Source organism: Pelophylax lessonae (assembly GCF_965119305.1).
Source record: "Pelophylax lessonae genome assembly, chromosome: 5".
In the NCBI taxonomy this organism is placed as follows: domain Eukaryota; kingdom Metazoa; phylum Chordata; class Amphibia; order Anura; family Ranidae; genus Pelophylax; species Pelophylax lessonae.
Window position 1 is genome coordinate 269,609,639 of NC_138772.1, and position 72,089 is coordinate 269,681,727.

General features: G+C 44.3%; 1 protein-coding gene across 1 annotated transcript; it reads left to right on the forward strand.

Annotated features, from left to right (window-relative positions):
- The first annotated feature begins 2,275 nt into the window (after positions 1-2,275).
- On the forward strand, positions 2,276-54,742 carry INO80C (INO80 complex subunit C). The gene is made up of 4 exons (XM_082259866.1): positions 2,276-2,383; positions 25,123-25,234; positions 39,283-39,350; positions 54,503-54,742. The coding sequence occupies exons 1-4, from the start codon at positions 2,291-2,293 to the stop codon at positions 54,632-54,634; spliced, it is 405 nt and encodes a 134-aa protein (XP_082115992.1). The 5' UTR covers positions 2,276-2,290; the 3' UTR covers positions 54,635-54,742.
- Positions 54,743-72,089: the final 17,347 nt, after the last annotated feature.

Consider the following 72,089-nt stretch of genomic DNA (forward strand, 5'->3'; position numbering starts at 1 on the left):
GCTGGAAACGGCTTAGATCGGTTCTCCGATGACGTAACCCGGAGGCAGCGTCCATGACGTCATTTCCGGGTTACTGTGCTGCAAAAGGCGGCAGATTTCAAAAACGGCTGTATGCAAAAAATGCCATTTTCAGCGTTTTGCATACATGGAAGTGTAGTGGAGGGGTCTAGGGTCTTTTAGACCCTCGATCCCTCCATAAAGTGTACCTGACAGGCTGTCACTACATATTGGTGTCACAACAAGGGATGTGTACATTGCTTGTGACAGCAATAAAAGTGATCAGATTTTTTTTTTAAAAAAAAAACCTGTAATAAAGTTAAAAAAAAAAAAATAGGAAAAAAAAAATGTTAGCGGTCCCCGTCACCGTTAGCTTGCGCACGAAAAAAAACGTATACGGAAGTCAAGCTGCGAATTAAATCGCTGTTCAAACCACACATGTGAGGTATGGCCGCGATCGCCAGAGCGTGAGCAATAATTACTCTAACTCTAAACTGGTAACTGTTAAAAAATTTAAAGCGTGGCCTATTGAGATCTCTATTGACCGTAGTTTGTCGCCATCCCACGGGTGTGCGCAATTTTAAACCGTAACATGTTGGGTATCTATTTACTCGGCGTGACATCATCTTTCACAATATATATAAAAAAATGGGCTAACTTTACTGTTTAGTATTTTTTAAATGCAGTGAAATGTGATTTTTCTAAATTTTCCCAAAAAAAAATGGCGTTTTAAAGACCAGTGCGCAAATACCGCAGAACAAAAAATATTGCAATGACCGACATTTTTTTCTCCAGAGTCTTTGCTAAAAAAATATATATAATGTTTGGGGGTTCTAAGTAGTTTTCTAGGAAAAAATACTGATTTTAACCACTTGCCGACCAGTCACATTGACTGTACTGTGGCAAAGTGGTTAGTTATCGTCCAGCGACGTAGACTTATGTCGCTGGACTCCTCCCCTTGTGGGCGGCGTGTCACAGCGGGAGTCAGGCTCACCGCCGCTCTTCCCCGATCGTTGGGGAATCGAGTGTGGAGATCCGCCCGCTTATGTAAACAAAGCGGGCGGATCTCCTAAGTGACAGGCAGGGTAAGATTGCAGGGTTCAGCATAGCTGAACCTGCGATCTATCCCTGTGTCACTCAGTCACCTCCCCCCCACACACGTCAGTAAGCACCAGGCATACATTAACCCCTTGATCACCAATAAAAATGAACCCCTTCCCTGCCAGTGTCATTTTTACAGTAACAGTGCATATATATAGCACTGATTACTGCAGTAATGTCACTGGTACCCCCAAAAGTGTCAAAAATGTCAGTCAAGGGTCCGATCTGTCTGCCGCAATGTCGCAGTCCTGCAAAAAAAAAATCGCAGATCACCGCCATTACTTGTTAAAAAAAAAAACACCAAGAATGACAAAAATCTTTCCCTTAGTTAGTAAACGCAATAACTTTTGCGCAAACCAATCAAAATACGCTTATTGTGATTTTTTTTACCAAACATAGGTAGCAGAAAACAAATTGGCCAAAAATGTAAAAAAATTTTGATTTTTACATTTTTTTGGGGGGAATTTCATATAAAAAATGTGAAAAATATTATTTTTTTCAAAATTTACGCTCTTTTTTTGTTTATAGCGCAAAAAGTAAAAATCGCACAGGTGATCAAATACCTCCAAAAGAAAGCTCTGTTTGTGGGAAAATAAAAGGACGTAAATTTCCTTTGGGTACGGCGTTGCATGACTGCGCAATTGTCAGTTAAAGTCGCACAGTGCCGAATCGCAAAAAGTGGCCCAGACGTAAAACAGCAAAATCCTCCGGTGGTAAAGTGGTTAACTTGTAAACAAAAAGTGGGGGAAAATCTTCCGATCCAGAAGTGTTTACCATGAAAGAGACACAAAAAGAGCCAGAAGAAGACAAAGGGTTACATAATGGCAATTCTGGTAACATTAGCAGATTGGTTGGAAAAATAAATTGTTGTTTTATCAGTGTTTTATTATCCTGCAAAGGTGGGAAAGTTTTCTGAGGGGGAAAAAAACAAAGAGAGACTTTGCCAAGCTCTAGACTAGCTCTTGTTCCCAGGCACGCTCACTCAAACTATACACGTTCCTCGTTCAGCCAATGCCTGCTGATTCCTAACCATGCACACAGCCGCAATAAGCCAATCGCCGATGACTTCTGTAACACGCAAGGGAGCTGCGCTGAGAGGTGAGCTGTGATTGGCGGATGTGGGGAGGCAGGGTCCTTGGCGTCCAGGAAGAGAGTTGCTTGTGTTGTTGAGTGGCCGGTGGATGCTATTATAATGGGGGACAGTAAAGCGGTAGTAGCTGAAGGAACGGCGCCACAAACGGAGACAACTAGCAATCCTTTACCGTTTAAACAAGCGAATTTCCTTGTAAGTGTGATTGGATGTGAGTTGGTTGGTTTGTGGTGTTCAGTGCGCGCTTTCTGCACACTACTTCGTATAGAAGTGAGGCTGTGTGACATTCCATTGTTCTGGATTATTTATTGAGGGCGAGGATATTATAGGAACACTCCATTCTATTACAGAACTTTGACAAATATACTGTGGGGGAGACATTTGGGTGACACACCAGAAGTGGGCTTGTTTGTAAAGTGACAGTTGGAAGCAGGGGTCTCTAAAGAAAGGGCACCTGTACTGTCCTTCAGACTTTAGTGGGGCCAGACAGTGCCCAGTGGGAGTAAACAGTGCCTGATCTTTGGTATTGGGGGGGGGGGGGGGATAGTTGGTGTCAGTGGCATGAATTATGCCCCATTGTTGGTGTCAGTGGCATGAATTATGCCCCATTGTTGGTGTCAGTGGCATGAATTATGCCCCATTGTTGGTATCAGTGGCAGGAATTATGCCCCATTGTTAGTGTCAATGGCAGGAATTATGCCCCATTGTTAGTGTCAATGGCAGGAATTATGCCCCATTGTTAGTGTCAATGGCAGGAATTATGCCCCATTGTTAGTGTCAGTGGCAGGAATTATGCCCCATTGTTAGTGTCAATGGCAGGAATTATGCCCCATTGTTGGTGTCAATGGCAGGAATTGTGCCCCATTATTGGTGACAGTGGCAGGAGTTTTTCCCCATTGTTGGTGTCAGTGGCATGAATTATGCCCCATTGTTGGTGTCAGTGGCATGAATTATGCCCCATTGTTGGTGTCAGTGGCATGAAATATGCTACCATTGTTGGTGTTAGTGGCATGAATTATGCCACCATTGTTGGTGTCAGTGGTATGAATTATGCCACCATTGTTGGTGTCAGTGGCAGGTATTATTCCCATTGTTGATGTCAGTGGCAGATATTATGCCCCATTTTTGGTGTCATTGGCATGTATTATGCCCCATTGTTGCAGTGGCGTCTCCAGCTTTCATTTTTAGGGGGGGCACATGGGGGGGCAGGGACAAAAGTAGGGGGGCCAACTATAAAATGCAATTTGATAGATAGGTACTAGAATGCACTCCAGAGGTCTTGTTACAAATTCACCTTTGTTTTATTTGTGCAATATACAATACACTTGAGCGTCAACTTTCATTAAGATGCTAAAAAGTCCCTTAGGTGTACTTCCATGCCAGCACTATATGGTCAGGAATAGTGTCCCTTTTAACTATAACTTTCAAATATTACCAGATAAACAGACATTATAGTATAAAACTAAAAATAAATGTGGCACCCTCCTAGGTAGGTGCTAGTGAGAGAGTATAGTTTTTTGCTCTGTCTGCCTATCAGAGGAGCAGCAGGCAAATCTATATTGCTTTCTGCCTACCAGAAAGCAGGATCTGTGAGTTAGGGCTGCAGTGCTCAGTGTGCTCAGTATGCGATTCATTGGGTCTAGAGAGTGTTTCACACTGGTCCAATAGGGAGGCATGTTGGACAGTGCACAATGGGAGGAAACCTGACCAATGGGTACATAGGCTTTGATACAGTCCTGGTGATTGGCAGGGACTGGCAGTCTTGGTGCATTCTGGGATACGGTATGAAAGCCAGGAGCACATGTGCTGTGGGGTCTTTGGCTGGTGAGCAGAGTCTTGGAGGCAGGGTGGCGGCTGCCTTCTCATCTGTCGTAGTGGCATGTTGCATTAGGAGGTCGTCCTGAGGGCCAGAGAACAGAGCTGAACCCATAGGTTCAGGAAAGCGGACTGAGGTGGTGGAGACACTGGAGACCCTAGAAAAACAGTATCATGAGTACAGGGGATCGTGTCATTGGGGCCTGACCTGAGGAGGGCCACCCCAGAGTAGGATAGTCAGAGGATGGGTTTCAGTGGTTGAGAAAGTGGATGCTAGGAAAGTGTCCAGAAGATAATTTAGTTAATCAAGTCATCTGGATAGAGACTTAACCCCAAATTCACCAAAGTGGCAGGATGAATCAACTGCCTGGCTGTATGGAGAATTGAAAGTCCTTTATCTTGTGAATAGTTAATTTGGAGTATCCCACTATTTCCTTCTCCGATCCCTATTTAAAATAAAACGCCAAAAAAACCTACAAATCCCCTGCCTGGACTGATCACTGACTGAACCAAGAAGTAAAGTGTTAAATTGTGAATGCCAGTATGGCTAAGGGTAACCCAGGGGGGCCCGAGAGAGTAATATCACGCAAGTCCTCAAGGGGCAGTGCTACATAAATAAGGAAACCTGTACACAAAAATAAAGTGCAGTGTCACAACAAATATGCAGTGTTTTCCTTTTACAGTGAACCACACCAAAAAAAAAAAAAATTGAACTTAAATGTAGTCATTCACACTAAATTAGTGTTCAACATTAATTTTTATGGATTTCTGAAAACCTGCTAACCACAAGATCCATATCTATTTGGGATGCAAGTCTGGCCTCAATTGCCAACATGTAAAATCATATGAGATTGTCATTTGTAACCGAGCACTGCAGTGGACTCACTGCTCAACTCACCCACCGACGCCGTGACCTCTGCAATAGATGCCCCAGGCCTGCTGCTCCTCGTGTCCTCCTGTGCTTAGGCTCTGCCCACTGTCAAGAAACAATGGGCATCAAATGCATAATTCTGAAATATTCCTGACATAATTTTACAGTTGTACATATCAAACTTACATATTTGCCATGTTCAGCTGTAAAATCCTGTTAGAGTGTCCGTCCACATTGTCCTTTGCAGGGTGAGGATGGTATCACCCTCACCCTGCAAAGGACAATGTGGCCTGACACACACTCTGTCAGAATTTTACAGCTGAACATGGCAAACATAAAATACATGTCATTAAGTTTGATATGTCCAGCTGTAAAATCATATGAGATTTGTCATTTTTAAATGACCACTGCAGTGGACTCACTGCTCAACTCACCCGCAGGTGCCAATGCCCCTGTGACCTCTCCAGTATAATCTGTCTTTTGTTCCCCACTCTTATAAACAGCATTCTGCTCTCTCCTTGTACCCCGTTTTGGTATCACTGTACATTTAATTTAATTATCTGCCGGCACACACTCAGAAGAAGAAGAATGTCGGTCGGGTCTGGAGCTGCTGAACAGCAGGCGGTTGCTGTTGCTGAGCGAGCGCTGGTGACGGTCTGATACTGCGAGGGCAGGTCTGGCTCCAAACCGCCACCTACGCATGTGCCACCTGTGTTAATGGACAGGCACAGAGGCCAGCCCCCGCCATGTTCGCCCAATCACAGGGCGCTCCCCAGCCATTCTGAGCTTGAATATCATGGCAGCTGAAGCGCAGGGAGACATTAGGAAACAAAAAGGTCAGACGGACCCTCCAGCCTCCCCCACTCTCCGGGACAAGGTCCTATTTGCTAGGACTGTCCCGTCAAAAACAGGACAGTTGGCAGCTATGCGTGCGGTCACGGTGCCTCTGCTGGGCTGGTGCGGTGCACTGGGTCTGCACAGCCACAGACTGGACCGTGACCTGGCTAACCTCACTCTAAAATAGATGCCCCGGGCCTGCTCCTCGTGTCCTGACTCCTGTGTCTGGCTGTGGCTCAGTGGCTCCTCCTCTTCACCAGACTGGTGGTCTGTGAGTCTGACTGACCTGACCTGTCTGTGCCCTTTAAAATGGATGGCGGCCTGCTCCTCGTGTGGTGTCCTGCCTGAGGTGCTCTGCTTTCTCTGTGGCTGGCCTGGCTCCTCCTCTTCACTTTCCGCCCGTGGCTCTGAGCCTCAGTCAGACAGACTGCTGTTAGGCTGGCAGTGGCGGCTGGTGCTCCATGGGCCAGGGGGGGGTGGCGGATTGACCGCACCATACACCCCGGACCACCCCCAGACCCCCCAAGGACCAGGACAGGACCCCCCAAGGACCAGGACAGGACCCCCCAAGGACCAGAACAGGACCCCCCAGGGACAGGACCCCCCAGGGACAGGACCCCCCAGGGACAGGACAGGACCCCCAGGGACCAAAAGGCTGGGCACTCACTGACCTAAATGGATGGATTCAGATGATGCCGGTCCCGGCCTGCTCCATACTCAACTCGTGTGTGTCCTGTGACTGTCCTCCTCTCCTCTGCTGGCGCTGGCTGCCGCTTCTCCTCTTTCACACAGCGCAGGTGCCCGCTCTCCCTTTCAACGTCACCCGCGCACCACGCTGTCTGCCGCTAGCCTGGGCGGGCCTGGCACGCCCCCATGGGGAATGCCCTCCTGCTGTGTTGCCTGGCAGTCCTTCCTCCTTTGTTCCTTCAGCGCCGGCGCATGCGGGACTTTCTTAAGTTAAATTAATAGCCTCATTTTTTTGGGGGGCCACATGGGGTTGCACACTGTAATTTTAGGGGGCACAAAAATGCAATAAATTACCCAATATTTTGGTAAAATATAAGAGCCGATGTTGCACCAAGGAAATGGATACAAAACATGTCAAACCCTAAACCTGTCAATACCCTATATCAGCCCTCAAAATTTACACTCGCCTGCATTTACATAGTAGGTGAGGTTGAATAAAGACAATAGTTCATCCAGTTCAACCTTTTGTAGGTGTGTGTGGACGTATTCATCTCTCATACCCCTTAATGTTCTGATCCTTGAGATGTACGTCCAGGAGTATTTTAAAAGTAGCCATACTTCCTGCAGCTACTACCATTTGTGGCAGGGAATTCCACAGTCTTGTAGCCCTTACAGTAAAGAACCCCCTGCGTAGCCTGAGGTTAAATCTCTTCTCCTCTAAACGCATTGTATGACCTCTGTGTCCTCATGCATTCCTTGTGACTGAATAGTTTTTTTTTTTTCTATGCTCTGATCACCGTTGAGGTATTTGTAAATCGCTATCATGTCCCCTCTCACGCGTCTCTTCTCCAGGGAGAATAAATCAAGTGCTTCTAAACGCTCTTCGTAATTAAGGTCCTCTAATCCACTAATAAGTTTTGTTGCCCTTCTCTGTACACTCTCAAGCTCCAATACATCCCTTCTGAGGACTGGCGACCAGAACTGGACAGAATACTCCAGATGTGGTCGGACCAAAGTTTTATAAAGTTGTAGGGCTAAAGTTTTATCTCTGGAATACATCTCTTTCCTTATGCATGCCAAAATTCTGCCGGCTTTGGCAGCTGCAGCTTGACATTGCATGCTATTGGCAAATCTATCGTTCCCGAAGACCCCCAGATCTTTCTCCATTTTTGATACCCTCAGAGGTTCCCCCCCTCCATTTTTGATACCCTCAGAGGTTCCCCCCCTAGCTTGTATATTATTGGTCCCTAAGTGCAATACCTTGCACTTATCCACATTAAACCTCATTTGCCATGTAGTTGCCCACTCTGTTATTTTGTTTAGGTCATTCTGTAAGATTTCTGCCTCATGATGTGAAGTTATTGCTCTGCTCAATTTTGTGTCCTCTGCAAAAACTGAGATCGAGCTAGATCCCATCCTCAATTCTATTTATGAATAAATTGAACAAAATTGGTCCCAGAACTGAGCCTTGGGGGACCCCACTTACCACCCCAGACCAGCCCGAGTATGTGTTGTTTATTACCACCCTTTGGACACACCCCTTTAACCAGTTCCGTATCCAAGAGCAAACCTTGTGGTCGATTCCTGTCGCCCTAATTTATAAATCAAGCGTTTGTGGGGAACTGTATCAAACGCTTTAGCAAAATCCAGGTACACCATATACACAGGTCTACCACTGTCTAGCTCACAACTAACCTCCTCGTAGAATGTGTTGGTTTGACAAGAACGCCCCTTTGTAAACCCGTGCTGATTACTGCTGATGTTGTTTTCTTTAGCAAACTCTTGGATATAGTCCCTTATCATCTCCTCCGGAAATTTACATACGATTGACGTCAGGCTAACCGGCCTATAATTACCCGGGATATGCCTCTGCCCTTTTTTGAATATCGGTATCACGTTAGCTTTTCTCCAGTCACCTGGTACATTTCCTGTCATAATACTGTCAGCAAAGATCAGGAACAGTGGTCTAGATATTACCTTACTGAGTTCTTTAAGTACTCTCGGATGTAAGCCATCCGGGCCTGGTGATTTACTTGTGTTAAATTTATTTAGCCTTTCCCTTATTTCACCCTCTGTTAGCCATAGTGGCAAGTCTTGTGAAGTACTGCTAACCAAACCGTCATGGTCAGTGTACCCCTCCTTTTCTTGTGTAAAGCATTAAGCACAGTTGCTTTTTCAGTGTCCTCTGTAACCATCCTCCCATCATTGTTAATTATGTGTTCAACATGTTCTGACCTCCTTTTTTGCTGTTGATATATTTAAAGAATTTCTTAGGGTTCTTTTTACTATCCTCCGCTATTTGTGTCTCGAAGTTGATTTTAGCCATTTTAAATTCAGATTTACATTTCTTATTTCATTCCTTGTATAGTTGGAAAGCCAATAATGTCCCTTCCGATTTATATTTCTTGAAGGCCAATTTTTTTCACTAAATATTCACCCAGTCGGCTAAGACTTGGCCGCTAAGACCCGGCCACTAACACCCCAGTTGCTAACCCCAAGTCGCTAACACCCAGTCACTAGGCTACACTCCTTGTCACTAAATATTCCCCTCTGGCTCCCCCCTCCCCAAGTGGCTGACCAGCTGATCAGTCACTTACTTACTCACATCCCTGCTGCTGCTGTCCTTCTGATCGTCCTTCGCCGCCGCTCAGTCACCAGTCACTGGTCCCCGCACCCGGTTTCCTTGTGCGGCTTCCCCCGCACGTGTCCCCCGCAGCTCCTCTTCCTCCTCCTCCTCGCACACAGCACTCAGTTGCCTCTCTGCACACACACACAGCACACAGCTTCCGGCTTCTCTCAGCGCCGCCTCCTCTGTGAGATCTCCTCCTCAACACAGCGCGATCAAGTGTGAGGGCGAGTGGGGGGCTGCCTCGGGGGGGGGGGGGGGGGTTTGAGTGCCAGCAGGCGCGGCTAAATATGAACATGTGCACTAATCTTCATGCATATCAAAAACCTGTGTATAACAGCACTGCATATAACATTTAAAACAAATAACAAAGGTATGCATACAAATATAAATAAATGCCAATTAATAAAATCTAAAGGGCAAAATAAAAAACGTCCCAACTATACTCCAAATGTTTGCTGGATTATTGAAACAATCCAAAACCATGAGTATTGAGACTCAAATGGTGCTTAATTCATAGCCTTCAAAAGTGCTGCATGCATCACCACCGTGCTCTGATAATAGAATGGCTGCTTACCAGAACCAAACAGGTCAATATGTATGCTGCTTGCAGCTAAAGGATCAATATGTGTTACTGCCTATATGAAACACCAAACAAACTCAGGCTCCGGGATCACGGATGGATATTGGGATGAAAGGAGGACTAATAGTGCATTATCACTAAAACATTGTATTTGTTTTAAAAAGAGGTACACTTACAAACATTGTAGAAATAAAGGCACAGATAATTGTGGTGGCGCGGCTGCCTGCAGTGCGGTCCATGGGCACTGACATCACGGCTATTGCACGTCACTTCCAGGTCAACAGCTAGAAGGGGAGGTCCCTTCCTGTCCGCTCTCCTTCCTCTTCTTTACATGGTGGCACCTGCTTTGCTGGTCCTGGGCCTGCAGATGGATAAGCGGAGCCTGGGATACATTGTGGGGTGTGGGTGGCATGCGCGAGGTATGGGGAGAATTCGGACGGCACCCTAGGCGCCAGCACAAACCTCTGGTCACCATTGTAAACGCCTGGGGTTTATTGAGCCACAGCTAAAGTAGAACTATAGACAAAACTTTTTTTTTTTTTTTTTTTTTTTCATCTTGCATAGAGTAAGAGAGGGTTATAACCCCTGTGCCCTCCTCCCCCCCCCCCCCAAATCTGTGTACAATTGCAGAGAATTACCTTCACTTCCTGTCCCGTAAACAAAAGAGAAAGTGAGAAGAAATCCCTGAAATTAAGGTTACCAAATCTGTGTCTCCATTGGAATGTTTCCCGCGTATTATTTTTTAGGGGACAACCCAAAACTTGGGATTTGCTTTCACTTTTGAAAATAATGGTAAACGGGAGAAATAGAGAGGGTGAATCTCCCTAATGGGGACACACACAGCAGTCAAAACCTGTTCTAATCTCTCTCCGCTCTATCCAAAAAAAAAAAAAGGTTTTAGTTATACTTTAAGACAGAACTAAACCCTCCTAACCTTTTGGGCCTCATTCTTGCCAAGCGACACACATAGTTGCACAGCCTATTTATTTCTTTCCAATAACTTTATTAGATTTTTGTAATGAATTACAGAGAGATAAAGCAATATAGTCATATATAGAAGGGTACAACATTTCCAAAATGATCTTATTCATTCCGAATAATAAAAAAAAAAAAAAACTGTTTAACTCCATATGATATGACATTAAACTTGTTTCAGTATCACCCATCACTGGGCAGGCTGATTAAATGTAAATCCAATCATATAAAAAGAAAGAACCTAGTGAGTGTTACATATGGTGTCTTGACATCTGTTTTATCAGGTGAATTGATACAGCTCTTGCATCTCGTTGCGATATTGGTGTTGAAGTAACAAATTAGGCGACTATAATTAAGTCAAGGTCATCTATATGGACATATGTAACTCTACAGCTTTATGATGAGTGGATAGAAAGAGCCGAAGAGAAGGTATATGTGCGGGGAAACTGCATAGGGAGTGAGGAATGGATCCACTGTATGCGTGACCTAAAAAGTGTACAGAATATTGTATACACCAGAAAGTAGGCAAATGGCGGGACATGAGTTGTTAGGATATCAAACCACTTCTAACTATTTCGAGATAGTTTATCAAGGAGGACAGACGACGACCAGTTGGAGGTGTCACTGCATTCAATGTTTCTTGAAAGTGGAGCCAACATGCCCAAGTGTGGGTAAATTTAGAGGGGTTGTCTTGTGCAACACTGATCAGCTCCTCCATTTCAGCCATATAACTAATCTGACGATACCAATCTGCTAACGTCTGGGTGGTGGTGGTGCCCCATATTGCTGGGATGCATCATCTGGCAGCATTCACTAAGAGGAGAGCCAATGATTTGTGAAATGTGGATTTGGAAGAGAGGTTTGATGTAACAAGTATTGTGCTGGTTAGAGCTGCACGATTAATCGTAACAGAATCGAGATCGCGATTCACTCCCCCTGACAATCTTAACATGACACTTGCTCGATTCTTTACATAGCTGTGAGGGAGCAGCTGTCAAAAAAAAAAAGAGCCTCCCGCAAAAGCCTATCAGCATTAGTCTCCCACTGAACTGTAAACACAAATGATTACATTGTATCTTTTCTTTCCCTCTGCCGGAGGAAGGAAGTTTAACCTCTTAAAGACTAAACCTTTTTCCTACACTTGTTGCTTGCAAGTTAAATCAGTTTATTTTTCCTAGAAAAGTAGTTAGAACCCCCAAACATTTATATATATTGTTTTTTAGCAGAGACCCTGCAGAATAAAATGGTGATTGTTGTAAATTTTTATGTCACACTGTATTTGCGCAGCAGTCTTTCAAACGCAATTATTACACTTTAATGAATAAAAAAATAAAACAAAACCGTAAAGTTATCCCAATTTTTTTTATAATGTAAAAGATGTTCCACAGAGAATCGTGATCTTTATTCCAAGCAAAAAAATTGTGATTCTCATTTTGGCCAGAATTGTGCAGCTCTAGTGCTGGTGTAAAGTCAAGGGTGAAGGTGGTAATCTTAGTTTTGTCATCATGCACTGCTTTCCAAAATTCTTGTAATTTCGGACAGGACCACCAGATATGTAGTAAGGATCCAGGTGCAGATCCGCATCTCCAACACAGAGGGGATGTTAAAGGTGAAAATTTGTGGAGGATTACAGGGGTTCTGTACCAGCCTGAGAAAGCTTGTATGCTGAACAGAAACATTTACTGACCCTTTTGTGCGTGTGAGTGAGGATTCTATCCCAATCTTCGTCAGAAAGTTTGAGGTTAAGTTGTGCCTCCCATGTCTGACAGACTTTATTGGTACTCGGGGTGTATTTTGAAAACAGAAGGGAGTATAAAATAGATATCATGTGGCATTGTGTCAAATTTCTCGAGCAGATAGCTTCAAACGGAGTATGGGAGCGGGACCAATCTGGGGAGGTACTTGGGTATCTGAAAATATGCCATATCTGAACATAAGTCCAGAATGGGAAAGTGGAGTTTCCCAACTTCCCCTGTATTGCTTCATAGGATAGTAAAGGCCCCTCTGTGAAAAAAGTGGTTAGCACACACCTGTTCATAGGGCCATACAGCCATTGATTAGAGAGACCAGGAGAGAAGTCCAGATTGTGTCTAAGGGGGGTGAGAGCCCGGCTGCGACAAGAGAGCATAAGGTGCAGATGCTGTGCAGAAGCAGTGTAGAATACATTAATTTTTATTATGGCTGCCCGTCCGAACCATGGGGATAGCCCCTTATTCCAAGTCTGCAAGTCACTTTGGATTTCTCTCAGTAAAGACATGTAGTTCAGTGTGTAAAGGTCGAATAAGGACATAGGGAGTTGTATCCCGAGATAGGTTGATTGCTTCTGCCACACAAAAGGAAAGCTGGATTTGCATGTGTTCACCTTGTGTTTTGTTAGCGTCACATTAAAGAGCGAAGGATTTCGTGAAATTGATCTGCATGTTAGAGAGATTTTTGTAATGTGCAAAGTCTGTCATTAGTGCGGGAATAAACATCAGTGGTTCAGTTAGGAACAGTAAAATATCATCTGCAAAGCCGCAATTTTAAAAGTGCATCCTGGAACCTTGATTCCATTATTATTTGCTCTAAGGCAATGCAATAAAGGTTCCAGCGTTAGAACAAATAGAAGCGGCGAGAGAGGCCAACCCTGCCTGGTACCATTGGGGACAGAGAAGGCATTCGATGGTTGGCCATTTACACAGACTCTAGCTGTCGGAGAAGCATAAAGTGCAAATATGTAGTTAAGCATATTGTGGCTTATGCCAATGTGTTCCTAGACTGCAAACATGTAGTCCCAAGCATAACTGTGGAATGCCTTCTCTGCGTCCAAAGACAGGAAAAACCCTTTGTGCTTATTCTTGGTTAACCAGTAGTGCAAGTTCAGGGCTTTCAGGGTATTATCCCTGGCCTATCTGCCGGGTATAAAGCCAACTTGATCGTTGGTTACGAGCAATGGCAAAAAAAGCTGATAAGCTATTGGCCAATATTTTGGCAAAGATTTTTAGGTCCACATTTAATGATATGGGCCTATAATTGGTAACCTGGGTAGGGTCTTTTCCTTCTTTTGGAATTATGGTTATGTGTGCTTCCAATTTGCCAAAAAGGCCATTTGGGTTGGATGCTAGCGAGTTAAAACCAGGCAAAAAAGGTACAGTGAGAATGTCAGCAAAAGTTTTATACTAGGATGTTGAGAAGCTGTCTGGGCCCTGACTCTTCCCTACTTTGAGTTGTTTTAAAAAAAGAGCTAGTTCCTCCGCTGTGATAGGCTGGTTCATATTCTGTAAATCCTCTCTAGAGATAGGATTTGGTCTATATTCTATTAGGAAGGCTGAGCTGAGTTCCTTTCTAGAGATTTGGTCGATCCTAAAAAGGTGAGTTATATCGAATTGTATAAAGGTTTGAGTATTAACTGACAAATTAATCAGCAATGTCATCCGTTTAGGCTAGAAGATGACCCTCTGAAGATTTGTGATGGATTGTGGTGGCTGCTTTTCTAGATTGTAGGGCTTTTGCTAGCATCCTACCGCTCTTGTTTCCTTGCTCAGAGAACATTTTTTTGGATAGGATGTATTTACGTCTTATCGTCCGTCCTAATTCAGTGAGTAGTTCTTAAGCTGGTACAAAGTTGTGACACTTGTGTTTGGTCTGTGAGGAGAGATGCATCTAAATGCCACTGTTTGGAGCACTGAACAAGCTCTGAGAATCTTAAGGTCATTATGATTTTGTTGTGATCAGAAATGATCATTGGTTCGATGGTAGCCTTCAACAAAAAACAAAGATATGATTGGGAGAGAGAGAAGTAGTCTAGCCCGGAGTGGCGGTTGTGAGGTGAGGAGAAATACGTGTAGTCATGGATGTGAGGATTAAGGGTGTGTCATGTGTCATGGAAAAGAAGGTCTTGTAGGATGAGGTTGATCTTTCGTGTGCCTGTAGAGGTGTCAAGGATGGGCTGTAATAGGGTCTTAAAATCCCCTCTTAATATAAGGATTCCTGATTGAAAAGTGGTAAGGAAGGGAACTTGTTTCAGGTTAGGGCAACAAAGATTGTCCAACGTGATTGGTCTATTGTGAAGTGTACCTTTCACAAAGAGGAATCTGCACCCGGTATCAGTAAACATATCCATAATGGATATCGGGGAGTGTTTGGAGATAAGGATGGACACCCCTTTGGTTTTGGCATGATGAGCTGTCATGAAATGTTGGTTGGTTAATTTAGGAATTTGGATAGACGGAAAATGAGTTTCTTGTATAAATACAATGTCGGCCTTCATTTTCCTCATGAATAGTAACCGTTGAGAGTGCTTTTCTGGGATGTTTAATCCCTGCGCATTGATCAAGACCAGCTTCAGGTAGCTTATTGATTTCAGTGGGCTGCCCTACACATGACGAACATGGCAAAGCAGCTCACTGAACTTTTTGCCGTGTTGCAGTTTGTTCATTGTTTGTTGTGCACATTCCTGAATGAGCAGGAACACATGCATTTCTGCATGTGTTCCCAGAAGATGCAGATGTGAACAAAGCCTTAAAGCCAAACAAGCTGCCATCATAGCCTCTGTTTGATCTGCAGTTGCCATGGTGGCTAAAAATAGAGTTTTAGAAGAGTAATTTAACGTAGATTATAAATATCAACTGTTTTACAGCTCCCTGCAAATCTTCAAATGTGTATTTTTTGTACATTAATATGGTATTGGCCACATGTGTCAAACAGAAGGGCTGCCAGGCCATTTAATTTAGCCTGCATGCCCAGGGCTTTTTTTCAGCCGGATCGTGCCGCCACCTCTCACTCTTTTTCCTCGCTCCCTGCCTACCACTGTCACTTGTAAACACAGAAACCTTCTGTGTGTACAGGGAGAGCTGTCCTCTCAGCAGCTCTCACAGATTCTTGCCTAGACCGATCTCTCTCATCCAGTGATCTCCCTGCAGGTAAGAGAGAGAAGTGGACCTGCCTACACTGCTGGGAGGTACTAGAACCAGGCATGGTAGGTTAGATGCGAGGAAGATTTTTTTTTTTTTGGGGGGGGGGGGAGGAGAATAGGGCAATGGAGGGAGATGTGTGCAGAGGTGGGGCATGGGGAAGAATGGTGCAGAGGTCAGAGCAGAAGAGGGGTGGAAATGAGATGTGGAAAGCCTGGGAAAGGGAGCTGAATCCTGTGCATAATACACCCCTAAACTCTGCACTCTGTATGGTAGTACACTTCTCAACCCTGCTCAGTGGACCCCTAAACTCTGCACTCTGTTTGCCGCGCGCTCCCGAACTGTGCGCTCTGTTTGCCGCGCGCTCCCGAACACAGAGGCGTCATGGTGTGGCGGCCATTTTTAAACAAATGAATTGACTTGGTATATATGGCACATGGGTAACAAGTCACTTTTGCCTCTGAAGCAGCCGGCCTGTGTCTGGCGAAACCGGTCAGGCTTTCATCCACCACCTCTTATCCTTCGGTGATGAAACCATAATCTATGGACTCTTGGGATTCACACTTCTCCTTGTCTGAGCAACTGACTCTGGACATCCCTATGGACTCACTGGATAGATGAGTATATCTCACTTTTTGTTCCACTATCATCTCTAATAATCTCAGCTCCTCTCCCTGTCAATGGTTGTTCCTGTGAAAGAGATTTATTATGGATCAATACAACATATCTGTGATGTGTGAGGGAGGCTTTTAAATTTAAACACAGCTCTTTGATATTGTATTTAAGAGACTTAAGCCTTGCTGTTTGTGGAACATTTTGCCTTCTCTGGACCACATTACAGACATTTTCTCTTCCCAATCTCACGGATGTGACATTTTCATCAACTAGGATCCTATAGGGTTTACCATTGCCCTTTGGAGATAAGGAGCTCTTTAAACCATCCATGGACGAGTCCACCAGTGCTTGATCATTAATCCCGTTCCAGTCCTCTTTTCATTTTCCTCATATAGGAAATTCATCACCTACTCTTTGACCCTCCATTATCCCATTGCCATTTATATGCACATGCAATTTGCATTTTATGATACACATTTGGGTCATCTTGTTTAGTGGAGGGTGAGGGGTGGCTGTATGTATGTTTTAAGTGTGTGTGATATGTCTTTGGTACCATTTTATTTTGCTATCTAACTCTGCGCTCTGTTCGCCGCGCACCCCTAAACTCTGCGCTCTGTTCGTCGCGCGCCCCTGAACACTGTGCTCTGAACGCTGCGTGCCCCTGAACTCTGCGCTCTGAACTCTGCGGTCGCCGCCTGCTCTGAGACCCTGCACTGTACGCTTCATACCCCTGAACTCTGCTTTCTGTACGCTGCATTCTGTTTGCAAAATGTTATAACAAACTATGAAAAATTCGTTTTTTTTGTTTTTTTTTCCAAAATTTTCAGACCCAGTGGTGATTAAATACCACCAAAAGAAAGCCTTATATGTGTGAAAAAATCTATAAAAATGTCATATGGGTCATTTAAAGTGCGACAGCGCTGAAAACTGAACATTGGCCTGGGCAGGAAGGAGGTAAAAGTGCCCAATAGGAAAGTGGCTTAAGCGGTTGTAAAGGCTGAAGGTTATTTACCTTCATGCATTCTGTGAAGATCGCTGATCACTCAGTTCTTGGGTTTGAGCACAAAGCCCTGTCAGTCACCGCTCTGTGCTCAGCCCCTCCAGCGCTCACTGGAGCGCTGGGTTGTGAAGGGGATCAGGAGCAGACTGGGAGAAGCTGGCTCACACTTAGGATCCACCCAGATGCCTGGACCGGCAGCTGGCTCAGCCTCTCAGTGGGGCACTATCTCCTGTGATGTCAGCTGACAGCCAGCTTTAGCCCACTGTTGGCTGAATCTTGGCCACAGGATTACAGAACTAAATGCTCTCCTGTGACCCACAGGAGAACTTTGGCCAAAAGAGCTTTGGCCAAACATTTCTTTAAAAAGTCCAAGTAGTTTCTAACAACTTGTATCACCTGGTGTTTGTTGAAAGGTTTGCAGAATTCTAAATCCCACCTGCCAGAGGCAAGTCTGGAGTTGTATTAGAAGTCTTTTTAACCACTTAAGCCCCGGAAGATTTTACCCCCTTCCTGACCAGGGGGTATTTTGCGATTCGGCACTGCGTGACTTTAACAGACAATTGCGCGGTCGTGCGATGCTGTACCTAAATGAATTTGACATCCTTTTTTTCTCTTACGTCCTCCGACAGTCGCCGCCATCTTCATATTCGTCACAATGGGGTATTAGACTTTGCTCCGTAGGAGTAGCTAGGCAACAGAATATGTCAATATTAAAGCTTTTAACATATCCCCACCCCAGGGGGTGGTCCCCTCAGTCTATACCCTCCTGCTTCCTGTTTCCTGCTTCAGTTTCAATGTCTAGCTTGTCAGGAGTAGCTGGATCTCTCTATGCTGGGGCATTTTGTCTCAGCCTTTATCTTCTTTTTTGATTTTTGTTTGAGTTTTTTCTCTCTCTTTACTTAGCTGTTCTTTTTGTCAGCATTAGTTAGTTCTTCTGATGAAGAGGATTCGTGCGGGCTGGGTCTCGGGCTGATCCCCCTGGTCGCAGGTTGTGGGTCAGTGGCTTCCCAGCCTGCCATCGAGCGTTCAGCCAGGTAACGCTCCTGGCACAGTGAACGACCCATCCCTGTTTGGTGCAGGGATGATTGGTGAGGTGGCTACCTCACTGGACGCTGTGCGGTTTCTTAACCCCGATTTTTTGCGTCCTGGATGCGACTCTCCCTGCCACATGCGCAGCGGCTTGTTCGCCTGTGCGGGTTCCCCACGCCATTAGGAGGTAAGTGTATCTATGTGGGGACCTGTCTGTTGGGGGGGTGTCAGTCTGGGACTGTGTTACCCTGCCTGTGTTTCACACTATTGAAATCCCTGTCTCTCTGGCTGCATGCTGTAGGCTGCAAGGAGGGGGGGCTGTGCTGCACTGCCTGTGTCAGTTTGTGTATGTGTGAACGGCTGTGTGCTGTGGGGCATGATTATTATCATGTTTGGGGCACTTTCAGCGTCCGCTGCGGCGGTCCGCCATGTTTTTACATGCTATGCTATGTTTAGTCCACCTCGCTGAGGTGGAGGAGCGGCGGTTTCGGCGCCAAACGGTGCCATTTTGGCAGCGCTCACTCCGGGCGCATGGTATCACTGCGGGCGGCCATTTTCTTGTAGCCTTCCATAGGCTTTCATGGAGCGCCCTGTGTTGCATCGCTTCCTCTCCCTGGGTGCACCGATCGAGGCAGCAGCAGCGATGGTCTCTACAGGTTTTTACCTCCCTATCCCTTTTATCCTTGCCTGTGTTGAGCATTTTTCTCCCGGTGGGGGTAAAAATTGTGCCGGTGTGTGTGTGCGGTGGGCAGCGCTCGCCGCGCTTGTTTAAGGGGCAGTTAACCCTTTATTTTCCGGCTTATCATTGGGGCAATGGATTCTCAGGGAAACGGATTTCCTACCACTTGGTGGGTGACCAAGGGCTGTTTTCCTCCCCAAGGGGGGATTTGGCTGCGGTTGTGTCTAATCTTGCTGCTCAGGTGCTAATGCTTGTGGCTACTCAATCCACACAACGAACCAGAGTTTTCAATCTCCTCTGACCAGAGGGTGCTGGTGATGGGGCTGCTATAGCTGGGGTCTCCTTAGCGGGGTCCCATTCCTCCCTGGGTCTTGTGGGGTCCGGGGTGGAGTCTGAGGTAGAAGGGGTGGATAATTCTCCCCCTGGCTCGCCTGAAGAGCTTGCACTCATGGATGAATTGGTTGCTTCTATCAAGCAAACACTGCGTTTACGGGTTGAACCATGTCCTCCTGCTGCCCTGGCAGCTTATGGGACGCAGAAAGCCGCAAGACATCGCAGGTCTTTCCCTGCACTGATGATTTTCAGCGCGCTGTTAAGAAACAATTGTGCAATATACGTAAGCCTTTTGCTGTACCAAGTAGGTTCAAGCTGCGTTGTCCTGTCACGCCCGCTACTGATGAGCGGTGGTGTGTGCCACCTCAGGTGGATCACGCGGTGGCGGTTTTGAATAGGTCCACTGCGATTCCTGCAGAGGATACCCCGGTGTTCCGGGATGCTACGGGCAGGAGGCTGGAGTCTCTTGCCCGTCATTCTTACTCTATTACGGGTTCTATGCTAAAGGCTCTATTTGCTTCGCTTATGGCAGCCCAGGCTGTCGCGAATTGGACGCAGGTACTCAGGCGCGTCCTGGTGGCTGATTCAGCCTCACCGGCGACATTGGATTTGGTGGATCAAATCCATCAGGGTGTCATGTATTTGTGTGATGCGGACCTGGATATAGTACCGTTGGCTGCACGTGTACACAGTGTGGCGGTATTGTCTCGCCGCCTGGTTTGGTTGAAGTGTTGGTCTGGGGACCAATCTTCGCGCAAGACCTTAGCCAATCTGCCCTATGATGGATCTCGCCTTTTTGGCGAATCCTTGGATGCACTGATAAAGGGGGTCACGGGTGGTGAGGGCACGATCCTGCCCCAATCCCACCAGGCTAAGGCTGCTCATGGTAGGAAGCATGCTTTTTTTCGGCCCTCTCAGGGGTCCTTTCGTGCCTTTCGGTCGCCCTATAGGGGCAAACCATTCATAGGCCAAGGCTCCCCAAAGAAGCCGTGGTCAGGTAAGCATAAGTCCGGCCAGTCCGGATCCGCTGCCCATGACAATGCGGCCTGAAGGGGCGCCCTCACCCAGTTCTGGGGTGGGGGGGACGCTTGCTCGGTTTTTCTTCAACCCTGGTTGGCCCGTGTTCAGGACAGGTGGGTTCAGGAAATCGTTCGTTCTGGTTACAAGATCGAGTTTTCTCTCCCGGCCGGAGAGCAGATTTTTTCCCTCAGGTGGTTCCGATGCCTCATCGGGACAGATTTCGGGGGTTCTCTTCCAATCTGTTCACTGTGCCCAAGGAGGAGGGCAGGGTACATCCAATTCTGGACTTACAGGCTCTGAACCGCTTTGTGCGGGTTCGCAAGTTCCGCATGGAATCCCTGCGGTCGGTGGTGGCTGCCCTGGTTCCGGGGGAATTCATGGCTTCCATCGACTTGAAGGATGCGTGCCTTCACATCCCGTTTTTCGAGGGTCACCAGAGGTGACTTCGATTTGCCATTGCGGAGGATCATTACCAATTCGTGGCGTTACCTTTTGGTCTCGCTTCGGCTCCATGGGTTTTTTCGCCAAGGTGCTTGCACCGGTTTCTGGTTTTGTTGAGAGCCCAGGGCATCTCTGTCCTGGGGTGTCTGGAAGTTATTCTGGTTCGGTCTGCGACCAGCCAGGGTCTGGAGGAGGACCTGTCCTTCACGATGCTGACTCTCAGGAGTTTGATTGGGCGATTGATTTTCCATAGTCGACGCTGTGTCCGTCGATTTGTCTTCCCTACCTGGGAATGATTATGGACTCGATCCGGGCGAAGGTCTTCCTACCGGACGACAAACTCAGGATTCTTCAGGAGAAGTCAGGTCCCTCAGGGACGTTCCGTGCTCGTCACTCCGGACGCGCATGAGATGTCTGGGATTGATGGTCTCGGCTTTCGAGGCGATTCCCTTCGCCCAGTTTCACACGCGGGGTCTCCAAGCGGAGATCCTGTCCAGGTGGGACGGGCGACCGCAATCTCTGGATCCGGATTTCGTTGGGCCATCGCACCAGAAGGGATCTTCTGTGGTGGCTCCAGTCCCCGACGGTGTCAGGGGGCAAGTCTTTTCGTCCTCTCTCATGGACGGTGGTCACCACGGATGCCAGCCTGTCGGGCTGGGGTGGTGTTCTGGGCGTTCTGTCCGCCCAGGGAACTTGGTCGGAGGCGGATTCCTCCCTTCCGGTCAGCATTCTGGAATTGCGTGCGATGAATCTCTGCCTTCAACGTTGGCCGGACAGGCTGCAGGGCTGTCCGGTTCGGGTGCAGACGGACATTGCCACGGCGGTGGCTTACGTCATTCGCCAAGGGGGCACCAAGAGAGCCCGGGTGGCTCAGGAAGTGGCCGACATTCTGTCTTGGTCCGAGACGCATGTCCCGGGGATATCGGCGGTTCACATTCCGGGGGTGGAGAACTGGCGGGCGGATTATCTGATGCCGCCAGTCCCTGGACCAGGGGGAATGGCCCCTCCCTCCGGGTGTTCTCCAGATGTTGTGCGCGAAGTGGGGTCTTCCGGAGGTGGACCTGTTCGCGTCTCGTCTGAACAGCAAGGTGAACAGGTTCGTGGCAAGGCCATGCGGTCCTCGGGCAGACGCGTCAGACGCGTTGGTAGCTCCGTGGCATCAGTACCGACTGATGTATGCGTTTTCACCGTTTCAATTGCTGCCCAGGTTCCTTCGCAGGTTGGTCTCGGAACCAAAACACGGTGATTCTTGTGACACCGGACTGGCCTCGCCGGTCCTGGTATGCAGACCTCGTGCATTTGGCGGTCGACGCCCCGTGACGTCTGCCTCTTCGGGAAGATCTCCGGTCTCAAGGGCTGATATTTCATCCTGCCTTACAGTCGCTGGCTTTGCCGGCCTGGCTGTTGAAACCGAGGTCCGGAGGGATAGGGGTCTCTCCCCTGAGGTCATTCACACTTTGATCGACGCAAGGAATTTTTCCTCGGGGAAGGGCTTTTACCGTATTTCGGAGGCCTATTTTGCCTGGTGTGAGTTCAGGGGGTCTTCACCTCGCCCGTGGTCGGTGTCTGGGGTGTTGTCCTTCCTTCGAAAGGGTGTTGCCAGCGTTTGGCGCTGGCTACGATCAAGGGTCAGGTGTCTGCGATGGCCGTTCTTTTTTCAACGTCCTATGGCATCTATCTCCTTGATTGGCACTTTTGTTCAGGGGCATCTGGTCCCTCCTAGGAGGGTGCCTCTGCCTCCTTGGGACTGGAATCTTGTTCTGTCCGTGTTACAACATGGTCCTTTTTGAACGGATCGGGTAGATCTCGTTGTCTATGTTGTCCTAGAAGGTCATCTCTTTTGGTGGCGATCAATTCGGCTCGCAGAGTGTCGGAGCTGGCAGCTTGTCCTGCCATTGTCCGTATCTGGTCACTCACTTGGTTAAGGTGGTCTTGCGACCTAACCCTTCTTTTTTTCCGAAGTGGGTTTCGGAATTTCACCTCAATGAGGACATTGTCTTGCCTTCGCCTTGCGCGAAGTCTAAACATTCGGAGGAGGTGGTGTTGCACTCCTTGGATGCTGTTCATTGCGATTAGGGTTTACCTAAAATCGTCTGAATCTTTTCAAAAGTCGGATTCTTTGTTTGTCCTTCCGGGGGTCCTCGGAAGGGCGTAGCGGCGTTGGCTTCTGCCGTCGCCAATTGGTTCAGACAGGCCGTTGAACAGGCCTATGCTTTGCGGGGAAAAGTTTCCCCTATGCCTGTGAGGGCGCACTCTACCAGATCTCTGAGTACGTCTTGGGCCTGTCGTCATGGGGCTTCTGTGGCCCAGGTGTGTAGAGTGGCGACTTGGTCGACCGTGCACACCTTCACTCTGTTCCACAGAGTGGATGTTCAAGCATCGGCAGATGCTTCCTTTGGCCGCAAGGTTCTTAGTGCGGCGGTCCCTTAGGGTCCCTGGTTTTGGTCCTTTGGGCTGTTTGGGATTTCTTTGTATCCCTGGTTTATTTGTTTTTTTCCTGGGTTATTGCTCCCGTTGAGCAAATTTTTTCTCGTGTTGCCCAGCTGGTTTCCTTCCTTTGGTAAGGTCACTTTCTTTGATGTGGAGACTGCGTTGCCTTTAGGCGCGGCTGCGTTTCCCACCCCTCACGTTTGCACTGCTTTGGGACGTCCCCATTGTGACAAATATGAAGATGGCGGCGACTGTCGGAGGACTTAAGAGAAAACTGAATTTTTGTAAAATCTTACCTGTAAAATTCCTTTCTCTGAGTCCTCCGACAGTCGCCGCCCCTGCCCCTCTTTTGGGGTTTAGGTACTCTACTGCTATTCCACTGAAACTGAAGCAGGAAACAGGAAGCAGGAGGGTATAGACTGAGGGGACCACCCTCTGGGGTGGGGATATGTTAAAAGCTTTAATATTGACATATTCTGTTGCCTAGCTACTCCTACGGAGCAAAGTCTAATACCCCATTGTGACGAATATGAAGATGGCGGCGACTGTCGGAGGACTCAGAGAAAGGAATTTTACAGGTAAGATTTTACAAAAATTCAGTTTTTCCCACAAACAGAGCTTTCTTTTGGTGGTATTTGATCACATGTGCGATTTTTTTTTTTTTGATCATGCGCTATAAACAAAAAAAGAGCGTCAATTTTGCAAAAATAACAATATTTTTCACATTTTTTTTATATGAAATTCCCCCAAAAAATATAAACTAAATTTTTTAACATTTTAGACCAATTTATTTTATGCTACATATTTTTGGTAAAAAAAATCGCAAAAAGCGTATTTTGATTGGTTTGCGCAAAAGTTATTGCGTTTACTAACTAAGGGAAAGATTTTTGTCATTTTTGTTGTTGTTTTTTAACATGTAATGGCAGCGATCTGCAGTTTTTTTTTTTTTTTTTTTTGCAGGACTGCGACATTGTGGTGGACAGATCGGACCCTTGACTGACATTTTTGACACTTTTGGGGTTACCAGTGACATTACTACAGTAATCAGTGCTATACATATGCACTGTTACTGTAAAATGACACTGGTAGTGAAGGGGTTAACTTTATTTGAGAGGGAGGGGTGGTGTGTGTCCCTAGGGGCGTGATTCTTACTGTGATTGGCTGTGGCTTGAAGTGTAGGAACAGTGATCAACGGTCCTACATAGTAGAACCGTTTGATCACCATTCTTACACAGGGGAGAATGACAGGCGGCTTGTTTACATCAGCCGCCTGCCTTTCTCCCGCTGTCACGGACGATCGCGAGTTCCCGGCGGACATCGGGTCCGCCAGGCACACGCGCGGGGGGTCCGTGACCGTGCGGGAGCACGCCCCCGGCGGCGCGCGCTTGCTCCCCAGAGCCTCACAGGCTAGTGACGTACCCATAAGTCACTTTGCCTGTGAGGGGCTGACCGCCGCAGTATATGTACTTGTGGTGGTCGGCAAGTGGTTAAGGTCCAAGAACAGTTTTTTTTTTTTTAATTCCTTGGTAAGCAGAACAGGTTTTGTATATTTCTTCTTTAGGGCTAGCGGACACCATAATGCAGTGTGGGAAACCCACGTTCAAAATGCACTGCAATTGCGATCTGCAGCAGGTGTCAATAATACGTTCATGACACTCCAAACTCAGGTTACAAAGGCAGTTTGTTTGCCCGCTTATGATTTGATTTCAACCCATGAAATTAATGAATAGGCTCAAATCACACTGCGCAGAACTACATGTGATGTGTAAAGGAATGCACAGCGCATTCCTGTGCGATTCTCATTGTGAACCATCCCTAATTGTTATGCAGACCATTGTTGCTTTTTTTATGTCTCACGTTTGTCAGAAAACCGTTTTCTTTTAAAGGAGCATGCCATGTCTTCAAGTGAAATTGTACCAGGTAGAAGTCTAATGCATTAATTATTAGCTATGCTAATAATCTCTGAATCTCTGTTTTTTTATTTGTTTTTCCATTCTATGTATAACCTGGATTCTGATCTTTAATAATAATAACCCCTTTATGATGGTCCATAACATTAAGTCCAATTGATTTTTGTTTTTACTTTGTTTCTCTTTGGCAGCATTCAGGAATTGGAGGAGCGGCAGCTGGCAAGAAGAACAGGACCTGGAAAAACCTGAAACAGATTCTTGCTTTAGAAAGGGCATTGCCATGGCAACTAAATGATCCAAGCTGTAAGCTGCTTAGCTTGTATTTATAAATAATAAAATTCAACAAATAACTTTCACTGAAACCATGCCGGCTTACATCACTTTCCTCTGCTAGGCATTTGATTGTCTTTAGAGTATAAGCTACATCAGCTTAATATGGAGCAGAAAGGGCTATCTTGTATTTATTTATTTCATGCATTGATTCAGCTTGTAGTCTGCAGCTGAGACTCCAGACACACCAAAAATAAGTCATGGTGTAACAGATTCTTTTTGTAGTATTTTGAAAGATTAAAATAATGTGTGCAGGAATTGTGGTCTCAAGTTGCTACTCTGCAGTTTTTACACACAGTTTGACCACCAGGGAGGGAATTCATGACCGAGCTGCCTCATTACTTAGTGATGTAGCTATATTGACTTTGCAAGAAAGCACAAGTCATGCTATTTGGGTAATTATTAGCTGCATCAAAATGTAAATTATTTAGTATAATTAAAGTAATCATTTAGTATAAATAATAAATACAAAATCAGTGTTTTGTTTACTGTCTACAACCCTATTTCTGAAACACTGGCGACACCTAACATCTTTTTTGCTTTTGTTTATAGAGTATGTGCAAAAAACCTATTCAGCACATCTCCTCTTTACATTTGTCATATTTTATCCCTTAAAAAGTACTGCCAATACAGACAAAATTGTTTTCTCTTACGTCCTCCGACAGTCGCCGCCACTTCATATTCATCACTAATTGGGTAAGTGTATCTCTATGTGGGGACCTGTCTATTGGGTGTCAGTCTGGGACTGTGTGACCCTGCATGTCTGTGTGGCTGCTGAGCTCCCTGTCAGTTCCTGTGTGGAATTCCTGCCTGTGTGTGGGCTGCGAGGGGGGGGGGGGGCTCTCCTGCTCTGCTGAGTGCATACATGAAGCAGTCTGGGTTTGGACATGCTGTGCGGCGATCGCTGCGGCAATCCGCCATGGTGGTGGCCGGTCCTGTGTGGTAAGGCGCCAAACGCCGCCATTTTGGCGGCGATCGATCAGGCCACATGTCGGCGCCATTTTCTATTTGCCTATGAAGTCCTCAGCCGAGCGTTGCCTAGTGTTTTTATCCCTGTGGGGGTCGGTGTATTCAGTGGGTGCGGTGGGCTACGCTCGCCGCGATCTTAAAGGGGCAGTACTCCTTTTTTCCTAATACTACTGGGGCATGGATTCTCAGGATTGCAAGTTTCCTCCCGCCTTGGTGGGGGGCCAAGGGGCTGCTGCTTCCCCCGAGGGGGCTGATCTGGCTACTATTGTGGCAAATTTGGCTGCTCAGGTGCAGATGCTGGTGGCTGATCGATCCACAAAACGGCCCAGAGTGTCTATTTCCTCTGATTCAGAGGGCGATGGGGCTGCTATGGCTGGAGTGCCCTTCTCAGGGTCTCACTCATCTCTAGACCTTGTGGGGTCTGAGGGGGAGGCTGAGGTGGAAGGGGTTGATAATTCTCCCCCTGGCTCGTCTGAAGAGCTTGCACTCATGGATGAGTTGGTTGCTTCTATCAAGCAAACGCTGCATTTGCAGGATGAACCATGTCCTGTTTTGATGTCCTCTTATGGGACGCAAAGGAAACGCAAAACATCGCAGGTTTTTCCTTGCTCTATGGCATTTCAGCGCGCGGTTGATGAGCAATGGCGCAATTTAAAAAAGCCTTTTGCTGTGCCGAGTAGGTTCAAGCTGCGTTATCGATTTACACCCACCACTGATGAGCGCTGGTGTGTGCCGCCTCAGGTGGATCATGCAGTGGCGATTTTAAATAAATCCACTGCGATCCCGGCTGAGGATACCCCGGTGTTCCGGGACCCTACGGACAGGAGATTGGAGTCTCTGGCCCGTCATTCTTATACGGTTGCTGGCTCTATGCTGAAGCCGATTTTTGCTTCCATTATGGCAGCCCAGGCTATTGCGGATTGGACGCAGGTGCTCAGGCGCACCCTGGTGGCTGACTCTGCCCCGCCGACAACTTTGGCTATGGTGGATCAGATTCATCAGGGTGTCATGTATTTGTGTGATGCGGACTTAGATTTGGTCCCTTTGGCTGCGCGTCTTTCAAGTGTGGCGGTATTGAACCGTCGCCTGATATGGCTGAAATGTTGGTCGGTTGACCAATCATCTCGCAAGACTTTAGCTAATTTGCCCTACGCGGGATCTCGCCTTTTTGGCAAATCTTTGGATACTCTGATAAAGGGTATTTCTGGGGGTAAGAGCACTCTCTTGCCCCAGACTCACAAGAATAAGTTTGTTCGTGGTAAGAAGAATGCCTCGTTTAGACCCTCTCAGGGGTCCTTTCGTGCCTTTCGGTCGCACTATAAGGGCAAGCCCTTCAAGGGCCAAGGCTCCCAGAAGAAGCCGTGGACGGGTAAGCAGAAGTCCGGCCAGTCCGGGTCCGCTGCCCATAACAATACGGCCTGAAGGGACGCCCTCACCCAGTTCTGGGGTGGGGGGACGTTTGCTCGGTTTTCTTCAACCCTGGCTGGACCGCATTCGGGACAGGTGGGTTCAGGAAATCGTTCGATCTGGTTACAAGATCGAGTTTCTCTCTCGGCCGGCGGGCAGATTTTTCCCCTCAAACCTTCAGCTGACTCCGGAGCGCTTGCGGGATCTGCACCAGGCAGTGCGGGACCTGCGGGCCCAGGGAGTGGTTGTTCCGGTGCCTCATCTGGACAGATTTCGGGGGTTCTATTCCAATCTGTTCACTGTGCCAAGAAAGGAGGGCAAGGAACGTCCGATTCTGGACTTGAAAGCTCTGAACCACTTTGTGCGGGTTCGCAAGTTTCGTATGGAATCCCTGCGCTCGGTGGTGGCTGCCCTGGTTCCGGGGGAATTCATGGCCTCCATCGATTTGAAGGATGCGTATCTTCACATTCCAATTTTCGAGGGTCACCAGAGGTACCTTCGATTCGCCATTGCGGAGGATCACTACCAATTTGTGGCGTTTCCCTTCGGTCTCGCTTCGGCTCCGCGGGTTTTCACCAAGGTGCTTGCGCCGGTCCTGGCTTTACTGAGAGCCCAGGGCATCTGTCTTGGGGTATCTGGACGATATCTTGATTCGGTCTGCGACCAGTCAGAGCCTGGTGAACGACCTGTCCATCACGATGCAGACTCTGCAGGAGTTCGGTTGGACGATAAATTTCCCAAAGTCAACGTTGTGTCCGTCCGTTCGTCTTCCCTACCTGGGAATGATACTGGACTCTGTTCAAGCGAAGGTCTTCCTGCCGGAAGACAAGCTCCGGACACTTCAGGTCGAGGTCAGGTCCCTCAGGGACAATCAGTGCTCCTCCCTCCGAACGTGTATGAGGTGTCTGGGATTGATGGTCTCGGCTTTCGAGGCGATTCCCTTCGCCCAGTTTCACACACAGGATCTTCAGGCGGAGGTCCTGGCGAAGTGGGACGGGCGTCCGCAATCTCTGGATCTGCGGATTTTGTTGAGCCGCCCGAAGGGGCCTTTTGTGGTGGCTCCAGTCCCCGGCGGTGTCGGGGGGGCAAGTCCTTTCGTCCTTTATCGTGGACGGTGATCACCACGGATGCCAGCCTGTCGGGCTGGGGTGGTGTCCTGGGCGTTCTGTCCGCCCAGGGAACTTGGTCGGGGGAGGAATCCTCCCTTCCGATCAACATTCTGGAATTGCGAGCAATACATCTCTGCCTTCTGCGTTGGACGGACAGACTTCAAGGCTGTCCGGTTCGGGTGCAGACGGACAATGTCACAGCGGTGGCCTACATCAACCACCAAGGGGGCACCAGGAGTGCCCGTGCGGCTCGGGAAGTGGCCAACATTCTGTCTTGGGCCGAGACGCACGTCCCGGCGATAACGGCGGTTCACATTCCGGGAGTGGAGAACTGGCAGGCGGATTATCTGAGTCACCAGACCCTGGACCAGGGAGAATGGTCCCTTCACCCGGATGTCTTTCAGATGCTGTGCGGGAAGTGGGGGTCCCCAGATGTGGACCTGTTCGCGTCTCGTCTAAACAACAAGGTGGAAAGGTTCGTAGCAAGGACGCGCGATCCTCGGGCAGACGCCAGGGTCACACAGTCCCAGACTGACACCCAATAGACAGGTCCCCACATAGAGATACACTTACCCCATTAGTGATGAATATGAAGTGGCAGTGACTGTCGGAGGACTCAGAGAAAGGAATTTTACAGGTAAGATCTTACAAAAATTCCGTTTTTATTCCTTCCAGAAATCAGTTGTGTGCCCACGTTCTCTATACATTGGGGTTGATTTACTGAAGACAAATAGAGTGGTGGTTGCTCCAGAGCTTAGTAAGTGAGGTAAAGCTTCACTTTACAAAGGATACATGCAAGGAAAATTAAAAAACAGCATTTCTGTTTTCACATAACTGGATGATTGAAGTCAGCAATGTTTCCTCTCATGTACTAATCTCTAGAGCAACTGCATTTGCAAAATACAAAGTCTATTTGTCTTTAAAAAAATCAACCCCACTCTCCCTGCTGCACTAAAATCTCAGGCAGTGTTAGCTCTGCCCAATTCTTCTTTCCATTACTGAACACTGTCATCCATGTCAAGTTCTTTTCTGCTGTGCTATAGACCAGCAGAAGAGAATTTAGCATGGATTACAACAATACTTGGGATTTCAGTGTAGCAGAGCAGTGTGTTGTCAGCTCACTACAAGAAGGTATGAACACACTGAATTTCTGGCAGAGCAACAGGTATTTGTATGTTTTTGCAGGATTTTCAAACTGGCAAACCATGGGGAAGAGTGCATGTATTTTAATGTACTGCATATGTTTCCCCACTCATCTTCCAGGACAGTCCATTAGTGTGGCTCCAACCATTTAAAACCAGAAACCCAAGCTCACACACAGTAAATGAACAAGCTCAGACTAGCTGCCTCTGTTCTTTGTGTTTTCTTAGGCCTATCAGCAACAACTATTACCTGGAGGCTGCAGAGTTCCTCAACTGCAGAGATGTATTAGTTGCCAGCAACTAGGTTATACCTATATGTGATAATTTGCATTTGTTTAAATGGTGGCATAGGCATCATTTGCATACATATCTGTAGTTGTTGGGCCTTTCTTGGATAATTCCATCATAAACAATGAGCTCATGTTTCTGCAGTATAGTCTGTCTGTATAATTTGAAAACATAACATTGGCATCAGTTTACTTATGTATTTTTTATTTTGTCTGTATTTATGTTGTATTATTTGATCACAAACATGTACATGGAATAGGTGATTTATGTGCATGACCTCTAGCTGCTAGACTAGTCTATCTCTATGCTGATGATCAGGCCTCATATATGTGAAATTTCAAATTGTCTACTTAGTGGCAGATGCTTAATTGGCATGAATTGCTTCATGATGTGTTAGTCAGTGCTGACTTTATACATTCTGCAATATGTTTTGTCTCTATTTACATACATGTCATTGTGCACTTATACATGTATTATTTTGATTATATTCATATTGTATTGTTCCACCAGGAATGTGTACATAGAATAGTTAGCTCCAGGATAAAACCTCTGGCTGCCAAAGTTTGACTAAGCTATCTTTTATGTTGCGGCTCGAGCCTTAGGCTACGTTCACATCTTGGCGTTGCTATTTACAGGCGTTTTTTAGGTGTTTTTTTTTTAGACTTTTTTATGGGCGTTTTACAGGTGTTTTTGTGCAGGCGTTTTTAGGTTGACATGTGACCAATGAAAAAAATAAAAACGCCTGTAATCTGCCCAAAAAGAAGCTCATGTACTTTTTTGAGCGTTGGGCATTTTGCGTGCCGTCCATTGAGAACGCAGTGTTCATGCACCAACAACATCACTGGCACTGCCAAAGTAAATATTTCCTAAACGGTGCACGTTTGGGAGATATTTACTGTACATAAATGTATTTATGTATATAAATTTGATAGTTTTTGGTTACTATGCCATTGGAAGTTTCTCTTTTTGTTTTCTCATGACACTTGACCCACTACATTGTGCTGAGTGAGGACTCTGACATCTACCTTTGAGTTGATTAACTATAGCTGGTTTGCCGACCATGAGAATGGAAGGCATTTGTAGCTGGTGAGTTTTCATCCATGGAGAGAGGGATCACCTATTGCACATGAGGCAGTGTTTGGAAGGGCAAATTTTGAATATGGAGGACTTCACTTGCTTTATGATTTATAGAGCTTTGGCACAACATCAGCACGAAGAACAGCACTGGGTGTTTCACACTACATGGACTTTTTTTAACATCTAATATCATATATTTAATATCACAACAGTTCTAATGAATATAATTTTTGTTTTTATCACAGCGCTACCTGTTAAGAGTGATACACAGGCACTGTCATATGTTGTATTAAATTGAATGCATGTAAAAGTGCAATGCAGTATACACCATTGTGCAAATGTTTTGGACAGGTGTGAAAAAATGCTTTAAATTAGAATGCTTTCAGAAATAGAAGTGTTACGAAGTTATTTTTGATCAATTAACAAGATGGAAAGTAAATGAACAGAAGATAAATCTTTGGTGTGACCACCCTTTGGCTTCCAAACGGCATAATTTCTTCTAGATACACTTGCACACAATTTTTGAAAGAACTTGGCAAGTAGATTATTCCAAACAACTTGGAGAACTAACCACATATATTTTGTGTATGTAGCCTGCCAGGACATCTTGTTCTTCTTTACACTGGAGATATTTCTTATTGACATTGGCTGTATGTTTTAGGTCGTTGTCTTGCTGCAAAATAATTTTGGGGAAATCGTACATTCCTGACGAAATAGCATGATGGATAAGTATTTGTCTGTACTTCTCAGCATTGAGGGCACCATTGAGGCCACCAAATCTCTAACTCCATTTGCAGAAATGCAGCCCCAAACTTGCAAGGAACCTTTACCATGCTTTGCTGTTGCCTGCATGCACTCATTGTACCACTCTCCAGCCTTTTGGCAAACAAAATGCCTCCTGCTGCAGCCAAATATTTCAGATTTTGACTTATCATTCCAAAGCACCTGCTGCCGTTTTTCTGCACTCCCAGTTCCTATGTTTTCGTGCATAGGTAATTTGCTTAGCCTTGTTTCTACATTAGAAGGATGGCTTTCTGGCCACAATTCTTCAATGAAGACCACTTCTGACCAGACCTCGCTGTACAGTAGATGGTTGTACCTGGGTCCCACTAGTTTCTGCCCATTCTATGCTGATAGCACTGCTGGACATCTTCAGATGTTAAAGGGAAGGAAGCATTATGTATCTTTCATCTGCTGCATTGTTTCCTTGACTGACCATTGCCTCTGCTGTCCTCAACATTGTCAGTTTCTTTGTGCTTCTTCAAAGGAGCTTGAACAGCACTAATGCCCAGCTTAAAAATTTGCCTGGGAGAGACCTTGCTGATGCAGTATGGCTACCTTGTGTCTTGTTGCCGTGCTCAGTCTTGCAATGGGGCTTGATTTACTAAACCTGGAGAGTGCAAAACCTGGTTCAGCTGTGCATTGTAGCCAATGAGCTTCTATCTTCAGATTGTTCAATTAAGCTTTGAAAAAAAAAAAAACCTGGAAGTTGATTGGTTTCTATGCAGTGCTGTACCAAATGTTGCACGCTCCAGTTTTAGTAAATCAACCCCATGTTGTATGACCTGTGACATGAAACTGTCTTCCACAACCTCCCCTTTAATAGCAGAGTTTGGCTGTTCCTCTCTCCATTTTAAGCCTCCTACACACCCATTTCTGTTTCAGATAATGACTATTTAAACCTGTATAAGAAATTGATGATCATTAGTACCTATAATTGGTTAATCGTACATCTGAAATGAATTCCTAACTTTGGGCAAGTGTAAGAATTTATGCTGGATTGAAACCAAAGGGTAGTCCCACCAAATTATTGATTTGATTTAGATTTTTCTTCTGTTCGCTAAGAAGCGGAAGAAATGAGTAACATTTTGTTGAAAATAAAAGCAATAAGCATTTCTCAGAGAGGCTAGTAATTGCAATGGGTACATAGAGGGGTGAGCAGTAATGATGAGAAATTGAATGGAGGAGATACGAGGAAGATAACTAATGATTTGAACAGCAATTTTTAGGACAAACACTTTTCCTGACTATAAGAGATGATGTAGTCCAATGTAGGAGGATAAAATGTGCTAGGTTAGTAGAACAATTGAGGAACAAAATTGTGTTTTGTTTAACATTGATTACTGACAACCTATTAAATGGTATTTCCAATGATTTTTTTCCTTTTAGTTTTGGATAAAACAAAGAGAGGTTAGAATTCCTGCCAGTTTTTTTATTTTCTATGGATGCAAAATGATGAACCTAAGGAGGAGTAGTGTGTAAAGTAAAATTTAATTATGCTGCAAGAAAGGTGGCTAGACTGCCTCACAAAACATTTATACATAACTTATCTTTCTCCCTTTCCACTTTGCAGCAACTTTTTCAATATGACCACCTACCTGTGATGGAAATGGTAGATGACACTGTCTGGTCTTGTCTATGATTATCAGGTTTCTTTTCAGGCACTACCTCTTGCTTTGAAATCAAGCAAATGCACTTAGAATGACCTATACTGAACAAAATTCTAAACGCAACACTTTGTTTTTGCCCCCATATTTCATGAACTGAACTCAAAGATCTAAGAAAACTAGGATTCATCCGTGAAGAGAACACCTCTCCAAAGTGCCAGACGCCATTGAACGTGAGCTTTTGCTCACTCAAGTCGGTTATGATGATGAATTGCAGTCAGATCGAGACCCCGATGAGGACAACCAGCATGCAGATGAGCTTCCCTGAGACGGTTTCTGACAGTTTGTGCAGAAATTCTTTGGTTATGCAAACCGATTGTTGTAGCAGATGGGTGGCTGGTCTCAGACAACCTTGGAGGTGAAGATGCTGGATGTGGAAGTCCTGGGCTGGTGTGGTTACACGTGGTCTGTGGTTGTAAGGCCGGTAGGATGTACTGCCAAATTCTCCGAAACGCCTTTGGGGATGGTTTATGGTAGAGAACTGAACATTCAATTCACGGGCAACAGCTCTGGAGGACATTCCTGCAGTCAGCATGCCAACCGCATGCTCCCTCAAAACTGGTGGCATTGTGCTGTGTGATAAAACTGCACATTTTAGAGTGGCCTTTGATTGTGGCCAGCCTAAGGTACACCTGTGCAATCATCATGCTGTCTAATCAGCATCTTGATATTCCACCCCTGTGAGGTAGATGGATTATCTTGGCAAAGGAGAAGTGCTCACTAATACAGATTTAGACAGATTTGTGAACATCTTTTGAGAGAAATAGGCCTTTTGTGTACATAGAAAAAGTCTTTGAGTTCAGCTCATAAAAAAGGGGGTAAAAATAAAAGTGATGCGTTTTATAATTTTGTTTAGTATTGAAAACAATGACTTGTTCACCATTATTTTTGGAGAAGATCACCACACTAACTTTGTACATACTAGAAAGTGTAATCTAACCTTTCATAGTTGTACAGTACAGAACACAAGATTTTTATTCTTTAACTATTGGGTTATATGCAGCTACCTTCAGGTAATTGAACACAAACAGCTAGCCTCAGTTTTTTTTTTTTCCTTGCTAGTGTTTTTGGATGTGATGGATCTTTTCTCTTTACTTTAGTAAAAATTGCCTCTTTTATGTGACAGTTTTTGCTCTTAAAGATTGTTCTACCAAGATTCATGGCTGCGCTAATTCCTGTGACTTCTTTCTGCAGCTTCTGGATTTGTTGACTCCTCCGTTGACCCTTGGGGGACCATTCCCAGACCCTGCATAAGGAAGATGTGGAGCTGGCTTGTATTATTGTTTCAAGCACTGGATCCTGTGTGGGTTATCACCTTGGCACATGGCTCATTGCATTTAGATAGTTGTAAGGTGCTATACAGATCCAGGGCCATGGTCTTCTAGTAGCAGAGCTCTATCCCTGAAGACACCTTAATGCGTATGCCTGGCAAGGCCAGGAAATGGCTCCTTCAATCCTACCCAAAATGCAAGGCATCACCTGTGGTAAGTGTAGGGATTGTTCCCTTAATCCCTAAATCTGTCCCAGGTTGCTGGCGTTCTTATGCCCTTGGTTGCAGAGAGACGTAGGCTTCAACACTTTTCTGTTTTTCTGTGCAGTCTATTGCATCAGGTGTTACTGTGCAGTCTCATCTTTAGTGGCTTCACTGAACATATGCATGCCATTTTCTTTTTGCACTTCTCTTATTTGGCACGTAAAGCTTCCGGCTCCCTGGTACAGCATAGCAATCTTTGGACATCTGCCTGGGTTCACTAGCCTGGCAGAGAAGGCTTCATCCTTCCCTCTCTACAGCTGAGAAAGACATGACTGGAAGGATCCTCTCCCGAACCACCGGGATTTTCTCTAGAGGCAGAGAAAGTGTATTCTGAACGGTGTTGAATTGAGCCCCTAGATAGACCAGATGTTGAGAGGGCTCCAGATGACTTTTTTGAAGATTCAGCAACCATCCGAACTCCATGAGAGTTGTAGTGACCAGGTCCCTGTGGGACAAAAGTTGATCCCTATCTTGTGACAACAGTAGAAGATCGTCTAAGTAGTGATGTAGACGTACACCCTTTGTTCTAATTAGAGCTACCACTGCTAGAAGGACCTTGGAAAACACCCTTGGGGATGTGGACAGGCCAAAAGGAAGGCAGATGAACTGGAAGTGTTGATGTTCTACCGCGAAACGGAGGTACTTGTGGAAGTTTACTGCTATAGGCACATGGAAATACGCGTCTTTGAGATCTATTGACACTAGCCAGTCTCCTGGAAGTACTGCTTTCTGGATGGTAGATAAGGTCTCCATTTTGAACTTTTCGTTCTTGATGAACCTGTTGAGATAGGTGAGATCTATCACAGGGCGCCAAGATCCATTCTTCTTCTGTACTAGAAAGAGGGGCGAATATACGCCTTGGAATCTTTCCTGCACGGGCACCGGAACTATTGCGCCCTGAGCTACCAAAGTGCTTACATAGTCGAGCAAAACACTTCTTTTCTCGTCCTGAGAAGGCAAGCGAGTGGGAACAAATCTGGACACGGGATCTGTTGAGAAAGTCCATGTGTGTCCTGTGGACACTGTCCTGATGGTCCAGAAGTCTGAGATTGAGGCCGCCCAGACACGCCGAAAGCGGAGCAGGCGTGCCCCCACCTGGCATGTCTGAACGGGCCCAATATCAAAAGGACTTTGAGGTTTCTTGTCCGGAAGGTGCTGAACCTCTGACCGGCTTACGAGAGGATGCTTGGCTGCTTTTCCAATTTCTCCTGTAATCTCGCCCAGGCCTATATGAGCGGGCATCCTTTGATCGCTCTGCAAACTGCTTTCTTGGTTGCTGCTTCTTAGAGCCAAAGAGGCGCCTATCTTGGGGAAGGAGACCTGACTTTCCACCCGTCACTTTAGTAATTGCACTATCCAATTTGTTTCCAAATAAAGAGGAACCTTCAAAAGGGATTTTGCACCAAGCCTGTTTAGAGGCTGGGTCTGCCAGCCAGGGACGCAACCACAGGGCCCGTTTGGCTGTGACAGAAGCCAACATGGATCTGGATAAGAGACGTAACACATCAATGGAAGCTTCTCCAAGAAACACAGAAGCTAACTTCAGTTCCTGAACAGGAGAGTTCTCTACTGCATCTTCAGACACACTTCTTAATTTTAGTTCAACATCAGAAACCCAGGTTTCCATAGCCTTAGACATAGCTGCTAGTGCTAGCACAGGTTTACAAGCCGCACCGGCTGTGATATAAATTCTTTTTAAATCCAGGTCCATCTTCCTATCCAGAGGGTCTTTAAAGGACACCGCATTATCCAGCGGGAGTGTAACATGTTTTGCCAGTCTGGAAACTGCAGCATCAACCAGAGGAGCTGATTCCAGGTGACTGACTTCTTCTGATTTAAAAGGATACAACTTAGACAATTTGGAGGATAAGGAGGTCTTGCTATCCCCTTTACTCCACTCTTCTAGGATGACATCCTTCAATTCTGAAAGGAGCGGAAAGTTTAGCCGCTCTTTCCCCAAATGTTTGAAAAACCTTCTCTGTTTTACTTGTGGGGTACTGGGATCTTCCCATTTCAGACCCTTTTTGACTGCTCTTATGAGAGGTGCAACAAGGGCAAAATCAAAACCCCCAACTGCACCTTCCTCTTCTTCCGAATCGCTCTCTGAGGATTTCCCGGAAGTGAAGCTTGGCTGAGAGGGACCTTGCTCTTCAGGAGCATCAGCAGGAGAGCTGGGAGTAGCGGGCCCAGGTGTGGGACTAGCATTCCACTCTTTCATGGATTGCTGGACAATCCGTTTCACCAGGGATTCCAATCTCTGATCTTCAGACTCTTTCACCAGATGCACGAGCGAAACAGGGCTCGCAAAGGGACTTGTCCTCCGGGACATGCGCCCCACAACCCCAACAGGCTCTCTGGGCCGTATGGCTACTGTGGCGGTGTGTGCGGTGTCTGGAGGAGGAATGTGAGCGTCTCCTCTCATGCCTGCTCCCTGATGGAGACTCATGGCGTCTTGACCTTGAAGATGATTCTCTTTGTGGCCTGACAGGGTCTCTTTCTTGACCAGACCTGGAGGAGCTGGGAGAAAGAGAAATCCAGGGAAACACAGGATTTAGCCATGAATCATGAGCCAGCATCCCTCCCTTCATATCCCTCTAAAATGTACCAGCACTCACCAGTTGTGAGAGGGCTGGCCACAAGAGGGCGGTGAAGCAGGATCCATGTTTCAGGCAAAACCACAAACTCATTAGGAAGTAGAGCATACAGCGGATCACTACAAAGCAATAAGGAACATTCAGGTGTTGTCCTAATATGCATCCAACCGCTCTCTCCCCCCCCCCCCCCTGCACACCGCAAAAGGGTATGCAGCATCCGGTCCCCACATACCTGGTAATCAAATGGACAAGGTACCGGGAAGACGTCGCTATGCCCACAGTGCATTCCCAAATGCTCTGGAGCTGACAGGCGTTTAAATTTTCGCGCCAGGATGACGTCAGCGACGGCCGGCCGTGATCGCAAGTGCGCATGCGCGGACCGGGCCTCGCTTCCAATCTTGGCGAAGATCGCATGCGCAGGCAGCGAGCGGAGCTCCATTACCATACAGCGCATGCGTCCGCCGGACTGAGCGGAGGGGAAGCAGGAAGAAGATGGCTGGAAAGCATGGAGCGTTCCAGCCGCCATTGGGCCACCAGGGATAGCAAAGAAAGATAGTTTTGAGACAAACAAACATCACAAAAACACTGCCATGGAGGAGACAAATCTTCAGACCCTGTCAGGATATCCGTCGGCCATCCGAAGCACCGCACAGTTATAGCCAAAAAGGGGATTTTGAAATGTCACTCACCCGCCCATGGCTGGGCCCTGGACATAGACACCGACTTTTCATTCTGAGGTAAGCCGACCAAATTCCAACAGGAAATAATCCAAATAGTTGGTCCTTGGAGGAGGACAAAAAAGGAACACTGGCTGTGCCTGCAAGCTGAAATTTATAGAGGGGGTCCTATACCATTGGAGAGGAGGCGGGGTTAACCCACACGTAGGCTGCCATAGAGACCGCCAGGAAATTAGGATTTCTCTATCGTTCATTGACGGATGCAGTTCTCTCTGATTCATATCGGTAGGCAGAACATTTTTCTGCCTAGTGTCCTACTCCTGTAAGGGGCAGTATAACTCTACTGATATGAATCCGAGAACAGCATCTGTCAATGAACTTGAGAGAAAAGGATTTTACGGTAAGTCAAAAATCAATTTTTTTGACTGCAAGCAATATCCGTTTCTTGGAGTTCAATCTCTGCATATGATCCATGGTAAAGACTAAAGATCCTGTGTCCTGTATGGTGCTCCAAGAAACTAATTCTAGGGGTAAGTCAAAAATCCAATTTTTTTTTATCCTTTTGCAGGTATAATGTTATCTGAGGCAAGGTGCTGCTACAGGGGATGAAAGGAATGCAAAATTGTGGAGGACACATAAAAGATCACTTGTTGTGTGTGGTCCTATTCTACAGCATGACATTATAGAAATGCACACAAATGCTTTTAAATTATGATGATCTGCTAAATGTATGTTGTATGGTCATGTTAATGTATCTTTCCATTTTTTTAAAATCAGACTTCAATATTGATGCACCACCTTCATGCAAACCTGCAAAGAAGTATTCCGATATATCAGGACTTCCTGTGAGTATAAGTTCCTAGTCTTGAAAACCGAGACAGATTATGTTAGGATGGCACTTTTTATGTAATCAGGAAAGATTTTTTTTTTTTTTTAACTACTATCCACTATTAATGTTGATTTGATATTTTTTCCCTCTTCTTTTGGGGTTACTAGTTGCATATTGATCCTGCCAGTGCTGCTGTTTAGCATTTGGTTCTTACAGAGGGTCAACAGCACTGCTGAACTGCAGTAATATTGTCAACCCCTGATTCATATTTCCTAATCCTATAGAGCAGTGATGTCATTACACCAATGTGTGTGTAGCCTTTCCTTTTACTTTATATCTTTATTTGCTGGGCACAGTCTCCCATTTTTCATCTCTGGAAAGTAGACCATCTTTACTATTTTTCACATGTTTGTAATTTTTCATTTAAAGCTTGGAAGGTAAGTAGCATCCCCCCCCCCCCCCCAACCCAAACCATATATTTTCTGAAATCACAGGGCTTTGTTACTGATTTTCTTTTTTTTTTTTTTTTTTTTTATTCTGAAATGTTTTGCAATACAAATACGCAAAATTCATTATTGGCGCACACAAATACTACATAACTCTCAGAATTTTTACTAAGCTCCGGTTCACACTTGTGCGTGTGCGGGGTTCGCATGTAATGTCGGAGCGCACTGCTCCGACATTACATGCGATCGGCTGTGCGAGTTTAGCCATACAGTTTGTATGGCTAAATTCGCACCGCAGCCACACCAAACACGCACAGGGACCCTTTTTGGCAGCCGCATCAGGATCACACTTGTGCGATCCGATCCTGTGCGAACTGCACGATCGCACTGCGATATGCGATCTAACTGGGGGTGTCGTTAAGATTACATTGACACCCCCAGCGTATCGCATATGGCAGTGTGAACTGCCGGGGGTGCGTGTGCGATGCGGGAACAGGCTGCGGATTCGCAGCCTTCCCGCACTCGCATAAGTGTGAACCGGACCTAAATATAAAGAGTATAACTCTATAGATGTTAATAACAAATATTTGTAAACTTTTTCATTGTAAGGTTTTTGAGAAAAGGTGAACACCGAAGAAAATTAAAACGGTAAATAACTGAATGAAAGTGTATGTATAGCCAAAAAAGCATGGTGGTGGGCTCTGTGCCATATATGGATATGGCTGGCATCTATGTTTTGCTCAGTCATGCACCCCAGGCACTATGACGGAGCTGTCGTAGACCGCCCCTTGTCACTATTTATATTGGGAGCTAGTAAGATGGGCTCCCAATCATGTAACCACTGTAACAGCCAATCACAGTGGTCACATGATCTGAAAGACTAAGAAACCCTTAAAGGACCGGTGGTAAGGGGTTAAGCGAAAAATCTTAAGGCCAGTATCCTACCTTTGCTTTGTGGTACTTCACAATCTGCGGTACAGTGAGTTGTGGTGCCATTTGGTTTTGAATAGGACCTCCACAACACATTAAAGTTAAAAACGTGTTCAAGCACCACAAAGATGTAAATGGACCCTGTGAGTTTTTGCCTGTGTTAGGTTGTGTGGCAGCTGTGCTTGGTAGCCAAAGAGCTTCTAACTTCTGCTTGCTCAATCAAGCTTTGACAAAAAAAACCTGGAAGCTGATTAGTTTCTGTGCAGAGCTGCACCAGATTTTGCACTCTTGAGATTAGTATATCAACTCCAGTGCACCATTATATGAGTAGTAATGCACCAAAACAAAGCAAAAATTGTGTGTACAGGGAAAGGGCGGACTTCCTGTGTAACTTTTTTTTCTTTACATTCCTTTAAACACCTTTACCTTCAGTACTGTCACTCGGGGATAAGCCTTTCGTGACAGGTTTTGTCCTTTATAAGGCATCATGTGTCCGTGTCTCCCCTTTGTGCAAAGGTTTCCCCTTTGGCAATGTATGATGGCTGGAACTTGGATAATAGTCTTAAAACAAGAAGTTGGCAAACTAATGATAATGTAAGGCTCCTGTTTGACTGCAAAATAAGGGTTGCCCATTTGCTTTGTAGCTTGCTATAATTCGCTCCCCAAACCCTGCCCCCCCCCCCCCCCCAAGTTTTTTTCATATTGGTAATTACAAATACGGTTTAAGAAGCAACATACAGTGATTCCTATTCTGACTTGCTATGGGGTATTGTTTGGATTTTACCTATATTATATTGTTTATGAAATTCTAAAGCAAAAATTGGCCACTTTTGGACCTTCCATAAGGTTTATCGAACACTTAAATGGAAGACGGCTATCTACTTTTTATTTTTTCTTCCCAGACTAAGTAAAACATTATTTATGTTAACATTACAAGGTGGCTTTGAAAAGCTCTTGATTTTCCTGATATACAAGCAGAGATGGCAATCAAAACATAGTTTAGTTATGTGGCATAAATTTATTTGAAGGCCATGTATCCTGCTTGTACTGTTTAGACGTTTTAATGAGATGTAAATATAATTTAGCTGAAGCCATATATTTGCAAGTCATACCCTTTGGGAATGAGCCTGTCTGTTTATAGCACAGAGTATTTTATCACCTAGGTTTGCTGTTTCGTAATTATGTAAAACTGTAGTTAGTATTTTAAGTTTTAGTTTATATACACATCATATTTATCTGCTAAATGTTGTTTGTAACTTGTTCATCTTACAGGTGATTTGATAGGGAAATTAGTCATGTTAAGAGTCAGTCTGTCGATACTGTGAGTGTGTGTACATGCTTCGACATTTATTCACTTGTGGCATTCAACTTTTTATCTGCTAAACTGTATTGAGCTGGGAATTTGTAAGCTGATTCTTTTGCAGTTCTTTTTCTACTTTTTTTTTCTATCATTGTGGTTTCCCCTGGCTGCACGTATTAAAAAATAAATAAATACTAACATCTGCTAAAGAAAAATTATTGCTATTAATGAAACAGAATAAATGCAGTTGGTTCTCTGCGGCTTCATATCATTCAGTCTGGAATTCAATAAAGCAGTAACTTCACCTTTCTTGCAGTATGACCCTCTTTAAGATGACCTGCGCCTAATTCATGACAGCCTTGCACCTATTTCAGTAGAAGTACAGACAGATGTGCCAGAATCTGGTAGTTCTTACTACAGCACTTTTAGAGGCTGTTACTATGGCCTCAAAAGATTCTGAAACAATTAAAACTAGTGGTAATTACTTTGTGTGCTGACGGCGAAGGTGTTGTGCGTTAGTTATTTTATTAAAGAAGACTTCTAGGCATCGGCATACATAGTTACTTTGGTCCAGCTTGGACCAATGTAACTATGTATATAAGGAAAAACAGAATTGCTGGAAAGCCAAGCTAGTGTTCACAATAATATTGATTGATAATACCTGCTCACTCTTGTAAAATCTAAATTAAGTCAACAGAGTGATACTCATATGGCAAAGAAGCATATATAGAAAAAGAGAGGACATGCATATCTGGCTGATGCCCTTGGAAGCTTGAACTTACTGAAATAGACACCACTACTTCAGTGATCTCCACTTGCTTCCAGGTCCCATGCCGAGCAAATGCTCTCCTTCATTGTGAACATAGGAGGCTGGCTGTTTGGCACAGTTGCCATTAAGAGAATGCTTAGCAATGTTTGATTGATGCAAAGTGTTTTGTGATTAGATGAGATGGAGAAGCGGGCCAACAAAATCCTGCTCTCTACCTTTCCAATCAGAGAATGTATTCTCTGAATAACGCCTGTTATGAGCAACCAACCTCCTGTGTTCACAGTGCATCAGGCTGGCTGTTTTTTTACAAATTTTCTTTACACATGATTTGGATATTCTTTGCAAAGTGATATTTAACTACATTCACTGAGCTCCAGGGAAAATGTCTCTTGCAAAGAGAAACTTAAAAACAACCTACAGTATTTGTCTTTAGTAAATATATACACCAGTGTTCCAAATTCCTACTTCTTTAGGGTTAGTCCCAGTTTATAGTTCATGAGAAGGGCAGAGGCCATGGTCCTGACTGAGGCATCTGACCAGTGCTGATGACAGCAGCTGTTGTCAGTCATTCTCCGAAGGGTTGCACAGGAGGCATCACCTGTGATGTCACAGACTGACAATGGGCTTGTAGGCACACCATGCATGAGCATGGTATCCTTCAGTTCCCTTTAGAGATAAAAGCACGCAAGATGACAACGCTACCAGAGCTCTGTAGAGTAAGTGGGGATGGGTGGAAAACACTGGCAGGATCACAGTGTTTTCTGTCAGCATTGCCAACTTAAAAGAACTAAAGCCTTCAGTATTGCATTGTGAGGGACAAGTAAAAATCCTTTAGGGAATTTCTGTAATTGACTTCTATTTTAGCCACTTCTCCTCAACATATTTGTATATACGTCTATGGGCGTTGCAGTGATATCAAGATCATGGCTGCAACCATAATCGTGGTATCATTTTTTTAGATCAGATGATGGGCTTTCATGTAAAAGTGATCGGACCAGCTCTACCAGCTTTACAGGCATCAGAATATGGGACCCCCTCCCCCAGTCACCTTTTCTGGGCTCTCCCGTCCCACCAGGCAGCAGGAAACCAATGCAACCTGTCACGTAAGATGCACCAGGGAGAGTGGGAGAAACTTCCATCCATTATTTCCCCCTCTGTGGTGTTAGAAACGGGAAGCAGCAGGGATTTTGTCACTTCAGGTTTTAGTTGGTTTGTTTGTTTACAAGCTGTTACCAGCTTGTAAAGTAGTCAATAAAACAGATTGTGGCGACTTTGCAGGACAGAGAAAAGATCTGGGATCTATTAGACCTCAGACCTCTCCATAAAGAGAACCTGTCATGGCTCATGCTATCACAAGGGATGTTGAGCATTCCTTGTGAAAGCAATAGGGCACAATAAAAAAAAAAAAAAATGAACGCAGAACTTTATCCATAACAACAGTTTGATAACAATTACTGTGTGTTTAATAAAAACCTACTTTCCGCATTAATAATTATGCAACAAAGTTATTGTGTGCTCTAAATCAGTGGTCCTCAACCCTGGTCCTCAGGGCCCACTAACAGGCCAGGTTTGCAAGATAACTGAAATACATCCCAGGTGATATAATTTGCTGCTCAGTGATTGCAGTACTCTAGTCTGCATCTCCCCAAGGTAATACTTAAAATCTGGCCTGTTAGTGGGCCCTGAGGACCGGAGTTGAGGACCACTGCTCTAAATTGTCTCCAGCATTGCTACTGTACTACTACTCCAGCACTTGCTGGAGATTGCCATTTTGTTGAAACCCAGAGCAGTCATTTCCTTATTGGAAGCTCTCCCCTATCCTTGGTTTCAAGAACGTCACTTTTAACCACTTCCATACTGTGCCTATTTTGGCACTCCTACATGTAAAAATCCTCTTTTTTTTTTTTTTTTTTTGCTAAAAAATTACTCAGAACCCCAAACATTATATATGTTTTTCTTTTTAGCAGAGACCCTAGGGAATAAAATGGCGGTCATTGCAACTTTTTATGTTAAACGGTATTTGCGCAGTAATTTTTCAAACGCGTTATTTTTGCAAATAAAAAATTGGTTTCAAAAAGCGAAACACTAAAGTTAGCGCAATTTTTTTATTTTTTTTGTATAATGTGAAAGATGATGTTACGCCGAGTAAATAGATACCTAACATGTCACGCTTTAAAATTGGGCACACTTGTGGAATGGCGCCAAACTTCGATACTTAAAAATCTCCATAGGTGACGTAAAAAAAATGTTTTTTTACATTTTTAGGAATGTAAACAACCCTATAAGTCCCCACATCTCTCCTCTAGGCTGGAAAGACTGAGATAAAATAAAAATATCACGACAGTATTTCCAACTGGAAAAAAGTAAGAAACTGCTTAAAACAAAATATAACCATGGCGCTGCAACTTGATTGGGAGATAGACCAAAATAACAAACCATACTAGAATAAAGTTGTACTATACTAAAATTGAGGTGAACCAATAAAACCAGTGCAAATTAAATTAAAAAATAAAAAGTCCAACAAAAATCCTCCGCGTGATAATAAACCCTCCGTCACCAAAGGAGTGATGCACCTACACCAAATCAGGAACGCCTGCTTACCAGACAAATTGGACCTCTTAGGTGAGAGGTCAATAGCACTTTTGCTTACACCAGCCAGAGCCTCCTAGTCCTCCAAGAGGGATGTGCAATTTAGGATGTAGTTTCTTGTAAGAACCATGCAGTAATGGTCCTACTTCAAATCCTCTCGCAAAGTGACATTCGCCAAAAATAAAAGGGAAAACTCGCCAAAGTATAAAATCACTTACAACTTTATTTTCAAGTAAAAGATTGCACATACAATTTGTGCGGCATAGAACCACATGTAAAACAGCATAGCCGGCCAGCTGGATACACTCGCCCCTCCTTCCAGGATCACAATGCATGGTGACGTCATGCTGGGTTGAGTGGCGTGCTGACGTCACCATACATTGTCATCCTGAAAGGACGGGCGAGTGTATCCAGCCTGTTGGCTATGCTGTTTTACATGCGGTTTTATGCCGCACAAATTGTAAGTGCAATATTTTACCTAAAAATAAAGTTATAAGTGATTTATAGTGATTTTATACCATGGGGAGTTTTCTCTTACATTTTTGGGGAATGTCACTTTGCGAGATGATTTGAAGTTGGACCATCGCCACATGGCTCTTAAAGGAAACGACATCCTAAATCGCACGTTGCTTGTGCAGGACTAGGAGGTCCAATTTTTCTGGTAAGCAGGCATTTCTGATTTGCTGGAGGTGCATCACTACTTCAGTGGCAGAGAGTATTTACAACTGCCAGGCTGGACGTGACATCCCGCCATGGCCTCAGAGACTGCCGGGGACCATCTGTTCCTCGGTATTCTCTAAAGTGAACTTCCGCCGCCGGCGGATTCCTTCTCCTGCTCGCCCATGCAAGTAACGTCCTTGGGTGGGAAGTGGTTAAAATATGTACATTTCGAGCCTCGATTGTATGTCATGGCTCAGATAGAGAGGAAGGCTGACAGAAGTGTTACAGATAAGACACTATCCTTGTAAGCGTACCTTTTTTGTATCTCCCTGGCAGCAGGATTTGTCCTGTCACCTCTCCTGCTTTTTCTTTTCCTCCCTAATCTGTTTTCCCTCAGCACACTGTGTTATTCCTGTTGCTTTCCTTCCACTTCAGCAACAGTAAACCTTAAAGCTGTCAGCTGATCGGCCTTTAGTGACTCTGTTTTTAGGCACAGTGACAAGAATAGAGAGCAACTGAGCATGTGCAGAGCAGGGTGAGAGTGTGCATTACTGGATTTTAAACAGTATAGGCACTCATTTTTACATAGCTATATCTGCAAAGGGGGCCAGCCTGAACAAATTTATCCGTATTTCATTCTTAGACTAAAGTTCAACTTTAAAGAGATTAAATAGCCCCTGTCCCCCCCATGCATATGTAAACAGTGATTGCAGCACACATTTAAGGTATCACTTTTTCAAAAAAGTTCACCTTCACTGGGGTGTGGCTGAACCGCCCATGTGAGCAGACTTGCTTCACTTCGGCTCCAAGTATCCTGTTGAGAAGACCTTGCTGGGAGCCTTACTTTGCTGGGAATTTCCCTACCTAGTGTGCACCTGGTGTGGGCTTGACTTGTTAATTCTGCTGCTCTTAGCACTCCACCTGCAGCCAGCCAGCCATGATAACTAGAAGGAAGGCGGAGAGCCAGCCTGCTGAACGGTCTATCCTGCATGGGGGATCCGCACTGACCCAGAAAGCGGGGGAAGGAGCACATCTAGGTTGAGTAAGTTTAGGTCTGGCAGGATCGTGAGCAAATTTTTCCAATCAAGCTTTGTGGCATCCCCGATATCTGCAGCTGGGAAAAGCCCTCTTCATCTTTCCTCCTCTGATGGACTATTGGCAGAGCACATGGCCATAGACGCTGCAACACATGTGAGTACATCTATACTCTCTACTAATACAACAGGAAGCTCTGATATAGCTGATTCTGAACAACCTACATTGCAAGAGGTGCTTAATGCTATTCACACCTATGGGGCCTCTCTCAAAGACTTATCGGTGGAAGTGAGAAGTATGAAAGAAGGTATACAGCATATTAGACAAGATATGCAAAAAATGAGGGAGAGAGCCACAGCACTTGAAGGCAGAATAAGTACTATGGAAGTCGATTTAAAACATTTAATTCATGATGTTAATATGAACACTGCTAAATCCTCAGAAAATGCCAATAGGATAGAAGAGATGGAAAACAGACTGCAAAGGATTAATTTACGTATTGTGGGACTGCCTGAGAGATCTGAGGGTAAAAACCCTGTTGAATTTGCTGAGCAATGGTTACTGGATACTTTCGGTAAAGATAATCTTACTTTATTTTTTTCTGTTGAGAGAGCACATAGGGTGCCATTCAAAGCTCCTCCACCAGGTGGCAACAATAGATAATTTCTGCTAAAGCTGCTGCATTATAAAGACAGACATTATTTTAAAGCTTGCCAGACAACAACCCAATCTGGAATTTCAAGGGTCTAAAATTTCCATTTATGCAGACTTTTCATCAACTGTACCGAAACAGAGAGCAAAGTATAAGGAAATTAAAAAAACGTCTTCGGGATATTTCTTTGAATTACTCTGTTATATCCTGCAAAATTATGGGTAGTGGCGAATGGAACTGTGCATTTCTTTGATAATCCTACTGCAGTAACTAATTGGTTAGACCGTCAAGAGAGACATTTTAGGGCGGCAGCGAATTGAAGGGTTAATTCTTATAGGCCACAGTAGAAATATGCAAGTCGGGCGCAGCACTTATACATTTTCCCTTGCTCACTTTACCCTGTAGGAGTAAATATTTTGTGCATATGCTTTTTGTCCTTTTTTTTTTTACCTCTGTAAAATTAGGGTCATGTCTGCCAATGGACCGGTACAGGATCTATCTGAGATATTTGATTATCCAGAATTATATATATATATATGACTAAGTTTACAGAATCTATTCTCTCATGGAATGTGTGAGGTTTACATAATGTAAAGAAACAAACTGCTCTATTTACATTTCTTAAGTCTCAGAATCCCTCTATAGTATGTTTACAGGAAACACATGTTACTAAAGACACTGTTTGGTTTATTCCGGTCCTCCAGATATCAAATTCAATATCATTCTACCTATACCCAATATTCTAGGGGTGTGAGTATTATGATCTCTGGTAATGTTAAATTTGAGGTATTAGATAAATTATTAGATGAGCAAGGAAGATATGTCTTTTTATATGGCATGTGGAATTCCTGTAAATATATCATTGCTAATATATGTGTATATATATAATCTATCTATCTATATATATATATATATATATATATATATATATATATATATATATCCACCCTTTGCCATGGAAGTGCTGCAGTGCCTGTCAAGGTTTATCTCTAAATAACCTCAAACCTCAATAATGGCAATAGGTGACTTTAATAATGTGTTCGATCCGTTGCTGGACCTTTTTAAAAAATATTGTCTTCAAGGTCCTAGACGACCTACACCTTTTGCTAACTATTTAAGGGAAATAGGATTGGTGGATTTGTGGAGGTGTAAATATCCTTTGGAAGCTCCGTTCTCATGCCATTCCTTGACTCATTCTTCTCTCGCGCATTGATCTGGCATTGGGTTCTGAGTGGACTATGACCTTTACCCCGGATGTATCCTATTTGGCTAGATGTCTTTCGGATCATTCACCACTACTGGTGGTGATGCATTTTTCCTCCTACAGATTATCTTGATTGATAACAGGCACTCAGCTACTTCAGGTATTGTATGCGATACGTTAAAAGCATTTATTAGAAGCCTATGTATACGTGAAGTCTCTAATATTAAAACTAATTCTAGAAGAGGGGTAACTAATGCTGCTGAGGAAGTAGATAGAGCGGAGAGAGACTTTATACAGGCACCCTCTACAGATACAGAAAATAAATGGACAATGGCACAAAAGGTATATAGGGAGGTACAGCTTCAACAGGCATCTAATAAGAGATTCTTCTCGTCACAAGCATTTTTTGAGGAGGGGGAGCGGACAGGACATATGTTATCCATTATTTCTAAAGCACAGTGTCCATCTGCGGTAGTGCATAGGATACTGACAGGTATGGGGGAGGTGGTTAGTGACACCCCATCTATTATACAGGAGTTCAGGTCCTATTTCCAGGACTCCTCTAAGGTATCCTATACCCGCCCAGACCTAATACGGTTTCTAGACGGTATATCCCTACCAACAGTTGGGGAGGTGGACAGGCAGAATTTGAACACCCCCATTACATTGGAGGAACTGCGGAGTGCCTTGGCCACTTTCCCAAATTCTAAGGCCCCTGGTATTGATGGTTTACCAATGGAACTATATAAGAAATTTGAAGGCATATTATTGCCAGAACTTTTGGATACTTTCTTAGAAGCCCAAAAATGTGGCTCACTACCGAGCTCAATGTATGAGGCGGTGGTGGTGCTACTATTGAAACCTGGGAAGAACCCTGAATGTCCTGAATCATATAGGCCTATCTCCTTATTAACAACTGATTTAAAATTACTCACTAAGGTCTTTGCTATATGACTGTCAAAAATCGTATGCAAAATTAAACATCCAGATCAATTTGGATTTATTCCAAACCGTATTCCAAACCGTTCTACAGCTAATAATATTCGTAGACTCTATCTTAATTTACAAATACCTATCACTAATCAGGGACATAGAGCTGTTTTATCTTTAGACGCCGCTAAGGCATTTGATAGTGTGGAATGGCATTATTTATGGTCCGTATTGGAGAAATTTAAATTGGGGGATTCATTTTATATCATGGATTAAATTATTATATAGAGACCCTGAAGCTCGTATCAGGGTAAGTAATACACTTTCTTCCTCATTTACACTTTATCGGGGGACAAGACAGGGATGCCCTTTATCCCCATTACTATTTACCCTTGCGGTGGAACCACTAGCAGCAGCCATTAGGGCACATCCCCATATTACTGGTTTCCGTAGAGGGGACTTAGAAGAAAAAATAGCATTATATGCAGATGATGTTCTTATATTCTTGGGAGATACAGATAGGTCTTTGAAATCACTGATGACACTTATACAAACGTTTGGATCCTATTCTGGATTCAAAATTAATTGGGATAAATCTGTATTATTGCCCTTAGATCCCCTCACTGCTCCACTGCCGCAAATGGCATCTCAGATCCAAGTAGTGGAACAGTTTCGGTATTTGGGTATTGTTGTACATTCCAACCTTTATAAATTATGTCAAATTGTCATATTGAACCTCTATTGGCTAAATTCAAGGAGCAAACCACCAGTTGGCTTAAACTACTCTCTCGGTAGTGGGTCGTTGTAACCTGATTAAAATGATCTGGAATCCACAATTGTTGTATGCTCTACATAATTGCCCCTGTATGGATACCTATACATATTTTTAGGAGGTGCAATACCTTATTTCATACGTTGATTTGGAGGAAAAAAATTCCCTGTATTAAACTGGGAAAGCTACAGGAAGTTAATGAGGCTGGAGGTCTTGCAGTCCCTAATCCTTACTTTTACTATATGGCCGCTCAGCTTCAGTATTTAGCAGGTTGGGGAAATGTTGAGTGCCGGGAGCCAAACAGGGAGATTATATCCTCTTATTTTGTCTAATAAAGATGTAGTGGAGTGTCTGGAGGCAGGAGAAATGGGGAAATTGACAGCGTGTCCTACATTGCTCCTGCTAAATAGATTGTGGATCAAAACAAAGCAACAATTCAAATATGAGGGATATACAAGCTATTCTCGGCTTTTCCATAATTATAACTTTGTTGAATTATTTAAATTGAAAGGTTTTTTTTACATGGTCTGAATACGGATTGCGATATATAACACAATTATATGAGGGTACAAGATTGAAGGATTTTCAGTCACTTAGAATGGAGTTTGGACTTCCAAATGTTTTGTTTTTCCAATATTTACAGTTAAGACATGCCATATCTGCACAGGCAAAGATTTCTCTCTGGAGTCTGTCTAATCCGATGATACTGTATAGGCTTCTGGGAAAGTATATTAAAAAAGGTACTTTCTAATTTTTATATAGCTCCTTTTTAAATCAAGTATCCAATGTGATGTCTTTAACATGTAGGAAGGGATGGGAGGAGGATATTGGTCCCATGTCTAATGAGGAATGGTCCAATATTTTGGAAAATGGGACTAGGGTCTCCCTCTCATCCACACAGAAGCTTACACAGTTATTTATTGTGCATCGTACATACCACACCCCTACTCGTTTATATAAATGGCAAAGGAGGGATTCTCCGTTATGCCCTCGATGTAAGATTCATAATGGTACGCTTATTGTTATGGAAATGCCCCAAACTTACTCGGTACTGAAAAACAATAATATTAACTATTAATAATACATGGAATATCACTCTCCCTTATGAACCAAAAATAGGACTGTTAGGTTGCTTGAATGGGAAGGAATATTCTACATATATACAGACGGAAATTCTTGGAGTGCTTTTTTTTAGCTAGAAAGCTTGTTGCGAGAAAGTGGCTTTCTCCTTCTCCTCCCAGTCATTCCGAGTGGGTTGAGGAGGTGAATACAACACTACTTCGTGAATATCTCACATACAAACATAGAGGCAGTTCTAGAAAATTTGATCGTATTTGGGAACAATGGCTAGCTGTTCCAGGGTTGGCCCCCGGCACAGCTGGCCGCCATTAGAATTTTTGGAGGCACACCTCCTTAAGTTTAGAAAACTGTTGACTTTCAGATACCCTAAAAGGTAGACCAATGTAATGTGTTAAGAGAAAACTATATTGATCTCGAGTATATACCGATCTTGGCAGAGGTGTGTTTTTTTTTTTTTTTTCCTTTTTGGGGGGGTTGTGTTAAGAATGTAGTTAGTTAGGATTTAAAATGGAAAAAATAGTTATATACTAGAGTGTGTGCATGTGACGAGATGAAGGTATTTTTGTACAGAGATAAATAATGATCACATACAGTGGGTACGGAAAGTATTCAGACCCCCTTAAATTTTTCACTCTTTGTTATATTGCAGCCATTTGCTAAAATCATTTAAGTTCATTCTTCTTCCTCATGAATGTACACACAGCTCCCCATATTGATGGAAAAACACAGAATTGTTGACATTGTTGCAGATTTATTAAAAAAGAAAAACTGAAATATCACATGGTCCTAAGTATTCAGACCCTTTGCTGTGACACTCATATATTTAACTCTGGTGCTTTCCATTTCTTCTGATCATCCTTGAGATGGTTCTACACCTTCATTTGAGTCCAGCTGTGTTTGATTATACTGATTGGACTTGATTAGGAAAGCCACACACCTGTCTATATAAGACCTTCCAGATCACAATGCATGTCAGAGCAAATGAGAATCATGAGGTCAAAGGAACTGCCTGAAGAGCTCAGAGACAGAATTGTGGCAAGGCACAGATCTGGCCAAGGTTACAAAAAGATTTCTGCTGCACTTAAGGTTCCTAAGAGCACAGTGGCCTCCATAATCTTCAAATGGAAGACGTTTGGGACGACCAGAACCCTTCCTAGAGCTGGCCATCCGGCCAAACTGAGCTATCGGGGGAGAAGAGCCTTGGTGAGAGAGGTAAAGAAGAACCCAAAGATCACTGTGGCTGAGCTCCAGAGATGCAGTCAGGAGATGGGAGAAAGTTGTAGAAAGTCACTGCAGACCTCCACCAGTCAGGGCTTTATGGCAGAGTGGCCCGACAGAAGCCTCTCCTCAGTGTAAGACACATGAAAGCCCGCATGGAGTTTGCTAAAAACTGTGGGGGTGTTTTTCAGCTGCAGGGACAGGACGACTGGTTGCAATCGAGGGAAATATGAATGCGGCCAAGTACAGGGATATCCTGGACAAAAACCTTCTCCAGAGTGCTCTGGACCTCAGACTGGGCCGAAGGTTTACCTTCCAACAAGACAATGACCCTAAGCACACAGCTAAAATAACGAAGGAGTGGCTTCACAACAACTCCGTGACTGTTCTTGAATGGCCCAGCCAGAGCCCTGACTTAAACCCAATTGAGCATCTCTGGAGAGACCTAAAAATGGCTGTCCACCAATGTTTACCATCCAACCTGACAGAACTAGAGAGGATCTGCAAGGAGGAATGGCAGAGGATCCCCAAATCCAGGTGTGAAAGACTTGTTGCATCTTTCCCAAAAAGACTCCTGGCTGTATTAGATCAAAAGGGGGCTTCTACTAAATACTGAGCAAAGGGTCTGAATACTTAGGACCATGTGATATTTCAGTTTTTCTTTTTTAATAAATCTGCAACAATGTCAACAATTCTGTGTTTTTCTGTCAGTATGGGGTGCTATGTGTACATTCATGAGGAAGAAGAATGAACTTAAATGATTTTAGCAAATGGCTGCAATATAACAAAGAGTGAAAAATTTAAGGGGGTCTGAATACTTTCTGTACCCACTGTATATATGTATTGATGGATGTACATAGGTCTGTTGTTCTACTGGTGTATGTATGTATATATATATATATATATATATATATATATATATATATATATATATATATATATATATATAATGTGTGTGTGTGTGCGTTTGAGTTTTGACTATTGTACCTATCTTGTTGTAGTGTCAATTTCTTCTTCTTTCTGCTTATCTTGATTGAGAAAAAAAAAAAAAGGTATCACTTTGAACTTCAGAGTGAGAGCAATAATTCGAGCACCAGACATCCCGTGTAACTCTAAACTGATAACCTGTGAAGGCTTTTAAGGTGTTGCCTTGGGATTATTTTAATGTACAATAGTTTGTCCCCATTTCACAGACGTGTGCAAATTTAAAGCGTGAAATGTTGGGTGAAAATCTATTTACTCTACGTAACCTCATCTTTTAGATTTTACCAAAAACAAGGTATTTATATTGTTTCCATGTGCATTAAAATGCATTGAAGTGTATTTTTTCTTGAATATTTGCATTTTAATAGAACCCACCATTGTATTCTTTAGGGAATTTTGGGGTTCTAAGTAATTTTCCAGCAAAAAAATAAATAAAAAAAAGTGCAGATTTTTAGGTGTAAGAAATTTCAGAATTGGCCTGGATGGCAAGTGGTTAAGTAGGTTTTATTTAAGCATTATCCTCATAAATTGCTAAAATGAACCCCAAATAAAGCTGAATGATATAACCTTATATTTATTTTTCTTTGTGTGTTTCCTAGGCCAATTATACTGACCCTCAAAGTAAGCTTCGATTCAGCACAATTGAAGAATTCAATTACATCAGGATGCTTCCCACTGATGTTGTCACTGGATATTTGGCACTAAGAAAAGCAACCAGTATAGTATCGTGACCATGTAAAATGCTATTTTTTATTATTATAAAATATTCTGTATTTTAAAATGTATGCTCTAAAATGTATATGTATTTGTTAATGTATACAATGTAAAACTACAAAATTAAAATTTATTAGCTTTTTTTAAAATTTTGTTTACCATCTGTGTTCTAAAATAGTTACTCCTACTATTAGATTAATGCCGAAACAAACCTAAAACTGCAATGGAGTCTTACTGTATCTGAAAAAAACAATATACAATCTGTCCATAACCTAATCAGTCACATCAAATGTAATTTAACGTTACACTTGGTTTCACTTTTTTAAGGAATGTCTGCATAAAGACATTGTCAAACTGTGATTTTTTTTTTTTTAATGACTTTTGAGCATTTGCCACATACTGGCCATTACTTGGCCATTGACTTCAGCATATATTTAGTCTGTGCCTCTAAAAAAAGGTATTTTCAGTTGGAGTCCTCCGGATTCCTGGGCCAAACCTCCTCTCTGCCTGGGTGCAGCTGTCTCCCACTGGGAGCCCTACAGACACGAGGTCTGTGTATGGGAGTCAGGAGGGCTCCCAATTGGAGACAACTGCACCCTACAGACACAAGGTCTGTGTATGGGAGTCAAGAGGGCTCCCAGTTGGAGACAGCTGTACCCGGGCAGAGAGGAGATTTGGCCCAGGAGTCGGGAGGAATCCAACCGACAGACACAAGGTCTGTGTATGGGAGTCAGGAGGGCTCCCACCATCCCTGAGAGAGAGATAAAGAGCTTGCAGTTGGCAGCCAGCACGTACAGGTCTGCAGGAGGCAGATGTAGTCCGCAACAGTGCAATATGGAGGATCAGACCTAAGGGCTAGGCGTGAGGCCTGAAGTAATCAGGTGGCAAGTGAGTAAGCCAGGATGTTAAATGAACAATATACAGTAATGGAGGAACCCCCTACGAGGGAAATTGCTGTTGTTTTTGCGAATTTTCTTTTCTTGTAAATGAAAGTGGGCTGCCATGCCTTTGAACATGCAGTCTGGAGTAGCACTACTTTCTGAAATTGTGTGTGTACATATACACATATATATATATATATATATATATATATATATATATATATATATATATATATATATATATATATATATGTGTGTGTGACGTTTTCCTGTCAGGGATTGAATTGAGGATATTTTCAATGGGAATATAGAAAAGAAACACATTTTTAGCATATTGGGAAAGAGTTCGAACAATGTTTGTATTGCTGTCCATGTGAGTTTTTGTCCTGGTGACAACTGCTACCCTACTATTTGTCCTTTTTGTCACAGCATCAGGAAGTGATGAAAAAACTCCTTACAAAAATTCTCTTATTTAAGACGAAAGAGTCTAGGGTTAGCCTTTAACCACCTCCCACCCGGCCACTGTACATATACGGCCAGATGGGAGCCTCGTCCTTCTGATCGGACGTTCCCGAACGTCCTGCAGCAGGCACGATCTCGATGTGCCTGTGTCCCTCAGACACATAGCAACAAGTTATGGCAGGAGGGCCCTGTGATTGGCAATGTTGCAGTCCCGCAAAAAAAATGCAGATCGCTGCCATTACTCGTTAAAAAAAAAAAAAAAAAACGCCAAAAATGACAGAAATCTTTCCCTTAGTAAACGCAATAACTTTTGCGCAAACCAATCAAAAATGCGCTTATTGCGATTTTTTTTTTCCAAACGTATGTAGCAGAAAAGAAATTGGCCTAAAATGTTGAAAAATTTTGATTTTTACATTTTTTCGGGTATTTCATATAAAAAATGTGAAAAATATTGTTGTTTTTTCAAAATTGTTGCTCTTTTTTTGTTTATAGCGCAAAAAGTAAAAATCACACAGGTGATCAAATACCACCAAAAGAAAGCTCTGTTTGTGGCAAAAAAAGGACGTCAATTTCATTTGGGTACAGCGTCGCACGACTGCGCAATTGTCCGTTAAAATCACGCAGTGTCGAATCGCAAAATAGGGCCTGGTCAGGAAGGGGGTAAAATCTTCCGGGGCTTAAGTGGTTAAATTTAGTGGTAAAATTCCACCATTCAGAGCATAGTCTCAAGTAACACATTTTACTATAGGCCGAGTGGGGCATTCGCTGTTCTTGTTCAGATCGGTGTACCAGCCCGCTGCTAGTACAGCAATCACAGCAGATCACATTACAATTGTTCACAATGGATGGCTGCAATTCATGCTACTTATTGTGTTGGTCTCTGTGATTGGTCATAGATCACATCGTACAGACATGGCCAATCACAGCTCATCTGTACTATGTGATTAGTCATGGCTAATGACAACAGTAAACCCTAAATGAATAGTTTTAATTCAGAAAAAGTGGTTGTTACCCTTTTGTCATTCAAAGTGCGACAGTACTGAAAGCTGAAAAATGGCCTGGGCAGAAAGGGAGGGGGAAAGAGCCTGGTATTGAAGTGGTTAAGGTGTTGCATTACATTAGATGTTGCAATATCACTACTACTTCAGCCTAGAGCCCTTTATAAGATAATTGAATGTCTTCCTGCCTTCGTGCCTTGGGGACTATATATATCCAGGTGTATTACCGCTTTCCATCCCTGGCATATACCATACACCAATGACGGCAGGAGGCTTTACACACAGTCCTGGGAGCTGCCGGGAATATACACACGCTCCTGGGGGCTATGTAAATCTGGCAAGCTGACTGTCAGATGGAAGCAATCTGGCTGCTGTGTTGCCACCCACTTGCTTCCATCCAGCCCCTGAAAACCTGTGGAAATGATAGGGTTCTGAAGTTTGTTGCAATTTCATGGGTACAAGCAATTTTTAGCATTGACATGTTGGGTATCTGTTTACTTAGTGTAATCTCATATTGTACCAGTAAATGGTTAATATATTGCGTTAATGTGCCCAAAAATTACCTTTAGTGTATTACTGACTTTTTCTGCTTCAAAAAACATTGCACATTGCATTTTTATTTTGTAATATAAAGAACTACTACTATTTTCTTCCTTAATGTGTTTTCTTTTAATTTTTCTAAACGTGCTGAAATGCCTCTGGCAGCAAAAGGGTTAAAGGATGCATCTAACTAAAACAAAAAAAAACAAAATGGGATTGACCGAATTAATTTCTGAGGGAATCTATTCCACAATTTTACAGCTCCTATTATGAAGAAGCCTTCCAAGTACATGGGTTAAACCCCCATCATACAGTACAAAGGCAGAGTAATCATAGACCCTGGGTTATAGCCTCATACCTTTAGGTGACTGGACATGCCCCCTGGGTGCCTCCCCTATAACCCTACCCCATACCATGAGTCCTAAGATAATGTACCACACATGTAAAGACTTCACTCTTCACTTAGTTTATTATGTTATCTTTGGATTCTTCATATTATCTTTGGATTCTTCAATCAACTATTCAAAATTTCTCCTTCACTGCTTTTTTATGCCAAAATAGTGTATATGGTGCAACCTCAGTAAAACATTCGGAGCCAAATCTGGACCCCACACTGTGGGGGTGACCTGTAATATTGCTCTGGGCACTGGATTTTGCACGGGAACTCACCTCGGCACCTAGTGTCTATGAAACACAGCCCTGAAGACCCCTTTTGTGGTATGTCCACTCTCACAGAAGAAGTTTGGACTCTACATATATTCCAGTGTCGTGGACAGGTAAGATAGGATTATTCTGTATTTGCAACTGTTACTGTAGAAACTGGGGCCATGTTTAAAATGTATTCACTTTACAGTGTAAATGTTTAAAGCTTGGCACTAACATTCAACCACTCAGAGCTTAGTCTCAGGTCGATGAACAGGGGTTATATCACACCACTGGTCACATGCTTTATTGCCACTTAGCTTTATCGCCACTTCAGTACTAGTTAAAACAATAAAAAAAAAAATAAAGTCCATAAATGTATCCCATAGTTTGTAGATGCTATAACCTTTGCGCAAACCAATCAATTTACACGTATTAGGGTTTTTTTTACCAAAAATATGTAGCATAATACATATTTGCCTAAATTGATCAAAAATTTAAATTTTTTTTTATTGGGAATGTTTTATAGCAGAAAGTAAAAAAAAATATATTTTTTTCAAAATTGTGGTTCTTCTGTTTATAGCGCAAAAAATAAAAACCGCAGAGGTGATTAAATACCACCAAAATAAAAATTTATTTGGGTACAGCGCGCACAACTGCGCAATTGTTGGTTAAAGCAAGGCCTGGCCATTAAGGCGGTAAATCCTTCCTGGGCTGAAGTGGTTAAAACCGATCTCTGCATCAGATACTAGATCTATTTCAGGCATGCATCAAGCAGCCTACCTGACAAAAGCAGCGTTAATACAGCCATCTCTGTCCAGGGCTACAAAATCCCATGCCTCATCTCCAGCTCCTCTATTTTTATCTGAGTCGAATCGGATATGTCTGGGCAGAGACAGAAGGGAATGGAGAGGATATAGAGGCAGTATTCGAGGAGACTGCGTAATGCTTGTGAATGTGGATAAGCTCATGGATGCTGTTTGCAAAAGCATTGTACAACTTGATTCTCCTTCATCTTGGGTAAAAAGAGACCTGCAAAATCCATTAATACATTCCCCACTTATCACCATATAGAATGTGCAATCTATGAGAAATGGATCGCCCTGGAAATCATTTTTCACTCCTCCAAAATTCTTTGCAGTACTCTATCCAGTGAAACGGGGCCTGAAAAAAATGTGTGTATATAAAAAAATGTGGGTTTTTTCGCTTAAATCCCCCCCCCTAAAAAAAAAAACTTTGGTGATTAAATACTACCAAAAGAAAGCTCTATCTGTCTCAAAAAATTATACAAATTTTGTTTGTGTACAGTGTTGAGATGTGAGAGCATTAAGGCCCCATTCACACAGGGAGTCCGTCAGGTGGACTCCGTTTTTCTCAGCGAGGATCGATCTGCCGATCCCCCGCTGAGCAGGCAGACGGCAGCTGTGTCTCCGCGCTGTATGCAGAGACACAGCTGTCAGGTCCCGCTGTTCTCTATGGGGGAATCGGATGGGAACGGACCGTCTGTCCATTCTTATCCGATCCACTGGATGGATGGAAAATAGGGCTTCCATCCGTCCAGATTTGACGGATCGGATGTCAGCGGATATGTCTCCGCTGACATCCGATGCCCCATAGAGATGCATGGGGTGTCCGTTCAGATCCGCCAAAAAAACTGAACGGTCTGCCTGTGTGAAAGGAGCCTAAAAGTTAAAAATTGGCCTGGGCAGGAAGAGGATAAAACTGCCCTGTATTGAAGAGATTAAGCAAACACCTTAGTGTACCAACTGATGATGTTACTTTTTTCAAAAATCCCGCTGATGGAAAGTTTGATACTCAAATTATAACTAAGGACAGCTTTTTTTTCCAGTTTTGGACAAATTGGAGAGGGATTAAAAAATACCTATTAGGTTAGCTATTTTATTGCTGTCTGTGCCCAATTGGGGAGATTCACCCTCTGCATTTGTCCTATTTTCCATCATGAAAGTAAAATAAAATCCCAGATTTTGTGTTGTCCCCAGAAAAGTAAGAGGGAAAATCTTCCAATAAAAATGCTAGTTCTGGTCAACGGAAGGGGTTGGCTAAGAATTTCCCTAATTTACAGGGATTTCCCTTGACTTCTTGATTTGCTTATGGGACAGGAAGTGAGGGTAAATCTCCCCAATGGAACACAGATTGTGAACACCTAAAAAATAATTAAAAAATTGTGAACTATCTAAAAAAAAATTAAAAAATCTGCCTATAGTTCTACTTTAAAACTTTCTTTACTATTGCAGGCCCAGTCCCGCAACCAGCTCTCAATGCAATTTTGGTATGGCAAATTGGACTAGGGCAATAAATGACAGCAATTCCTTTCTATTCTACTATTTTCTGTGGATACCCTAGAATATGCGATGACACAATTTTTCAGGATGTCTTTAATCTCACATGCTTAAAATGTTGTGACACTAAGCCTGGGCAGCTGAAGCTACCTACAAAAAGCACCTCACATGTATACCCATTCAAGGCAGATGGCTTTTTGGGGAGGCACTTCATCAAAGACAGGGGTCTTTAAACTATGGCCCTCCAATTGTTCAGGAACTAAAATTCCCATCATGCTTAGTCATGTCTGTGAATGTCAGAGTTTTACAATGCCTCATGGGATGTGTAGTTCTACAACAGCTGGAGGGCTGTAGTTTGAGGATCCCTAATCAAAGAGGTCACAGGTTGGAAGGTTTAACATTGACAGTGGAAGTTTCTAAAACATCCTTCTCAGGAGCTTCTACCTCTTCAAAGCTCAGAGCACTTAAAAAATGTAAACAGTTTTAACTTCTTTTTAAAATCTAAGTTTCAGCCCCTCCTTTCGGTCCAGGACAACAACTCTTCCCCAAAGCCTTTTTCCCCACTGAAGGGGTACCTGCACTCCTAAGAGTGAGTGGGGTGTCTGTAACAATTTGCCTATCTCAAAGTCCCATACCTCCCAGACCTGAGTTTGATTGTGGGTTTCTAAGGGATACAAAATAGTGTTTGAAACTCTACAGCCTCATCGCTTCTCTCAAAATCAACCAAAACCTTTGCTAAGAACAGTCAGATTTGCAGAACCATCTCTTGTCCCAGGTATTAGTTGTGCCAGTACCCCCACATGACAGGTTCAAAGTTTCTACTCAAACCTGTTAATGGCACCAAAGCCCAAGGAGGGTTTTCATCCTGCTCTGGACCTAAAATCCCCTGGACTGCAACCTGGCTCTGGACCTAAAATACCTTAACATTCATAAATATTGCATGGAATTTGTAAGGTCAGCGATTGCCTTTCTGAGACAAGGGAATATCTGATGTTCATAAACATTTAAGATGCATGTCTCTATTTTTAACATCTATACGTCTCATCAGCACTTTCTACACTTTACAGTGGCAGACAGTAATTTCCAGTTTGTTGCACAGTCTTTCATACTATCCTCTGCATTGAGAGTATTTACAAAGGTTCTAGCACCTCAGTTTTCCCTTCTCAGGGCATTCAGGTCATAAGTTATCTAGAGGACCTTCTCTTGAAGGACTAATCTCTTTTCCACTTATCTGCAAAATCCACAGACAATTCAGCTGCTTCTGGCTTTTGTCTGGGTGATCAATCTTCAAAAATCTGCTCTCCAGCCTTCGTTTGGTCCGGAATATTTTGGTCTGTTCCTGGACACATCCCAATCAAAGGTCTTTCTTCTAGAGAAGAAGAGTCATTCTCTTTTTCTTTCTCTTTAAAAAATGGCTCTGCAACACTATACCCCCCTTCTGCAAGGGCACCCAATCAGCGTGCAGTCGAACAATGCCACAGCTGTGGCCTATATTATTCATCAAAAGGGCACAAGGAGTCATGCAGCCTTGAAGCCAGGTAATTGACAGAGATTTACTGTCAAATGATCTATGCAGTCCACCATCCGAGGAGTGTATAACTAGAAAAGAGATTACCTCAGCTACCAATGCATTAATCAAGGGGAATGGACCGTTTATTCCAACATCTTCAACCTCATATGTCAAAGATGGGGATCTCCGATGTGGACATCCTGGCCTCCAGATTCAATAACAAAATACCTCTGTTTGTGGTCAGAACCAAGGACTCTTAAAGTGATATCAAAGCTTCAGATTTTTTTACATTAAAATAATAAATGTCATATTTACCTGCTCTGTGCAATGGTTTTGCACGGAGCAGCCCTGATCCTCCTCTTCCTGGGTCCCCTGCCGGTGTTCCTGGCCCCTGCTTGCAATGGGGGCACCCAGGCAGGTTCGCTCCTGATCTGCTGCTCTGCGAGTCCATTCACACACAGAGCTGCAGCTCAGCACTGTCCCTCTCTCTCCTCATTTGCCCACTGGCTGTAATTGATAGTAACAGGAGCCAGTGGCTCACACTGCTGTCTCTGCCAATAAGGAGGAAAAGTCCCCAGAGAGCTGAGGCCCTCATGCACAGCGCTGGGGAAGATCGGACTCAGGTAAGTATGGAGGGGAGGGGGAGAAGAACCAGAAAGTGAAATGCCCCCTCTAGAGGACATGCGTAGACACTGAGGGGAATGAAGAGGACCCAGAGAAAGTGTTAGAGGAGGCCACAGAAGATTTCTCCCCCCCATCCTGTCATACTCCTGATATTATGGCTTCACACAACATTCCTCCATCTCACTATGCCCATTTGGGTACTAAGAGACCTGTTAAGATTAAAAAGACATCCCCCATTCATAAACAAATAGAATGGATAATTTATGAGATTGAGTTAACCCTGTAAAGATTTCCACCTCTCTGCGAATAAATGGCAAACTATATACAGTGGAAAAAAGGGTTCTCTAAAACCTTCTTCCTGTAGTAGACCCTGCCATCCAAGTTCAAACAAACATCTTACTGTACCTATAGAAGGTGTTCCTTCATTTAACAATTCTGCTGACAGAAATTTTGAGAAACTTCTTAAAGCTCTATTAACCTGCTACAATTTCTATTTGCTAGACCACAGCTAATTGGACTACTGCAATATTCCAACAGCAGGATTCTGTCGTCTAGGATCAAATCTTGGCAGATTACTGACAAACACTGCCCTCTGTCTTACCTTACTATTTTGGGTTGATGCCCAACAACAAGCCATGAAATAAATGCCCAAAATGGTTCTAATTTCTATCCATATGTTTAGAATGTTATGCCTAAACCCCTAAGCAGCTAAATCCGCTTGCAAATGTTGCCTCACATGTATCTTCCTTTGAATAGGAATATCTATTTGGTGGGGCACTTAAAAATTTCATGAAAGATGTCACATTAGGAAAGGTAATTTTTTCCACAATGGAAGGTTCCTAAACTGCTTCCTCTGGGCTTCTACCTCCTTAGGAGTTCCACATAGCCTTTTCAGGCTTCATTTTTAGGCAGGATTTGGAACACAAAAACTGCTAGGTCCACCCCAAAACACCCTTATTAACCACTTAAGGACCGGTAGGTTTTACCCCCTTAATGACCAGGCCAGTTTTTTGCGATACGGCACTGCGTTACTTTAATTGACAATTTTGCAATCGTGCGCCGCTGTACCCTAATAAAATTGATGTCCTTTTTTCTCACAAATAGAGCTTTCTTTTGGTGGTATTTGATCACCTCTGCAGTATTTATTTTCTGCGCTATAAAAAAAAAAAAAGTGACAAAAAAAAAACATTATTTCTCTTACGTCCTCCAACAGTCGCCGCCTCCTCTAAGTCATCACAATTGGGTATTGTCCACCTATCCGTAGGAATAGCTAGGTATATAGACTTAGTCAAAAGACAAAAGGCATTAGCATATACACACCCACGGGGGCTGTCCCATCTGGTCAATACCCCCCCTGAATCACCACTCCCAACTCAGTTTTAGTTTGCCTAGCATCAGGAATAGTTCAGGCTACCTTGTGCTGGGGCTTCAGTCTCAGCCTTCCTAAATCTTTTATTTGATTTTCTTTTAAATATCAGTTTTTTTCTCTCACTTTACTAGCTGTTTATTTTGTCAGCTTTAGTGTTAGTTTATTCTTCGGATGAAGGTGGATCATGCGGTGCTGGGATTCGGACTGACCGCCATGGTTCTCCAGGGCACAGAGGGTCAGATAGACCCCCAGCCCGCCATCAAGCGTTCAGCTATGGTTTGCCCTGGCATTAAGAACAACCCATCCCTGTTCGCTGCAGGGATGCAGCCGTGAGGTGTCTACCTCACAGGACTCGTCTGCGCTGCTGCAGCGTCATGTCCCTGGCTCACGGCACTCCCTGTCAGATGAGGACAGAGGTTTATCCGTGCATAGAGGCTCCCCCACGCCATCGGGTACAGGGAAGAAGCCCTGGGCGGGAAAGCAGAAGGCCGGCAATGCCGGCTCGGCGGGACACTCCGCCTCTGCCTGAAGGGGCGCCCTCACCCATTTCAGGGGTGGGGGACGTTTGTGCGGTTTCCTCCAACCTTGGCTGCTCAGGATTATCGGACAGGTGGGTCCAGGAAATCGTTCGATCAGGATACAAGATCGAATTCCTTTCCAGGCCGGCGGACAGATTCTTTCCCTCCAATCTCCATCTGCTTCCGGGGCGTCTGCAGGATTTGCATCGGGCGGTGCAGGACCTGCTTGCTCAGGGAGTGATTGTCCCGGTGCCTCATCGGTTTCAGGGGTTTTATTCAAATCTGTTCGCTGTGCCCAGGAAGGAGGGCAAAGTGCGTCCTATTCTGGACCTGAAATCGCTGAACCGCTTTGTGCGTGTTCGAAAGTTTCGAATGGAGTCTCTCCGTTCGGTTGTGGCCTCCTTGAGTCCGGGAGAATTCCTGGCTTCGATAGATCTGAAGGATGCGTACCTGCACATCCCCATTTTCGAGGGTCATCAGAGGTACCTTTGGTTTGCTATCACAGAGGACCACTACCAGTTTGTGGCGTTACCTTTCGGTCTCGCTTCAGCACCAAGGGTGTTTACCAAGGTGTTGGCACCGGTCCTGGGCCTGCTACGGGCCCAGGGCATTGCGGTCCTGGGGTACCTGGACGATCTGCTTCTGAGATCGAGGGCCAGCCAGGACCTTGTGCGCGATCTGTCCATCACGGTATAGACGCTCCAGGAGTTCGGATGGACCATCAAGGTTCAGAAATCAGCGTTGTCTCCGCCTACCTGGGAATGGTTCTGGACTCTGCTCAGGCAAAGGTGTTCTTGCCGGAGGTCAAGCTCCGGACTTTGCGGGACGAACTCAGGTCCCTCAGGGACAATCCGTCCTCGTCACTCAGGACCTGCATGCGGGGCCTGGGGTTGATGGTGTCGGCCTTCGAGGCGATTCCCTTTGCCCAGTTCCACACGCGGGCTCTCCAGACGGAGATCCTGGCCAGGTGGGACAGACTTCCTCAGATCTTGGATCTGGATGTCTCCTTGAGTCGCCAGACCAGATTGGCTCTTCTGTGGTGGATCCAGTCCCCGGCGGTGGCAGAAGGCAAGTCCTTCCGCCCGGTGGTGTGGACAGTGGTTACCATGGACGCCAGCCTGTCGGGCTGGGGTGGAGTCCTGAGCAGCCTGTCTGCCCAGGGCACTTGGTCGGAGGAGGAATCCTCCCTCCCGATAAATGTGCTGGAACTACGAGCGATAGAACTCTGTCTCTTCCAGTGGTCGGACCGTCTCCAGGGCCTGCCTGTTCGCGAACAGACGGACAATGCTACCGCGGTGGCTTACATCAACCACCAGGGGGCACCAGGAGTGCTCGAGAGGCCCGGGAGGTGACCGATATTCTGTCTTGGGCCGAGACTCATGTCCCGGCGATCTCGGCAGTTCACATTCTGGGTGTGGAAAATTGGCAGGCCGACTATCTGAGCCGCCAGACCCTGGACCAGGGGGAATGGTCCCTTCACCCGGAGGTTTTTCAGATGCTGTGTGCGAAATGGGGATCCCCAGATGTGGATCTGTTCGCATCCCGGCTAAACCGAAAGGTGGAAAGCTTCATGGCAAGAACGCGCAATCCGTTGGCGGACGCCTCGGATGCGTTGGTGGCCCCTTGGCATCAGTATCGTCTGATGTACGCCTTTCCTCCGATTCAGTTGCTATCCCGGTTCCTTCGCAGATTGGCCTCGGAACCGCACATGGTGATTCTGGTGGCACTGGACTGGCCTCGCCGGTCCTGGTATGCCGACGTTGTTCACCTGGCACACGTTGTTCTACCCCCCTTCGTGGCGCCTGCCTCTGCGGGAAGATCTTCTGTCTCAAGGTCCGATCTTCCATCCTGCTTTACAGTCGCTGGCTTTAACGGCCTAGCTGTTGAGACCCAGGTCTTGAAGAACAAGGGTCTATCCTCTGAGGTTATCCCTACCTTGATCAAGGCTAGGAAATCTTCCTCTAGTAAGATCTATTACCGTACCTGGAAAGCCTACTTTACCTGGTGTGAGTCCAGGGGGTTTTCCCCTCGTTCTTACTCGGTGTCGAGAATCTTGGCTTTCCTCCAGTCTGGAGTGGATCAGCGCCTGGCGCTGGCCACAATAAAGGGCCAGGTGTCAGCACTGGCGGTCCTTTTCCAACGCCCTGTGGCATCTCATTCTTTGGTGCGCACATTCATTCAAGGTGTGCGACATTTGGCTCCTCCCAGGAAGGAGCCTTTACCTCCATGGGACTTGAACTTGGTTCTGTCCGCATTGCAGCGTGCTCCCTTTGAAAATATCAGGGAGATATCGTTGACTCTGCTGTCGAAGAAGGTTGATTTTCTTGTGGCGATCACTTCGGCTCGCAGAGTGTCGGAGCTGGCGGCGTTGTCTTGCCACTCCCCTTACTTGATAATTCACAGGGATAAGGTGGTTTTGCGACCACCCCCATCCTTCCCAATGTGATCTCTGATTATCACCTTAATGAGGACATTGTCCTGCCTTCGCTTTGTACGAAGCCTAAACGTCCAAAGGAGATTGCCTTGCATTCCTTGGATGTTGTCAGGGCGATCAGGGTTTACCTGTCGTCTACGGAGTCCTTTCGGAAGACGGATTCCCTCTTTGTCCTTCCTGAGGGACCTCGGAAGGGCATGGCTGCGTCCGCAGCGACTATTGCCAAATGGATCAGACAGACCATTGAACAGGCTTACGCCTTGAAGGAACGGGTTCCGCCCTTCCCTGTTAAGGCGCACTCTACCAGGTCTTTGAGTACTTCCTGGGCCTATTGGCATCGGGCCTCGGTGGCCCAGGTGTGCAAGTCGGCGACTTGGTCGTCGGTGCACACCTTTTCCAAGTTCTACAAAGTAGACGTTCTGGCATCAGCTGATGCTTCTTTTGACCGCAAAGTTCTCAGTGCGGCTGTGCCATGATGGACCCTTGATTTTTTTCTCTGGGTCCCTGGCTGTTGGCATTTGCTTTCCTGGGCTGTTGCTCCTGTTGAGCTTTGTTTTTTTGCTGTTGCCCAGTTGGTTCTTACAGTGCATGTAAGATTCCTTTCTCTGATGTGGGTACTGCGTTGCCTTTTCTACGGTTGCGTCTCCCACCCCTCATGTCTATACTGCTTTGGGACATCCCAATTGTGATGACTTAGAGGAGGCGGCGACTGTCGGAGGACAAGAGAAAACTGAATTTTTGTAAAATCTTACCTGTAAAATTCCTTTCTCTGAGTCCTCCGACAGTCGCCGCCCCCGCCCCTCTTTTTGGGGTTCTTATTACCTACTGCTATGCTACCAAACTGAGTTGGGAGTGGGGATGCAGGGGGGGTATTGACCAGATGGGACAGCCCCCGTGGGTGTGTATATGCTAATGCATTTTGTCTTTTGACTAAGTCTATATGCCTAGCTATTCCTACGGATAGGTGGACAATACCCAATTGTGATGACTTAGAGGAGGCTGCGACTGTCGGAGGACTCAGAGAAAGGAATTTTACAGGTAAGATTTTACAAAAATTCAGTTTTTTTACTTTCTGCTATAAAAAATTCCCAATAAAAAAAAAATTAAATCAATCATTTAAAAAAAAAATTAAATCATCAATTTAGGCCAATATGTATTCTGCTACATGTTTATGGTAAAAAAAAATCCCAATAAGTGGATATTGATTGGTTTGCACAAAAGTTATCACGTCTACAAACTAGGGGATAGATTAATGTCATTTTTATTTATTTATTTTTTACTAGTAATGGCAGCAATCAGTGTTTTTTTTTACTTTTAATAAGGCTTACCTGTAGGTACAATTGATATCTCCTAAACCGGCGAGGCACATCGCTCCCCCTCTAGCCAATCGGAGTGTGTGGCTGGCACGCACGTGCCCCCACTATGCTACACGAAGGGACGTACAGGTACGTAGTTTCCCGTAACGGAGCCGACCTGCTGCAGTATAACTATGACGGCTGGTCGGCAAGTGGTTAACCACTTGCTGACCGCTGCACGACTATTTACTGTGGAGGTCAGCCCCTACTGGGCAAAGCGACATAGTACTACGTCGCTCGCCCACGAGCCTCTAGGGGGCGAGCGCGCGCCGCCGAAGGCGCGATCCTGCCCCCGCTCGTTCACTAACATCCCCACGTGAGTGACCGGCAGCGCCAATGTCCACTGGCCACTCGCGATCTCCCGCTGGAGAGGGAAAAAGGCAGGCGGCTAATGTAAACAAAGCCGCCTGTCATTCTCCCTGAAGTAACTGCAGAGACTGTACGATCCTGCTATGTAGGATCGTATGTCTCTGTGGTTACATCACTAGCCATGCCCCCCACAGTTAGAATCACACCCCTAGGGATACATTTAACCCACTGTTTACCAATAAAGTTAACCCCTTCCCTGCCCGTGTCATTTTTACAGTAACAGTGTATATTTATAGCACTGATTACTGTACTAATGTCACTGGTACCCCCAAAAGTGTCAAAAATGTCAGTCAAGGGTCCAATCTGTCTGCCGCAATGTTGCAGTCCTGCAAAAAAAAAAAACGCAGATCGCCGCCATTACTAGTTAAAAAAAAAAACAATAAAAAGGACATAAATCTTTCCTGTAGTTAGTAAACGCAATAACTTTTGCGCAAACCAATCAAAATACGCTTATTGCGATTTTTTCTTTTTCACCAAAAATATAAGGCAGAAAACAAATTGGCCTAAAATGTTAAAAAAATTTAGATTTTTACATTTTTTTTTTTTGAGAATTTCATATAAAAAACTGTGAAAAATATTTTTTCAAAATTGTCGTTCTTTTTTTGTTTATAGCGCAAAAAGTAAAAATTGCACAGGTGATCAAATACCACCAAAAGAGAGCTTGGTTTGTGGGGAAAAAAGGACGTCAATTTCATTTGGGTACAGCGTCGCACGACCGCGCAATTGTCTGTTAAATCATGCAGTGCCGAATCACAAAATAGGCCCTGGTCTTTGAGCAGCCAAATCCTCCGTGGCTTAAGTGGTTAATGAAAGGATGCCCTCACTCGTAAAAGTGGGGGGACATATGTTACAGTTTGCCTTTCTGTTGGTTATAGACATCCCAGACCTACAAAATAGAACTCAAAACTAACATCTTATTGTTTTTCTTTTTTCAAGCCAATTGAAATCATCTCAAGGTCAAATCTGTCAACAGCCCTGAACCTTCTCTTGTCCTACGGAGTGGTTGTTCTGATTCCTCTCGAGTAAAGGTACAAAAGATTATATTTAAACCTGTTTACAGTGCCAAAATTCAGCTGGGGTATTTGTTCCATCCTGGACCTAAAGTAGTACCTTCACATTGCAATTTCACATGGTATCTACAAGGTCGGTTATTGCTTTTCTGAGACAAATGGATTACTTGGCATCAGTAGACATTCAAGATACTTGTCTACATAATACCATTTACCCCCCTCATCGGCTCTTCCCATGCTTCCCAATAGGAGACAAACACCGAATTCAGACACATCAATAAAACCAGTAAACACAATCCAAAGAAGATGCTCCAGTGGTGCCCACTGGCGGGAAGCCAGGTAGCAAGGGATTATGGACGGTTTTGCACATCGGCCAAGAAGCCTTTTTAATACATCAACTTCAATATGCTAATTACACTACCCTCCTACCTCAAGATGTAGCCTTTGAAAGAAAGTTATACATGGCAACTCAACTAAATAAGAAATCTGAAAAAAGAGCACGCACTTCAGAGTTAAAGATGATTACATAAAATTAGAAGGCAGCTTCTGCCTCCTTGGGTTAATTAACAACAAAGGATCAAGCAGTCAAAAAAGTATACCATAGACTGGTACTTTGTGGAAGATCAAGGATGAAAAACCTAGATAATATATTTTCTAAGGGAAAAGTGCAGAAATGTCCAGGCTATGATATTCTCTATTACTGTATATGGATGTGAAAGCTGGGAAATGAAGAAGCAAGATAGAAAAAGTATTGATCCTATTAGATAATTACATTTTGGTGTTGGCAAGGAATTCTAAAAACATTGTGGACAACGGTGAAAACGAACAACCCTTCAAGTCAAGCTCAACTGTTCACCAGCAGCCCAAATGACTAAACTGCAGCTGTCTTATTTTTGGTATATTCAAAGAAAAACTCACTGGAATATATTTATGCTTGGAAATGATGTGTGAGTGCCATTTAGTACAGTGGTAAAGTGAGGCTTGGCTTCCTGAATGACCCAAACCACAGGGGCACATTCATGAGAGCCTGAGCTCAGTGGAAGAGGGTGTGGAATGTTGCTGGGTGTCATTCAACCCGGTTGACTGACAACATCTAGTGCCAGGAAGGAATTACTGTGGAGGACAACTCTGGATTCAATTAAGTTTGTTGCAAATGCAGCTTTTCAATTTTTAATGTGCTATCTGTGTTTTTTGGAAAAGACTGGAGTTCTGTTTTAAGTTTTAGAACCTGCTTTTTGTTTAATAATAATGCCTATAATTTAGTGAAAGCATATGATGTACTACAGGATTATTACTGTTTACTTAATATTACTCACTAAGCTACTAACTACTACTACATCCTTTCTAATTTATTAATGACATTCATTATACTTAGCCAGCCCATTAATTTGAATGGGCTGCCAGCTTCACCAAAAAAGTTCCATACATTATTTTTACCAACATGGTAGTGTGTAAAATGTGTGTGTTACCACAATGCAACAGCGTTGCATCTGGCCTAAAAGTATGTACCTTAGCTGTTATCTTAAACATCTCATTTTGACCCTGTTAACATATTAAAGTTTGAATACACTAACTGTATTTCGCTCTTAATTTAGCAGCAGACAAAGAAAATGTGCAAAAATGCCATTTTAATTCACTGTTTAATTGCTGCCCCCCTAGCTGTAAATGTACGTCATGAATGTGATGTTAAATACTGGGGTTATGGCTGCAGTTAGATGTCATAACCTCAGTATCTTCTTTTTCTTTGGCGGCCAGCTTTCCGATAAAACTGATCCCAGTGATCACCACAAGATCACTTTTATAAGCAATAAAAGAGGTGACACCCCCCCCCCCTCCTCCCACCACTTCCCAGTGGTTCCTGGGCTAACATTAAAGATTGCTGAGCCTGATCCATCCAGCGCAGTGTCGGCTGTGGTTTTGCATAGAGAAGAGTGATGGCTAGATGGCCATCACTCATCTCTATACCCTTAGAGGACCGGAGCGACATTGATGTCACTTCCAGTTCTCAAGCCACATAAACGTGTTTTTTTTTTTTTTTCTTCTTAAAGCAAAAGATAATTTTTTTTATCTTTTGCTTTTAAGGGTAGAGGAGAGCTTTGGGACTTTTCGACTTATTGCTATCACAAGGAATGTAAATATCCCTTGCACTAACAATACAAAGTGATACATTTTTTTTTTAAAAGGACAGTGTAAAAATTCTAATTGTATAACATAATAAAAAAAAAAAAATGTAAAGCACCCTTGTCTCTGCGTGTTTGTGAGCAGTAGTGAATGTATACGAAGGTCACACCCACATATGTAAACTGTGTGCACCACACGTGAGTTATTACGAAGGTGTGAGCGAGAGCGATAGTTTTAGCACTAGACCTCCTCTGTATCTCTAAACTGGTAACTTGTAAAAATTATTAAAGCATCAACTTTGGAGATTTTTAAGTACAGTAGTTGAGCACCATTCCATGA

What these genes read in the sequence shown, in the direction of transcription:
- INO80C (XM_082259866.1), top strand. Translation starts at nt 2,291, where the DNA reads ATGGGGGACAGTAAAGCGGTAGTAGCTGAAGGAACGGCGCCACAAACG. An exon ending in TTAAACAAGCGAATTTCCTT is followed by an intron (nt 2,384 to 25,122) that starts GTAAGTGTGATT and finishes TCTCTTTGGCAG; the next exon opens with CATTCAGGAATTGGAGGAGC. An exon ending in CCGATATATCAGGACTTCCT is followed by an intron (nt 39,351 to 54,502) that starts GTGAGTATAAGT and finishes TGTGTTTCCTAG; the next exon opens with GCCAATTATACTGACCCTCA.